The following is a 72089-nucleotide window of genomic DNA, read 5'->3' as shown; positions in this document are numbered from 1 at the left end:
AGATATCGGCCCGGCACAAATTTCAAGTGTCACCTTTCCATTGTGCAGCTGATTGTTGTCCAAATTCGCAACTGCGAATACATTTAATGTATCTTCAAATCATCCACAGTGCGACGTGTTTTCCTTGGTCACCACGAGTTTCCGTAGTGGCCACGTGAGGGCAAGTGCAGTAATGCAGTGGTTGGGTAATATATCCTGTGTGCGACCACCTGTACAAGGTACACAAGTATGGAGTGTCTCAGAAGAAATGCTAGATTTTCAGGGTTACGACAGGGATAATCATTCTTTGCAAAAAATTCCAGTAAAGATGGGCTCTAAAATGCATATCTTAAAAGGTAAAGGCATTTGTTCAGTAAAAGACATGTGTTTCAGAGTAGTTAAGTAGAGAGGGAGCTCATGTTTTAATGTATGCAATTTAAATCCCGTGTTAACTTTTTTTTTGCTTGCAGTGATCGATTCTATCTTATCCCTCATTTCTGACCATTCCTCCACACCCTACATTTTAAGAGGCTACTTCGTTAAACACAAATGAAATTACGCAACTGAATAAGAATACAGATTCCCTATATGATCATAGCCTATCAATATGAGTCAGTATTAGCACAAGTATGGAAAATGCTCCTGTTAAGAAAATGACCTGTGAAATGACCGCCGGCACTATAAGTGGCTACGTACACTGAGTCTGATACCTCGTCAAAGTTTGCCTCACCCACACAGCGTTTCCGCGTTCTCTCTGACAATGACCAAGAAGCTTACGTTTATGGGAACACAGATAATTGCACGAGTTTTTGGCGCCAGTAATCAGATAGAAAACTCCGCTATGAACTATTGAATCAACTGGTTCCGTGGTGAGCTTTGAAACGTGACAGAAATCATTTCACGGAATCAGAAATAGGGCCAAGCACACTGATGTGGTCACGTGTCAATATGACAGATAACACTGTATTGCTTTTTAAAGATAGCGCCCACAAACTTTGGTCCGGAAACGCAATCAATTTACAAAAAGGTGCCTCACAAACACTGCTCTTTGAAGACCATTGGTTCCATACGTCAGCATGTGCAGGTCTGTTTGCTGCTGTAAGTTACTAACATGATAAATAATCTGTTTTATATCTTACAACTAAAGATGGCTAGATTGATAGCCGAAAATAGTAATTAATCCAAATAAAGAAGACTTCACGTGCAGTCTTGACTCCATTGATTTGCAATCCCTAACACTGATGACAAATTTACAACAGATCGCGTGTCTCGTGGTTGGAAATGTCAACAAACTTGACAGTTAGGACATGCTTGCTTAATTCATTAATTAATTACATGTTCCTTAGATAATTCCAACTATTTTTCTTTATCGAAATGTAGAAAGAGCCAGTTTACAGAATATGTGTACATGATTAGCATCAACATTAATGAATGTATTCCCTTCTAGGGGCTACTCATACAACATACAAAGCTCTCCTCGGGATTTAATACGGAAAATGTTAAGCTATTGAAAATATGACCTAAAGTCATCGGCCTACCCGACGTCGAGTTATAAATAAATGTCAGTACACACGCTAAAATTATTACACTTTTATGATAATGCTCTGACGATTGACAGTTACAATAAAATAAAACTACTGCGACAAATGGAACGTTAACATTAAATAGGTAACAACGTGTAAACCTGCTTCACTGGTTATGTAATAATCTAATAACGTAATAACCTACGGCGGAAAGCAACTGATCCATAAAAAAAAATCATTGTCGGGTAATTTGCGCACATAGCTATGTTGAGTGCACTTTTTACTGTCGTCCATGTTTACATATTTTAGCTAGTTTTGTGGGAACCATCTTTTCCACATGATACTTCCAACTCTTTTCCTTGTCTTCATCCATTTGTTTATATTGTCATGTAGAAGAATGTGTAATTAGATGAATGACGAACACTCACTTCACTTAATGAAAGTTTATTCGGCACTTGCACATACAAATAATCGGAGCGAACTGCCTCCGGCCAGAACACATAAGGTGTATATACAGTTACAGAACATTCCAGTACAATGATTCTTGACATTTGTGGATACTTGTAGAATGTACTGGAACCAAATATAGAAATTAAAATTTTACACTTGAGCCAAGAGTTGAACTCACGAACCTCCATTCGACATTCGAGTATCGTAACCACTACACGACAGTGACTGTACTACTCACCTTCTTCTGCGACATTACTCTCTCCTTAAGAGGACAGCGTCTCATTGTTACGTCATTAAGACATACGATAGGATCCGCAAGAGATTTTTCTGGCCATGTTTATTTAGGAGTGTCCGTCATAATGTGTCGCATTGTCGACAGTGCCAGAGGAGAAAGGCAGTTCCTCAGAAACTACCTGGCCAACTCATACCTACTCCAGCAGCCAAAAAGCTTTTCCAGCGTGTTGGGATTGACCTCCGCGGACGATTTCCAACGCCTGCTAGTGGCAATAGATGGATTACTGTTTGCACTTTATCTGACACGCTACGCCAATAGAAAAGTCGTGAAAACAGCCGAAGCATTCGAGGTGGCCAAATTCATCGTGGAAGACATTGTATTAAAACACGATGCACCAAGGTCGTTTGGTTACGGATCGAGGAAAAGTTTTTCAACCGAATCTTGTGACAGAGATGAACCGTCGTTGCAACACTACTCATCACATGACGACTGCCTACCATCCGCAAACTAGCAGGCTTACTGAACGCCTTAATAAGACCTTGGCCGACATTTTGTCAATGTTTGTCATTGTTGAGCAGAGAAACTGGGATGAGGTACTACCTTTCGTTACGTTTGCCTAAAACACCGCCAAACAAGACACTACACGATTTACCCCATTTTTCCTGGTGCATGGGTGTGAGGCGACGACAACGATGGACACTGTGTTTCCGTTACATCCTGATGACGTGGTCGATGACTACATCAGGCAGACGTTAACCATAGCTGAGGAGGCTCGGCAGTTAGCTCGACTCCGCACGCTGCAGGCTCAAGGAACGGTAGCCAAAGGTATGACGCGAGCCACGCCCTGTTTTTACCATCCTGGTGACCTCGTCTGGATCTTCACTGCTGTTCGGAAGGTTGGTCTCTCTGAGAAGCTCCTCAGGCGCTACTTTGAACCTTATAAGATTGTAAAGCTTTCCCTCGATCCGTAATTACGACCTTGTTTAAAACCTGTCCAGAAAAATCTCTAGCGGATCCTATCGTATGTCTTAATGACGTAACACTGTGACACTGTTCTCTTAAGGAGGGAGCAATGTCGCAGAAGAAGCTGAGTAGCACTGTCACCGTGGTTTATTCCACACTGCCCCTTATCGACACGTTTTTTTCCTATTTCATCCCAGATGGTTATTCCTACTTTTGGTACGACAGACAATACTGCATCGCTCATTAAATGTCAGTGTGGACTGTGCCAGGGACATTTGTGAACGAGGTGTGGATTTCCACATGAAGACAGTTTAGAAGGAAATCTCACATGTGTAAATCCTACCCACAACAGACAATCGACAACATCAGCGAATATATGTCCTTTCTCCTTGGAATGTAGTCGAATTAAGTCGAGTGATGCTGAGGGAATTAGAGTAGGAAATGAGACAATTAAAGTAGTAAAGGAGTTTTGCTATTTGGGGAGCAAAATAACTGATGATGGTCGAAGTAGAGAGGATATAAAATGTAGACTGGCAATGGCAAGGAAAGCGTTTCTGATGAAGAGAAATTTGTTAACATCGAGTATAGATTTAAGTGTCAGGAAGTCGTTTCTGAAAGTATTTGTATGGAGCGTAGCCATGTATGGAAGTGAAACATGGACAATAACTAGTTTTGACAAGAAGAGAATAGAAGCTTTCGAAATGTGGTGCTACAGAAGAATGCTGAAGATCAGATGGGTAGATCACATAACTAATGAGGATGTACTGAATAGGATTGGGGAGAAGTTTGTGGCACAACTTGACCAGAAGAAGGGATCGGTTGGTAGGACATGTTCTGAGGCATCAAGGGATCACCAATTTAGCATTGGAGGGCAGCGTGGAGGGTAAAAATCGTAGAGGGAGACCAAGAGATGAATACACTAAGCAGATTCAGAAGGATGTAGGTTGCAGTAGGTACTGGGAGATGAAGAAGCTTGCACAGGATAGAGTAGCATGGAGAGCTGCATCAAACCAGTCTCAGGACGGAAGACCACAACAACAACAACTCTTTGAGTCATTTCTCTTACACACGACTGAACCTAATTCGTCCAACGCTTGCCGACTCAAAATTTTACTTTTATACAATTCTAGCGCTATATTCAAAAATGCGGACCTTTTTTTCTACTCCGTCAGTTAGAAGCTGGATGTCAGAATTCTCGCCTTCAGTTTCACTCATTTTTTCGCAACGGCCAACAAAGAAAAATAACAGAAGCGCCCAGAAGAAATGCGCAGCCCCGACGTAAGCGGACGGTCAAGTGAACAGCACTCGGGAGACTTCTAATTGCGCGCCAACGCATGTTCGTTTGCGTCTAGAGATTTTTAGCGTGAGAGGTACATTAACACGCCTCAGCGAGCACTCGTATGATCGGTTGTAAGTTGAATGTTTGATGTCTAAACGCTCGATTTAGCCTGATTCAGAAAACTTGGCTGGGATTTTACCCTGTTGCCCTGCTAACATGCACTGATTAATGAAGGGTCAGTAAAGTCTAGTTTACACGACGACAATAGGTTCCAGGCAACTGCGCTACCAGACACTGCGCATGCACACCATGCGTTTGCACAACTCATCGGTGAAACTAAACAGTTTCGGCGTGTTCCAACTTTGGCAACACTAACTGCATGAGTTTTGAGGTTATGTGTGTTCGTAGAGTGTAGACAAACTGAAATATGAAGTGGGGAACGGAGAATAATGTTCGCTTTTTGGATATCTGTGCTTTGAATAGATGTTTGTGGGGTTTTGAGTGATGCTGATAACAAAAATAAGCCACATATTGCTGCTCCTGGGACCGTCACGTGACATCAGAACACATACAACTGAATTAAGAAAAGTACAAGCAACTGTAATCGTAGCTGTAGAAATGCTCTTATCTACAAGGCTACAATCCCATCGTTCGAGTTGGCCGAATTTTTTTTTTTTTTTTTTTTTTTTGAGGAATATTGTTGACAGGAGGGAAGGCTACACAAATCAAGAAGCTGCATTCTTTATTCAATATTCATCTATTTAAAACGTCGCACAGTGCTCCCCATTTACGTATGTTTGAATTTTGAAATACTGACACTGTACACTGTAGTTCCAGAGAGTAGTTTGCAAACCATTCTCTTCTTAATGCGGCCTGCTTCTAATAATTACTGCTGTTAATGTTAGTAATTATTGGTGTTGTCCGCCCCCCGTAGCTGAGTGCCGGCACGGTAGGTCAGCGTGTTCAGTCAGAGAGCCGGTTGACCTCTGTAATAAAAAAACTGAGTGGAAAGATCAACAAACGAACTTGAACGGATGTCAAGTGATATCCGGAATGACCAAACACAATGATCAACAACGAACAAAATGAAAAAAAAGAGTGGTCAGCGCGACAGAATGTCAATCTTAAGGGCCCGGGTTCGATTCCCGGCTGGGTCGGAGATTTTCTCCGCTCAGGAACTGGTTGTTGTGTTGTCCTAATCATCATCATTTCATCCCCATTGAGGCGCAAGTCGCCGAAATGGCGTCAAATAGAAAGACTTGCAACTGGCGAACAGTCTACCCGACGGGAGGCCCTAGTCACACGACATTCTTATTATTATTACTATTATTGGTGTTAACAAAAAAGCGTCATCACCAACTAAAACCGCATCTTATAGCATTCAGAGTGTTCTCGATAGTAATTCATGCAATGTGATACGTAATTTCAGTTCTGGCGACAGTTCTTCATGCATTACTGTATCTTTATTCATTATCACACAATTCATTCTATTTAGAAGAAACATTAACAGTTCTGGTGATATTCTAAGATGATTAAAAGAATTTATTGGGTCTTCCAAGGATGCTGAGCAACCGAGCTGACGCCTTTTCTTCGCCCGCATCTCGTGGTCGTGCGGTAGCGTTCTCGCTTCCCACGCCCGGGTTCCCGGGTTCGATTTCCGGCGGGGTCAGGGATTTTCTCTGCCTCGTGATGGCTGGGTGTTGTGTGATGTCCTTAGGTTAGTTAGGTTTAAGTAGTTCTAAGTTCTAGGGGACTTATGACCACAGCAGTTGAGTCCCATAGTGCTCAGAGCCATTTCAACCATTTTGAGCCTTTTCTTCATCCAGTCACGAATCGAAACACGTTTCTTATTTTTTTCTTATGCAGCGATTCCACGTAACAAGCATTAACTCAATCACAACTCGTGCGACGTGCAGCTGCCAGAACTTCCATTTCAGGCACGACTCAGGAACCCACAAAACAACGAAACTAAAGTACCGGGTGATCGAAAAGTCAGTATAAATTTGAAAAGTTAATAAACCACGCAATAATGTAGATATAGAGGTAAAAATTTAAATACATGCCTGGAATGACATGGGGTTTTATTAGAAACAAAAAAAGTTTACAAAAGAGCTGACAGATGGCGCTGGACAGCAAAACTGCTACCATGATGGGTGAGAGGTACGCCGATATGTTACAGAATCGCATCATTCCCAGCCTGACTGATAAGCACCTGCTGGAACGTACGACGTTTATGCAGGATGGCGCTCCATCCCATATTGCCCAGACACGTGAAAGATCTCTTGCGCGCGTCGTTTGGTGATGATCGTGTGCTCAGCCGTCACTTTCGTCATGCTTGGCCTCCCAGGTCCCCAGACCTCAGTCCGTGCGATTATTGGCTTTGGGGTTACCTTAAGTCGCAGGTGTATCGTGATCGACCGACATCTCTAGAGATACTGAAAGACAACATCCGACGCCAATGCCTCACCATAACTCCGGACATGCTTTACTGTGCTGTTCAAACATTATTCCTCGGCTACAGCTATTGTTGAGGAATGATGGTGGACATATTGAGCATTTCCTGTAAAGAACATCATCTTTGATTTGTCTTACTTTGTCATGCTAATTATTGCTATTCTGATCAGATGAAGCGCCATCTGTCGGACATTTTTTGAACTGATGTATTTTTTTGGTTCTAATAAAACCCCATGTCATTCCAAGCATGTGTGTCAATTTGTACCTCTGTATCTACATTATTCCGTGATTTATTCAGTTTTCAAATTTATACTGACTTTTTGATCACCCAGTAAATACTGGTTTCGCCGTGTCTACATTCAAATATGAAACCATTTGCGTGCAACTCATTCCACACAACGAGTGGGGCAACCCAATGTTGTCGTGTAAACTAGGCTTAACGTTTAGCATGTTATTGTTACCGGAGAAGAAATTTAAACGAAGGAATGCCCTCGACATATAACACGAAGCCAACGACGGGGAGTGAGCACTCGCCGGTCGACAGCGCATCCTGTGCAGCCCAAAACCGCAGAATAGGGCAGCGAACGACGCGAGTGTCGATCAGTCATAGGCGGCGGCCCGCGCCCGCTGCGATACCTGACGCGTGTGCATCGAGAGCGGCAATTAATCAATCAATCACGACACGCCTCGTTTGCTGCCAGCCACTGATCGCTCTAACGATCAATCAAATTGCACCTCCGAGCCAGTTAATCTTTTTTTTCCCCTGTCTCTCGGTTTCCATCCAACTCTGTACCTCTTCATTGTATGCGGGCTTTTGTACGCCGTGTCGGTGGGCGGGGCCCGAAGAATGACGTTGGCAGTGGTGGCGGCTCTTTATTGTGGGCGGACGTCGGTCGCACAGTGGTGGCGGCGGGCTGCGTCACACAAGATGACGCGTACACTCCAGAGGGGCATTTATCACGCGGCCGCGAACACTGTGGGTGCGGTCGCCGGCTGGCCGCGGCGTGGCAGCCCCGCGCTGCGCCGTGTACACCGCTTCTGAATACGTTATCCGCACTCGACATTTCGACAAAAGCTAAATCTGTGTTACAGTTAGGTTTCTACGCTGTATTAATAAAGCAAATAAATCCCCCAAATGGTTCTACGATCTGCAAACATTGTCATCTAGCCCGCATCTCGTGGTCGTGCGGTAGCGTTCTCGCTTCCCACGCCCGGGTTCCCGGGTTCGATTCCTGGCGGAGCAAATAAATCCCCCAAATGGGTCTACGATCTGCAAACATTGTTATCTAGCCCGCATCTCGTGGTCGTGCGGTAGCGTTCTCGCTTCCCACGCCCGGGTTCCCGGGTTCGATTCCTGGCGGAGCAAATAAATCCCCCAAATGGGTCTACGATCTGCAAACATTGTCATCTAGCCCGCATCTCGTGGTCGTGCGGTAGCGTTCTCGCTTCCCACGCACGGGTTCCCGGGTTCGATTCCTGGCGGAGCAAATAAATCCCCCAAATGGGTCTACGATCTGCAAACATTGTTATCTAGACCGCATCTCGTGGTCGTGCGGTAGCGTTCTCGCTTCCCACGCCCGGGTTCCCGGGTTCGATTCCCGGCGGGGTCTGGGATTTTCTCTGCCTCGTGATGGCTGGGTGTTGTGTGCTGTCCTTAGGTTAGTTAGGTTTAAGTAGTTCTAAGTTCTAGGGGACTTATGACCACAGCAGTTGAGTCCCATAGTGCTCAGAGCCATTTGAACCATTTTTTTTTTTGTTATCTAGACCGCTTAACACTTTTTCATTTATTACGACGTTACCGCTAATGCTGTCGTCAGATCAAAACTTGAAACTCGTAAAACCTCGTTTAGTTTTAGTTGCAATAAAAACCTTGCCTGAGCGGGATGTCAACTCGGAGATTTTCTTAGCTCAGTTTTCAACTGAGTTGACGCTCCCTTACCCATAAAGTTTTATTACAAGTGACACTGATCTTCCTTTTACGAGTTCTGAGTTTTGTTCTAATGATGACAGTAGCTGAAACAATGTAATAAATGAAAATACAAAGTAATACCTTTTGTTTTTGTGCCCATATTCCTCAGCAGCCGTTAACATCTGTTATTATAAGTTATCTGTCTTGAGCTGACTGCAATGTAATTAAAAAGAATTACACCAGAGGCATTTCGCTTTTATTTACAAAGTATCTTCTGTAGCATTCTGTAAATTGGATTCATACGTTTGTACATTTATTTTTTCACTTTTCTAGGTTAAAAATTGCGTTTTCCTTATGAAATTAGTCTGTAAACTACTTACGTTTTTCTTTACATAGTATGCACCTTCCCCTCTTGCTATCAGTGGTTAATGTCAAAATGTTCAAATGTATGTGAAATCTTATGGGACATAACTGCTTAGGTTATCAGTCCCTAAGCTTATACACTACTTAACCTAAATTATCCTAAATTATCCTAAGGACAAACACACACACCCATGCCCGAGGGAGGACTCGAACCTCCGCCGGGACCGGCCGCACAGTCCATGACTGCAGCGCCTAGACCACTCAGCTAATCCCGCGCGGCGGTTGATGTCGACAGGCTTCGTTTCACATCTGCAGTATTTGGCATTTTGCGTTATTTTCTGCACTACACTATTTGTAGTTGACTTTATTAACTTTTTTTTCCATCACTGCTACAGTGTTTATGGATATTCGTTTGTCAATTATAAATAGTGCAGCGCAGGAAATAACGCAAAATCCCAAAAACTGCGGGAAGGTGCATACTATGTGAAGGAACACCGTAAGTAGCTTACAGACTAATTTCATAAAGGAAACGCTGCTTTTAACCTGAAAGAATCAAAAAATAAATGTACAAACGTATCTATCCAATTTACACAATTCCACAGAAGATGCTTTGTAAATAAAAGCGATACGCATCTGGTGTGATTCTTTTTAATCATATTGCAGTCAGATCATCACAGATAACCTATAATAACAAAACAGAAAACGTTTAAAATATGTGTCACATATTCCTACAGGAGGTAGAACCGGTCAAAACAACGAGAAAAGGTCGCAAAATTGCACATCTTGAAACCTATATCTCTTGAGGTATGGACCGTTTTACTTTAAGTGAGTGATGTGCAGTTTAGACAAGACAAGAACAGAAGCTCTTGAAGTATGTCTTGCAGAAGAATTTTTATTTATTGAGAGTTTCCTACATACAAACATTTTTCTCCAACATAACAAATACCCGGAGATTATTAAATTTTAGTTTATATCCTCAGGATGTCCCTTCAGGTGTTTCGATTTTGTATATCTTCTTCCCCTGCACCAGGTCTTCTCATTGTTAATTGTATATTTTCGAACCAGGTGGTAATAGGGCGTCCTTTTCTCTTGCTTCCCTCCAGTTTGGTTCAAATGGCTCTGAGCACTATGGGACTTAACAGCTATGGTCATCAGTCCCCTAGAACTTAGAACTACTTAAACTTAACTAACATAAGGACATCACACAACACCCAGTCATCACGAGGCAGAGAAAATACCTGACCCCGCCGGGAATCGAACCCGGGAACCCGAGCGCGGGAAGCGAGAACGCTACCGTACGAACACGAGCTGCGGACCCTCCAGTTTGCATTTCAGGATTCTTTTCGGTATTCTGGCTTCCTCCATTGTTCTTACATGCCCGTATGATTGTAACTTCTTCGTATCTATCACGTCATGTATTCTTTCTCTTACTTCCATTCTATTTATGATTTCGTCGTTTCTCATTTTATCTTTTCTAGAAATTCTTGCTGATCTTCTCGTGAAGTACATTTCTACTGCTTGCAGTTACAGCAGAATGTTGAAGATTAGATGGGTAACTAATGATGAGGTACTCAATAAATTGATGAGAAAAGAAATTCGTGGCACGACCTCACTAGAAGAAGGAATTTGTTGGTAGGACACATTCTGAGACATCAAGGGATCACCAGTTTAGTACTGGAGGGAAGTGTGGGGGGTTAGGGATGTAGTTTGCAGTAGTTACTCGGAGTTGAAGATGCTTGCACAGGATAGAGTGGCATAGAGGGCTGCATCAAACCAGTCTTCGGACTGAAGACCACAACAAAAACGTTACTGTAGGCAGGATTTACCAGAGATAGCATAGTAAATTACCACAGTACACACATGTGGGCAGAGAAAATCCTCGAGCAATGATGGAAGTGAGGCATCAGGATCACATCAGTATCAATGTCCGAGCAGAAATTGTTAGTGACGGCTTCTTAAGGCCACGCACATTGCGAAACAGATTAACGGGTGCTGTGTATTACCGATTTCTGTGCGATGAATTACCAGCGCTACCGAAGAGCATTGCCCATTTTCTGCTGATTGTGCGACAGTACCTGACCGCAACGTTCCATGGGCAGTGGATTGGTCGATGAGGTCCGGTAGCCTGGCCTCCCTGTTCACCGGATCTGAACGCTTTGGATTTCTGTGAATAAAATCCGAAGGATGTGTCATGACGCATGGTAACCACCTGCAGAACTGCTTATAGTGTTTACTTATATGTAACACACAGATGGGAAACAGCAAAACTACGGAAATAGTGGTGTTATTTACAGAAATGTTTCAACATATTGCTGCGTATCTACAAAGGTACAGAGATATGCATACAGAGAGGACATGCGATCTTGCTAACAGTAAAAGCTAACAGAGTGCTACGAAAAGGCTGTGACCCATCACTACTGTTTGTATTCATATCTTTGCAATGTTGTTACAGAAGTATCTATTTAAAATTATTATTAAAAATCGAATAAAAACAGTATCGACTACGTATTCAGATTTTTATTCGTCAGCAACTGGTTTCGGCCCTTTCCTTTGACAATAGTTAGGCTTTCCCCGCTGCAATACAGTACGAATACATATTCAGTATAGAGGGATGAAAATATGGCAATTGATGAAACAGTATTGTTCAGTCATTTTAACACGCATTTTTCAGCACTATCGCCAAGAAGTGAAACGCTGAATCCTTTTTTTATGTATTAAGCTGTTATAAAATAGCGAAAAAAGTCAATAACTATTTCAACTAAAACTCAACTCTGTGTTGAGGAACGGGAAATAATGTAGATACGCTTATCGAATAAAACTTACTACTACGTGAAGATCCATGCTTACTTAGTTATTTTTTCTTTCCCCCAGTTCTCTGAGCGTTAAGCTGTTCATTTTTTCAACTTAGTGATGTTTTTACATCTCCTGATGTGAGTATTCAACAGAACAAACGTTCCATACCGTCCTAGGGCGCTCAGTTTCGGTGACAATGCGCTCTGTATAGAGCACCATGTTCTGAATACGATGTACAAATGCTCTGGTTGACATCTGACTGCTGAAACGAGTTCGTGCACGTGACTTGATGCAAGGTACATCATTGGTTGCCCCATTCTTGGTTGCTGCTGCAGTTTTGGTCTCCGGCGATGGGCTGCCTGTGGCAAGCAAGTGCTTGGTCACCCGTACTTTCAGAAATTTCTGCAGGCTTCTGTCGATTTGGTTGATGATAAAACAGTGAGCTGTGCGTAAGAAGACTAAATCTCGCTTTTGGGGCACGGTCCCAGGTGATAAGACTATGAGCAAATGTCCGAGGGAAAAGTGAAACGTATCTCCAGTAATTCATGGTGCAATGTTGATTGTGTGGCAGTGTCGATGTTCGTGTACTCTGTTCGTCAGATGAAGATGTTAGGTGTGATAGCCGGCTTACTGTTGTTTCAGAGGAGTAAGCGATCTGCTGGAATTACTTTTCAGTCACCCCGTTCCCTCTCACGCCCCCCCCCCCCCCCCCAAAAAAAAGAAAACTAAATAAATAAGTAAAAAAATAGAAAAACTTGGGACGACACAATACACACTCATCACAGCTAAACTCAGTATAAAAATAAAATTCTACAAATTTGCATGACACAGCGGAATTCTATTACCTAGAAAAGCTTGCAGCAGGATGTGGTGGGCGATATGAAACTACAATAATATCAAACACTATACAGTTCATCCCGCCGAACAGACTATTAATTTAGGCTCAACTTCTTGCAGCCAGCTAGGCCTTCAAGCCACACTTGAGACTGTGAGATGTCTGTTTAGTGTTACATGGGTCTCTATCCAGAGTCTAGTAAAAAGACTCTTAGAGGCCTACCACACAAGCCTGAAGATGGCAACAAGACCTCCACAACTCGCAACCTGGAGTTTCGCAAGCACCAATTTATTTATTTTAATAGTGAGGGGATCTTACATTTTTACTTGTATTTTTAGTTAGGCATTCATGTGTTCAAGTGTTCTGAGAATGACCGTATACACATTTCGCAAGTTTACAGCTAGTAACAGATATACTTGAACCACTCTCAGTTTCGTATTTATGTTCCAGTACCCTGCACTAGCAGATCCGAATATCGTTGTTTTCTGCTTTCCATTTATAGACGACAGAGTTAATCTTTTCTCCTCGGACATACTTAATAATTCTTGTTAAACTACCTGCGCATTCTTAATGAGCTCATAAAGTGAAGAACACATTTTTATGTCTACATTAATCAGCGTAGTAAGGAGTTCTTGTTTCTCCACATAGATCTTTGCTTTCCCCAGGCTCCAGAATAAAAAATAACGTAAACTCCGTCCGAGCAGGCCTTGGAAGGCGTAATGGTACCGACCGGCTGCCGTGTCATCTTCAGCCGATAGGCGTCACTGGGTGTGGATATGGAGGAGCATGTAGTCAGCACACCGCTCTTCTTGCCGTACGTACGTCAGTTTACGAGAACGGAGACGATACTTCTCAATCAAGTAGCTCCTCAGTTTGCCCCACAAGGGCTGAAAGCATCCCCCAAGCCAACAGCGCTCGACAGATCGTATAGTCAACCATGAAAGTGCTAACCCAACGCGACAGCGCTTAACTTCGGTGCTCTGCGGGAACCGGTGTTATCCCTGCGGCTAGGCCGTAGGCTTCAGGCTCCCGAATAACAGAGATAACTTTAGTGGTATGACTACTTCAATGACAAGGAACACCAGAGTAAAACAGATTTAATTTCGTTAATTTTGTGAACTGACAAATGTTCTAAATGGAAGTTTGTGCCACTACCACCGATAAAATTATTCTCCAGGAAAGCAGATGCCTAATCAGCTGTACGGTATATTGGCCTTCGGATTATTTCAACAAGCTGTCGTGCTACCAATGTATATGTCGTCGCGAGAAAATCAAACATTATCTACAGAATCTTCTTTGTGAGAAGTTTACATTTTTTGGTTCTAAGTTACTTAATCAGTAGCAGCCACTGAATCTTGTTTGTGATCCTGTAACATTCTCTCTTGAGTACATTTTCTCAGAACATGACAAATATTTTAACAAAGTTGAAGACGATGTGATGATCTAATTTACATCCTTTCATAAACCGTTTCGTATTCAGGCATTCTGCTCCTCTTGCGTCTTGATGACGTTCTCTATAATTTATCTCCGCTGTAACCAATTCGTCATTACTAAAAATCTATTGATTAATAAGGATTTAGCGGAGTTTGACGATTAAAGTGCAGAGCAGCTCAACTCGAAAGTTTATTTGAGTACCGGACCACCCTTGTCACAACTATGAAAGATATTTCTTACTAATATCACAAGAAACTACGAACCTAGAGTGAAAAATTGTATATTCGATATGTAAAAAAAGTACCTGGATCCCTTAATATAACAAATACACTAAATTATTTACGAAAATATCACTAGCCATAGCGTCTTAGAATACAGTTGACCTGAAAATGTTGAGAGATTCACTCCACGCAGAGTGGACCCGAACTCCACCGACAAGATTTCAGAGTTTGGCGGCTCCCCCCGTCGGAAGTTCAAGTCCTGTCCCACGCATGGGTGTGTATTAGTTGTCCTTAGCGTAAGTTAGTTAAAGTTAGATTAAGTAGTGTGTAAGCCTAGGGACTGATGACCTTAGCAGCTTGGTCCCACAGGAACTTACCAAAAATTTCCAAATTGCAGAGGTTGTTGTGGGGTATTTTGGTGTCAGGCACCAGTGAACTCCGGTAATGACATTTCGTATAGTTTCTTAATCCCAATAATCGTTCTATCTTTACTCGAATTATTTACAGAATAATGTAGAATGAACTGTAGAATCCGACTTCGGGGAAGATCAGTTCGGATTCTGGAGATAGACTGAAGCAAGGCATAACTGTATTTCCAGAATATGTAGACTTAGATAAGGCTCTTACAATTTTGTAGAGATAAAATATACAGAGCGAAATGTTAACACAGTTTGTGCAGGTACCGGACTGCAAAGTCAAAAGACATGGAAAAGATGCCGTAATTATAAAAGAGAGAGAGACAGGGTTGTAAACTGTGCCGAGTGATATTCATCCTGCAACCTAAGTAAGCAATATAGGAATTCAAGAAAAAATTTGGAAAGCGAATTAAAAATCATGGAGGAGTAACAAAAACTTTAAGATTTGGCGATGCTGTTGTACTTACACTCCTGGAAATTGAAATAAGATCACCGTGAATTCATTGTCCAAGGAAGGGGAAACTTTATTGACACATTCCTGGGGTCAGATACATCACATGATCACACTGACAGAACCACAGGCACATAGACACAGGCAACAGAGCATGCACAATGTCGGCACTAGTACAGTGTATATCCACCTTTCGCAGCAATGCAGGCTGCTATTCTCCCATGGAGACGATCGTAGAGATGCTGGATGTAGTCCTGTGGAACGGCTTGCCATGCCATTTCCACCTGGCGCCTCAGTTGGACCAGCGTTTGTGCTGGACGTGCAGACCGCGTGAGACAACGCTTCATCCAGTCCCAAACATGCTCAATGGGGGACAGATCCGGAGATCTTGCTGGCCAGGGTAGTTGACTTACACCTTCTAGAGCACGTTGGGTGGCACGGGATACATGCGGACGTGCATTGTCCTGTTGGAACAGCAAGTTCCCTTTCCGGTCTAGGAATGGTAGAACGATGGGTTCGATGACGGTTTGGATGTACCGTGCACTATTCAGTGTCCCCTCGACGATCACCAGTGGTGTACGGCCAGTGTAGGAGATCGCTCCCCACACCATGATGCCGGGTGTTGGCCCTGTGTGCCTCGGTCGTATGCAGTCCTGATTGTGGCGCTCACCTGCACGGCGCCAAACACGCATACGACCATCATTGGCACCAAGGCAGAAGCGACTCTCATCGCTGAAGACGACACGTCTCCATTCGTCCCTCCATTCACGCCTGCCGCGACACCACTGGAGGCGGGCTGCACGATGTTGGGGCGTGAGCGGAAGACGGCCTAACGGTGTGCGGGACCGTAGCCCAGCTTCATGGAGACGTTTGCGAATGGTCCTCGCCGATACCCCAGGAGCAACCTAATTTGCTGGGAAGTGGCGGTGCGGTCCCCTACGGCAGTGCGTAGGATCCTACGGTCTTGGCGTGCATCCGTGCGTCGCTGCGGTCCGGTCCCAGGTCGACGGGCACGTGCACCTTCCGCCGACCACTGGCGACAACATCGATGTACTGTGGAGACCTCACGCCCCACGTGTTGAGCAATTCGGCGGTACGTCCACCCGGCCTCCCGCATGCCCACTATACGCCCTCGCTCAAAGTCCGTCAACTGCACATACGGTTCACGTCCACGCTGTCGCGGCATGCTACCAGTGTTAAAGACTGCGATGGAGCTCCGTATGCCACGGCAAACTGGCTGACACTGACGGCGGCGGTGCACAAATGCTGCGCAGCTAGCGCCATTCGACGACCAATACCGCGGTTCCTGGTGTGTCCGCTGTGCCGTGCGTGTGATCATTGCTTGTACAGCCCTCTCGCAGTGTCCGGAGCAAGTATGGTGGGTGTGACACACCGGTGTCAATGTGTTCTTTTTTCCATTTCCAGGAGTGTACGTCAGAAACGACAAAGGTTTTCGAAAAACAGTTGAACGTGATGGCCATGAACAAAAGTAAAGCAAGGCTAATGGAATGTAATCGAATTAAATCAGGCAAACTGAGGTAATTAAGATAGGAAATGAAAAATAAAATTCGCAGACGAATTAGGTAGTGAAGTAACTGATGATAGCCGATGTGGAGAAAATGTAAAAAGCAGACTAGCACTAGCAAGAAAAGTATTTCTGAAAAAGAACAATTCGTTAACATCTAATATCACGTTTAGTGTCAGGAAGTCTTTTATGAAAGTACTTATCTGGTGTGTAGCTTTGTACGGAAGTGAAACGTGGAACATATGCACTGTAGGCAAGAAGAGAAGCTTTTGAAAGGAGTTACTCGAGAAGAATGCTGAAGATCAGAGGGCTCAATCGAATAATAAAAGAAGTACTGGATCTAGCTGGGATAAAAACAAATTAATGGCACAGCTTGAGCAAAGAAGGAATGAGTTGATAGGACATATTCTGAGGCATCAAGGACTTGTCAAATTGGTCCTGAAGGGAAACGTTGAGGGAAAAATTGTAGAGAGTAACCGAAGGATGAGTACAGTTAGCAATTTCAAGTGGATGTGGGCTGCAGTAGTTAGGCAGAGATGGGGAGGCTTACGCGGGGTACAGTAGCGTCGAGAGCTGCATCAGACCGGTCTTCAGACGGAAGACCACAAAAACAACAACGTCTGTACTGCACAGAAAATATCTGCACAGCGGCTCAGTTGTCGTCAGTTGGCGCTGTGTGCCTTATTTGGATAGAAACTTGTTTCATATACACTCCTGGAAATGGAAAAAAGAACACATTGACACCGGTGTGTCACACCCACCATACTTGCTCCGGACACTGCGAGAGGGCTGTACAAGCAATGATCACACGCACGGCACAGCGGACACACCAGGAACCGCGGTGTTGGCCGTCGAATGGCGCTAGCTGTGCAGCATTTGTGCACCGCCGCCGTCAGTGTCAGCCGGTTTGCGTGGCATACGGAACTCCATCGCAGTCTTTAACACTGGTAGCATGCCGCGACAGCGTGGACGTGAACCGTATGTGCAGTTGACGGACTTTGAGCGAGGGCGTATAGTGGGCATGCGGGAGGCCGGGTGGACGTACCGCCGAATTGCTCAACACGTGGGGCGTGAGGTCTCCACAGTACATCGATGTTGTCGCCAGTGGTCGGCGGAAGGTGCACGTGCCCGTCGACCTGGGACCGGACCGCAGCGACGCACGGATGCACGCCAAGACCGTAGGATCCTACGCAGTGCCGTAGGGAACCGCACCAGCCACTTCCCAGCAAATTAGGGACACTGTTGCTCCTGGGGTATCGGCGAGGACCATTCGCAACCGTCTCCATGAAGCTGGGCTACGGTCCTGCACACCATTAGGCTGTCTTCCGCTCACGCCCCAACATCGTGCAGCCCGCCTCCAGTGGTGTCGCGACAGGCGTGAATGGAGGGACGAATGGAGACGTGTCGTCTTCAGCGATGAGCGTCGCTTCTGCCTTGGTGCCAATGATGGTCGTATGCGTGTTTGGCGCCGTGCAGGTGAGCGCCACAATCAGGACTGCATACGACCGAGGCACACAGGGCCAACACCCGGCATCATGATGTGGGGAGGGATCTCCTACACTGGCCGTACACCACTGGTGATCGTCGAGGGGACACTGAATAGTGCACGGTACATCCAAACCGTCATCGAACCCATCGTTCTACCATTCCTAGAACGGCAAGGGAACTTGCTGTTCCAACAGGACAATGCACGTCCGCATGTATCCCGTGCCACCCAACGTGCTCTAGAAGGTGTAAGTCAACTACCCTGGCCAGCAAGATCTCCGGATCTGTCCCCCATTGAGCATGTTTGGGACTGGATGAAGCGTCGTCTCACGCGGTCTGCACGTCCAGCACGAACGCTGGTCCAACTGAGGCGCCCGGTGGAAATGGCATGGCAAGCCGTTCCACAGGACTACATCCAGCATCTCTACGATCGTCTCCATGGGAGAATAACAGCCTGCATTGCTGCGAAAGGTGGATATACACTGTACTAGTGCCGACATTGTGCATGCTCTGTTGCCTGTGTCTATGTGCCTGTGGTTCTGTCAGTGTGATCATGTGATGTATCTGACCCCAGGAATGTGTCAATAATGTTTCCCCTTCCTGGGACAATGAATTCACGGTGTTCTTATTTCAATTTCCAGGAGTGTATTATTGCGCACTTTGTGACAACAGTAATGGCTGCTTTGGATTTCCCCGAAAACTTTGGAATCAGCATTGTTCTTTTCTAGTTTCTCTATCCTGCAGGGTCAGTTATACGTTAACAGTGATACGGAGCAGAATGCATGCGTTTACTAATGAGGAGTTGGCCTATATGAGCGTAGTACACTGAAGAGCCAAACAAACTGGTACACCTGCCTAATGTCGTGTAGGGCCACAACACGACGTGGGATGGGCTCGACTAATGTCTGAAGTAGTGCTGGAGGGAACTGACTCCATGAATCCCGCAGGGCTGTCCATAAATCCGTAAGAGACCTCTTCTGAACAGCACGTCGCAAGTCATCCCAGATATGCTCAATAATGTCCATACCTGGGGAGTTTGGTTGCCAGCGGAAGTGTTTGAGCTCAGAGGAGTGTTCCTGGAGTCACTCTGTAGTAATTCTGGACTTACAGGGTGTCGCATTGTCCTGCTGGAATTGCCCAAGTCCGTCGGAATGCACAATGAACATGAATGGATGCAAGTGATCAGACAGGATGCTTACGTGTCACCTGTCGTATTTAGACATATCATGGGTACCACATCACTCCAACTGCGCACGGCCCACACCATTACAGAGCCACCACCAGCTTGAACAATTCTCTGGTGACATGCAGGTCCATGGACTCATGAAGTTGTCTCCATACCTGTACATGTCCATCCACTCGATACAATCTGAAACGAGACTCGTCCTACCTGGCAACATGTTTCCGTAGTCATGAAGGGTATACGAGTGGGTCTTCGGCTCCGAAAGGCCATATGGATGATTTTTCGTTGAATGGTTCGCACACTGACACTTGCTGATGGCCCAGCACTGAAATCTGCAGCAATCTGCGGAAGGGTTGCATTTCTGTCACGTTGAACGATTCTCTTCAGTCGTCGTTTGTCTCATTCTTGCAGGACGTTTTTTCCGTCGCAGCGATGTCGGAGATTCGATGTTTTACTGGATTCATGATATTCACGGTACACTCGTGAAATGGTCGTACGAGAAAATACCCACTGCATCACTACCTCGGAGACGCTGAGTGCCATCGCTCTGGGCCGGTTATAGCACCACGTTGAAACTCACTTAAATCTTGATAACCTGCCATTGTAGCAGCAGTGACCGGTCTAAAAACTGCGCCAGACACTTATACAGGCGTTGTCGACCGCAGCGCCGTATTCTACCTGTTTACACTTCTCTGTATTTGAATACGCATGCCTACACCAGTTTCTTTTGCGCTTCAGAGTTTGTGACAGAGCACAACGGGAGTGCTTACCGAAACGTAAATGGTGTAAATGACAGTGTAATCGAGTGGCGACCTAATCTCGTTGCATTACACTCAGTAAACTTAAGTGTGTTAGTCAAGATTGATTAATTCCAAATGTGGGATGCTGAGCTGAAAGAAATGAAAATAAATTTTTGTACAACTCAAAGGTAATAAAGCTGTTCTCAAATACTCGTCCTGTACTTTTGCTGAAATACACAATAACGAGGACCAAGAAAAATAAATATCGTCTTTGACATTAAATATAGTTGCCACAAGTATATAGTTGCTGAATAGTTGGTATGCAAGCACATATAGATGTACTCAGTCACTCTAAATACACTTAAGTGGTCAACCCACGCAACTTGAATAAAATTGTCAAATTCCAACACTAACCATGTAAACACTAGCGGTCAATTTTTAAATCAGCGCTAGCTGCATGTAAATCTCGAACAATTAGACCAAAGATCATTTACGACACGTTCAAGCGCACGACGTATAATAGCGGTTTGCATATTTACTCACTTCAGAAAGCTATTTATTAATAATGTAAGAAATCAGAATTGAGAAACACGGCAAATGCACCGGCTGAATCATGGCGTGTGTCATTACTATTCTACGAATTATCAGAGAAATAGTAAAGTGGAGTTCAGTGCAAACACTACATTACTCGTATATGTTAGTACTATTGGGGTAACAATACTGCCGATGTAAATCTATATTTCAGGAGGGGCAAAATACTTTTTTTAATCTCCGCTCTGGCTGCACGTCACCTCGCTGCAGGATTACGCAATAATGTGGCGACTGTGAATAGTGGAGACAAGTATTTGACGATTCTGCGTTGAAAGTTGCGTCTCTATGTACGTTATATATCTTAAACGCGTCGAGGTAAGGCTCCACTACTATCAAAACTGTGTTCGTAAGCTTGATGTAGGATTGTGGTTTCCGAGTGTGTACAATTCGAAATACGCGGCACTGACGTATTTAGGGGTTATATTTGTCTGTATGCGCTCTACCCCGTGGCACCCGCGGAACAGTTTCAGTTCAGTGAGTGATACGACACAGTTCAAGGTTTACTCATATCAAAACAGAGTCCTCGAGTTGTGCAAACCTAATACCATGTACACGGATTGTTTCCCAAGCGACCCATCGATTTGGGTCAACTGCACACGTGAAAACTGTCGTAGTTCATCCCAGAATAAAAGCGGAGCGCGTAGTTCACAGTTCACACAGTATTACGCACTGTCTTTTTGTAGTTCGCACTGGTAAAGTGACATATTAATTTAAATGTTTCATCTATATCTTCAGGCACGAAAATCAACCTACCAGTCATCCTTCACGTTAACCATGCGCTTCTCCTCGTTACCAACCGCACAATTCGATGTTTTGGATTCGATTGTTGAAAACAGGCTCTCTTAAAACAAATATATAGAGAGATACCTTCAAACTGTCTGTTCAGTGAGTATTTGAACGTACTGACATTTGCGAGGGTGGTTTGAAAAATTATAGAACGTATTTGAAAGAAATGATTTGCGTCGGGGAAACATTTCTATTTTTCAACGTTGTCTCCCCGTACACTAATGCAATTTTTCCAGCGAAGTCCCAATGCCTTGATCTCATCCAGAAAATTAGATTCCTTCAGGGCTATAAAATACACGACAACATCAGCTGTCAGTTCTTCGTTTGAAGAGAATCTCTGTCCACGGAGGAAAATTTTGAGCTGGGGTAAGAAATGGGAGTATGATGCAGCCAAATCAGACGAATAAGGTGGATGTGGCAACAGTTCATAATCCTTGTACACATACTTTTGGCATGGCAACGTCACTTGGGTGTGAGCGCGCATTGTCTTGATGGAAGATTACTTTCTTCCTGCATAACCTGGCCCTTTTTCACATATGTAGTTAGACCAGGAGGTTAGCATAGTATTGTCCCTTTCACTTCTCAGGAAACTGACGGTATGGCCTTTCTGTCCGGCCGCATTGTCTTTGCTTTGTTTGGTAGTGGTGAATCGACATGTTTACACTGTTTTGACTGTTATTTTGTCTCTGGGTATAGTTGTGGAACCAAGTGTCATCTGTGGTCACAAAGAGACGCAAAATATTTTGTTGGTCACGAAGAAAACGAGTCAGTCATTTCTGTTCTGATGCGTTTCTGATTCGTGGAGTCGTGGAACAAATCTAGTAGATAATTTTCTCATATCAAATTCCAGTGTTAAAATGTGATACGTCGGTTCATAAGCAATTCCTCGCACTATGAACTGGAGAAACTCTATTACCATTTCATGCACTTTTGAAATCATTTCTGGGATAGTGGCACATCTTTGCCGACCACTAACCGGATTATTACCTAAAATGTACCTACTAAATTTAAACTCTTTTACCCAATCCACAACAGTTGAATATGAAGGAGCAGACTCCCCAGTATGTTCTGAAATTCGGTAAGAATGTTCTTTTCTTTAATACCTATATTTACGAAGTCCTTAATCAATGGTCGAATCTCGAGTTTTTCCATCTTCACAAATCACTTAAAGGGAACAATAACAGAGAAACATCCGCACCGCAAACCTTCACTCAACGCGCCATGCGTTTCCTCATAAAGGAAGACCTGTTATCACGTTCCACTGTATTTTGTGCTGTAAGTTTTCGTGAATGCATATTACAGGCTCTTTCATTGTTCCGTATCTATTTGCACACAAAATATTCGTGAATAAAGTCCACAGTTTTGTCGGAGGAATTCGATTTCACCTAGTATAGTACATAAAACTGAGAGTTATCGACCTACGAGAGTTGCCCAGAAAATAATGCGCCGCATTTTTTTTCTCTCAGCCAGAAACAATGTTACGAATGAGAAACGTTACGCATGTATTATTTGAAGTCTCCTGAATGAGTGCTCCAAGCTTCGGCACTTCCAACAGATAGCATAGCAGAAGGACAGTTTCAAAATGGCATCTGTAGGTGATGTACGTTACCAGCAACGTGCGGTCATTGAATTTCTCACTGCAGAGAAAGAGACTGTGGGGAATATTCACAAACGCTTGTGCGAAGGCTATGGGTATCTGCTGTCGACAGAAGTACAGTTAGACGCTGGGCACGGAGGATTAGGTCATCAGAAGGCGGTTCGGCGGAGCCCCACGATTTGCAGCAGGCGGGCAGACCATCCACGGCTGTCACACGTGACGTGTTGCAGCGAGCTGATGCTGTCATTCTCGAGGACAGGCGCATTACGAATAGGCAGTTGGCGCTGTGCCTGTCAATCAGCAAAGGAAGTGTGGATGCAATTATCCGCGCTCTTGGATATTCAAAAGTGTGTGCAAGATGGGTGTGTAACGGTGGATCACAAATCGCACAGAAAAAATATTTGTCTTGATTTGCAGCAGCGTTTTGAAGCTGAGCGGGAGGCTTTGTCGTCCCGGATTGTGACGGATGATAAAAACCTTTGTTCACCATTTTGAGGCCGAAACAAAACGACAGTAAACGGAATGGCGTCATTCCCACTCCCGACAGAAGAAAAAATTCAAAGCACTTGTTTCCGCCGGTCATAATCACCGTGTTCTGGAACTGTGAAGCCGTGATTCTCATTGATGTGATGCCAAGAGGCGGTACCATTAATTCAGAAGCATATGTCAGCACATTAACAAAACTCAAGACGGGCTTCCAGCGACCTCGGCGCCACAGCAACACAATAACGCTCGGCCCCACACAAGTCTGAGGACTGCTGAGCACATCGCAAAACAGGTTTTGACAGTGTTATCTCATGCATCCTACAGCCATTACCTAGCCTGCTCGGACTCCCACTTGTTTGGGTCATTAAAGGATGCCATCCGTGGAAGACGTTCTGAGGACGAGGAGGACGTGATTCAAATGGTTCAAATTGTAAGTAGGCTGCTTAGGTTTTTTTATTGGTAACGCCACATAGCGCTCTGTATGAAAATCGCTGGCTGCGCAGTGTGCAGTCTGTAGCTGGTTTGCATTGTTGTTTGCTATTGTAGTGTTGGGGAGCTGGATATTAACAGCCCGTAGCGTTGCGCAGTTGGAGATGAGCCGCCAGCAGTGGTGGATGTGTGGAGTGAGATGGCGGAGTTTTGAGAGCGCATGATCTGGACGTGTGTCCATCAGAGACAGTAAATCTGTAATACTGGATGTCGTGAACTGATATACAGGGCTATTACAAATTATTGAAGCGATTTCATAAATTCACTGTAGCTCCATTCATTGACATATGGTCACGACACACTACAGATACGTAGAAAAACTCATAAAGTTTTGTTCGGCTGAAGCCACACTTCAGGTTTCTGCCGCCAGAGCGCTCGAGAGCGCAGTGAGACAAAATGGCGACAGGAGCCGAGAAAGCTCATCGTGCTTGAAATGCACTCACATCAGTCAGTCATAACAGTGCAACGACACTTCAGGACGAAGTTCAACAAAGATCCACCAACTGCTAACTCCATTCGACGATGGTATGCACAGTTTAAAGCTTCTGGATGCCTCTGTAAGGGGAAATCAACGGGTCGGCCTGCAGTGAGCGAAGAAACGGTTGAACGCGTGCGGGCAAGTTTCACGCGTAGCCCGCGGAAGTCGACGAATAAAGCAAGCAGGGAGCTAAACGTACCACAGCCGACGGTTTGGAAAATCTTACGGAAAAGGCTAAAGCAGAAGCCTTACCGTTTACAATTGCTACAAGCCCTGACACCCGATGACAAAGTCAAACGCTTTGAATTTTCGGCGCGGTTGCAACAGCTCATGGAAGAGGATGCGTTCAGTGCGAAACTTGTTTTCAGTGATGAAGCAACATTTTTTCTTAATGGTGAAGTGAACAGACACAATGTGCGAATCTGGGCGGTAGAGAATCCTCACGCATTCGTGCAGCAAATTCGCAATTCACCAAAAGTTAACGTGTTTTGTGCAATCTCACGGTTTAAAGTTTACGGCCCCTTTTTCTTCTGCGAAAAAAAACGTTTCAGGACACGTGTATCTGGACATGCTGGAAAATTGGCTCATGCCACAACTGGAGACCGACAGCGCCGACTTCATCTTTCAACAGGATGGTGCTCCACCGCACTTCCATCATGATGTTCGGCATTTCTGAAACAGGAGATTGGAAAACCGATGGATCGGTCGTGGTGGAGATCATGATCAGCAATTCATGTCATGGCCTCCACGCTCTCCCGACTTAACCCCATGCGATTTCTTTCTGTGGGGTTACGTGAAAGATTCAGTTTTTAAACCTCCTCTACCAAGAAACGTGCCAGAACTGCGAGCTCGCATCAACGATGCTTTCGAACTCATTGATGGGGACATGCTGCGCCGAGTGTGGGAGGAACTTGATTATCGGCCTGATGTCTGCCGAATCACTAAAGGGGCACATATCGAACATTTGTGAATGCCTAAAAAAACTTTTTGAGTTTTTGTATGTGTGTGCAAAGCATTGTGAAAATATCTCAAATAATAAAGTTATTGTAGAGCTGTGAAGTCGCTTCAATAATTTGTAATAACCCCGTATATATTGTTGTGTACATAGTTCCGCGTAGTCAGCGCGTACGCAACTTTCCCACTAGAGCGCGCCCCGCTAAGCACGACAGCGCAGGTGCAGCGTTCGTCCGTCTCCGCACTACGGGATGGCGCTGTCTTAGAGATGGACCATATTCTGCTTCCGCCGATCCGCGTATTAATATGTAACGCAGCCAATGAGATTGCTGCTAACGTAGAACCTTTCCTCCTCGCGGATCACACTCGCGCAGTGATACCTGAACGCGCGAGGTATTATAACGAGTGTACAGACCTCCGATTAGTCAGTCTGCATTAGTCTGCATTTGTCTGCACCAGTCTGTACCAGTCTGCATTAGTCTGTACCAGTCTACAGTCAAGTTTCAGTCTGCACCCAATAAGATAATCATATTCCCGTACATAGCCATGAAGAGAAATGAATAGACACTTCGTCAAGTATCAGAGATATGTGAGAATAAGATAAACGTACCAAGACCAAGGGAACTTCAGATTGTCAATTGTAAACAGCATCCAGAATCAAGTTACGTAATGTCTATCCTTTGTATTATTTTAATAAATGTGTGTAAAAATTAATCAAGTTCTGTTTAAAGCTGGTCACCGTCAATCTGCTACTCTAAGCGTGCAAGTGGCATTTCTATCGTCTGACCTAACGGCAGAAGATAAACACGCCACGATAAGACCACGAGACATATTGCTGACACTCGCCTACTTCGTTAGAGCGACAAGTCAAATAATCTGATGGTGTGTGTACCGATGGTCTTATAGTACGCACACCACACACACACACACACACACACACACACACACATATATATATATATATATATATATATATATATATATATATATATATATATACAGGGTGTTATAAAAAGGTACGGCCAAACTTTCGGAAAACATTCCTCATAATCAAAGAAAGAAAATACGTTACGTGGGCATGTGTCCGGAAACGCTTACTTTCCATGTTACAGCTCATTTTATTACTTCTCTTCATATCACATTAATCATGGACAACAGAACGTACCAGCGTGACTTCAAACACTTTGTTACAGGAAATGTTCAAAATGTCCTCCGTTAGCGAGGATACCTGCGTCCACCCTCCATCGCATGGAATCCCTGATGCGCTGATGCAGTCGTGGAGAATGGCGTATTGTATCACAGCCGTCCACAATACGAGCACGAAGAGTCTCTACATTTCGTACCGGGGTTGCGTTGACAAGAGCTTTCAAATGCCCCCATAAATGAAAGTCAAGAGGGTTGAGGTCAGGAGAGCGTGGAGGCCATGGAATTGGTCTGCCCCCTACCAATCCATCGGTCACCGAATCTGTTGTTGAGAAGTGTACGAAAACTTCGACTGAAATGTGCAGGAGCTCCATCGTGCATGAACCACATGTTGTGTCGTACTTGTAAAGGCACATTTTCTAGCAGCACAGGTATGAAATCATGATAACGTGCTCCATTGAGCGTAGGTGGACGAAACTAAAATGTGCTCTAACATGGAAATTAAGCGTTTCCGGACACATGTCCACATAACATCTTTTCTTTACTTGTGTGTGAGGAATGTTTCCTGAAAGTTTGGCGGTACCTTTTTGTAACACCCTATCTTTTTGTAACACCCTCTCTCTCTCTCTCTCTCTCTCTCTCTCTCTCTCTCTATATATATATATATATATATATATATATATATATATATATATATATATATATATATATATAACTTTTGAACACTATCAAGGTAAATACATTGTTTGTTCTTTATCAAAATCTTTCATTTGCTAACTATGCCTATCAGTAGTTACAGACTTCAGTAGTCAGAATCTTTTATTTAACTGGCAGTATTGGCGCTCGCTGTATTGTAGTAGTTCGAGTAATGAAGATTTTTGTGAGGTAAGTGATTCATGAAAGGTATAGGTTATTGTTAGTCAGGGCCATTCTTTTGTAGGGATTATTGAAAGTCAGATTGCGTTGCGCTAAGAAAATATTGTGTGTCAGTCTAAGCACAGTCATTTATAATTTTTCTGAGGGGACGTTTCAAAATGGCTCTAAGCGCTATGGGACTTAACATCTGACGTCATCAGTCCCCTAGACTTAGAACTACTTCAACGTAACTAACCTAAGGACATCACACACATCCATGCCCGAGGCAAGATTCGAACCTGCGACCGTAGTGGTCGCGCGGCTCCAGACTGCTGCGCCTAGAACCGCTCGGCCACTCCGGCCGGCAGGTGATTCACACAATTAAGCACTGGCTTCGCCACCAGGACAAGGACTGGTACCGACAGGGCATACACATCCTTGTTTCGCGCTGGAGGAAGGACAGAGAACGGGATGATCATTAAGGGGAAATGTAGGGTGTGTATATAAAACACCAATCTTTCGTGTGCGTGATTCTCCTTATGTTCAATAAAGAACTGCTTAAGAAAAAAATGCGGCTTATTACTTTCTGGACAACCTTCGTATATAACACGCTTCCTTTGACACTTTTGGGTGTGCGGTTAAAGGCGCTGCAGTCTGGAACCGCAAGACCGCTACGGTCGCAGGTTCGAATCCTGCCTCGGGCATGGATGTTTGTGATGTCCTTAGGTTAGTTAGGTTTAACTAGTTCTAAGTTCTAGGGGACTAATAACCTCAGCAGTTGAGTCCCATAGTGCTCAGAGCCATTTGAACCATTTGACACTTTTGGGCTGCGTAAAACATAGGAATCTTGAGGTGACCCCTCAAAGCGATTCGTGTGGATGCAATGCGACATGCATGTTGTTGATCTGGGAGGGTTGTGAGTAAGCCGGTGGGCCACACAGTGGCATCGTTGTTTTTAACATCCGCTGTTCGCCCACCGACGTTAGCATTTCCGTGGCGTCTCGAAACATGCAAAGGCTTCCATAACGGGGATTACGGCAGCGCAGAAAAATAAAACTCGGATCCCCAATGTTCTCCGTTCGTGGCGCGAGGCAATAAGGTGGATCGTTACATCACGTTAATTTCTTCGAAGAAAATTGCCGAAGCTCCTGCAGGGCTGTCTTGATAACCGCTACCTTAAACTGACATTGCGCGTTGCCACGAAACTTTAAAATAAGCCCGAAGCGGAGACGGCACACTAGTCGATATTTACTTCTGTTAGGATTAGCGGGTGGGCCAGATGGACTTAATATCCAGGCAAATACCGAAATCGAAGATATGAATGTAGTCGACTCACTAGTAGGACTATTCATCTTTCATCGCGTCTGTAAATCTGTGCCAGGCAAAGTCTCACACAAAATGTCCACTGTCACGATACATTTTGTAGAAATTCGTATCCTCGACGTCGGTTTTCCATTCATCTTCGTTTGCAGTGTCCAGATTCAATTGCAGCTATCATACCTTGGTAGGTATCCCCTTAAAAATGTTTCATTTCACAATGCACTAAAGCTGCACGTGTTTTTGTATCAGAACTAGTACCTATAAAAAAAGTTACAGAAAATAATAATTGTATTAAAAATAAATAAAACAACTTTCTGCATCAGTACCTTCTCTATTTTTCACCCCATCGTCTTCAGATGGAGAACTACGTATTTACGTTCTAAGTAACAGTGGAGAGCACAGACACGTTTTCACTCCAGGATTCCTTAGCAGAAACAGATTATTTTAAACTTTTGCTGACGATTAATTTTTTATGGAAAGAATACTGGTAAACTGAAAAACTATAATTATTCAAGAGTAATATGAACTTACAGTACAGAGAATAAATGAAAGAACATTGTATCGCTACCTGTACAGTAACTGCATATTACTCTATCGTAGTTTATGTTTTTTATCTTTAGCAGTGCTGCTACTGGAAATACATTTCTTTCACCACCAAAAGATGAAACGTAATTGTATTTCACTTGGCCTGCCGCTGTGCAAAGGCGTCTGATCTGTACTAACACCAAGAATTTAACTACGTAAATCTCTACCCGAAGATGATTATGTGAACCATCTAAACACGTAGTGGTACAATAAACCAGTAATTGTCACATAAATCATTTTTACTTATTTTTATCAGTCGAAGTTCAGTTTATGAGGCTGTCCTTTATGAACGAAATACTTAACTCTTATCGCAAGTCAACAAAGTTGGTGGACGGGTACCTGGACTAGGAAACACAATCTTATTAAAAAGAAACACGGGAAATTAGGTAATATCAAATTTATTATTCGTATTACAAAGTGATCAGGATCATTCAGCTTCAGAGGCAACTTTACAAACTAGCCTCATGCAACAAATGAGATTTTACTTTCCGTTTTTGTAATAATTGTTACAATAATAACGACTACTTACAGCTGTATAGTATTTAGAACTGGGAGACTGCAGCCACTGTAACAATATCATGTAGCGACACTTTTCTTCCAGCTACATAGACAGCTGCTGACTGTTGAGATTTTTCAGAATTTCTCCTACACTCCCACGTACCAAAGATGTTTATCGCAATTCGCGTTGTATTTCTTTGCATTCTCTCCATGTCTCCCGCTAATCTTCTCTCAAGTGTATCCAGTACACATTTTCAGCATTCCACAACTGCTTTGTGATCAATATTGTACTGCGTAGACAAACTGCAGGTTCACAGGCTTTTTCTTCTTCCTGAGTTTACGGAGTAGGCTTACAGCCTGTTCCTTCATCACTGAAGCGATCTATTTTTTGAGCGTCCTATATCTCTTTTTCCTGTTCGTTTATAACTTCGCATTTTTTAACTAATCTATCTTGTCCCACTATGCCGATGTGTTGTTTCTACTTTATACATCCTTAATCGATTTCCTCACTTATACGGTACATATTAGTTTCTTCTCTTACAATATTTTTTATGTTTGATCTCTTTTAACTTTCCTTAAAAACTTCATTTCTTTTGTCTTTCTTACGATTAGAGGCAAAATATTCGCTTCCATGTGTTAGAATAAGAGTAAAATTTTATCTCTGTGAAATTTCCTGTCTCGTAAAAACAGCGTGACTTGTATTTTGCGGCATGTCGTGCGAAGCATTTAATTTATCAATGACGTCGTTTTGAAATTCTTAGCTAATATCACAGTGAAACAGCCAAACATCTGACACCTATTCCATTGACTGTTCATCTTGTACTGCTGTAGAGCGTATTGGATATTTTTCATTGAAGGTCATTACTCTAGTTTGTGACATAATGGGCGATTATTTGATACAAAATTTAATACAAGTACACATCCAGCAAGGCAGTTTGCACTGTCAGACGTTGTTACACAGAATATTAAACATATAGTTCTTAAGATTTATATTTTTTATTATTTGTTTCCATTATTTGTTTACAAATTTGAGCAGTTTAGCCCACAACTCGTGAACTATTATAGATATATTTACTCTAACTACTGCATTGGAAATGGGAGCAGAAATCTGATAAGAAAGTGGTGCCATATCTATAATTTTAATATGTGATGGCACGAAGAGCGTGAACTGTTTTTAAGCAGTACAACGAAGTTTTGCAGTTGTTTAACTTAAATATCAGGGGAACTAATGCGCGTAGAACTGAAGGTGAGACATCGATTTGTGTTAGAATAGTAGCGCACACCTAATTATGCAATCAGAATTTCAGTGTTGGTTCAAATGGCTCTGAGCACTATGCTACTTAACTTCTGAGGTCATCAGTCGCCTAGAACTTACAACTAATTAAACCTAACTAGCCTAAGGACATCACACACATCCATGCCCGAGGCAGGATTCGAACCTGCGACCGTAGCGCCTAGAACTGCAAGGCCACTCCGGCCGGCAATTTCAGTGTTACTTATGAATCAAAAGATGTAACTTTTAGTGGTGAAACTACGAAACTCGTTGAGTAAATATGCAGTATGCCCCGACAAGAACTGCTAACCCAAAACTCCCTTTGCGAACTCTGGAACGCATAATGTGATGCAGAAAGAATCACTACTATACAACGACAGGTAAAATACAAATCACACCTGAACTCATTATCAAAATGACACCATGATGGTAAGAAAAAAACCACAAAATGCCACATGAGATGTCGATAAATTTTGTGTGTACATTCACTAGAATAAGGGGTTGGAACTCCTGCCAAGTTGTTCGTGTCTATTTAGCCAACATATTTTTATCATGGGGTAATCTTCCCATATTCTACTTGTGATACTATGCAGTTTGGTATCATGGAGGTCAAGCTCTATTTTGAATTTCTTCTTTTCCCTTTGACTCCATATACATTACATTGGCATGTCAAAGTACGTTTCAAATATCGTGGTTTACAATTTTCCTAATAAGTAATAGGTATTTCAAAAGGGATTGTACCACATTTTTATTGTTGTTACACCGTATCTGATGCGTACTGCTCTACATATTTATATATTTTGTATGATTAGAGATCGCAAGGTACCAGATCGTCTTAGGCACCCATGACAATCACTGAGACAGTGAAGCTGTAGCAGTTAGATTGTAGATATTCAAATATGGTTTTGGGTTCCTAGATTTTATTTCTAGAAAAGTTTCTGTTGTGGAGGAATATACTGAGTGAAGTGGGTATTTTAGATTTGTTTTGTTGCGGTTAGGTGTTTGTGTTTATCATACAAGGATGTAATAGCGAACATAATGTTTGAGGTCTGGTGTATTTGGTTAGTTAAGGGTACATATTTATCAAGCGTTTTGGTAGGAGGGCCTTTCATTTCTTGGAGATAGGCTGTTACATAATTGTGTGGTTCATATACAGTTGCAATGGGTGTGTGGTTACGCTGTACCAGGTTGGTTCACTTTCACCATTAGGTTCTTACATCACATTTACACCTTTGGCATACATCTTTAAACAATAATGAACATTTTTAATTGGTTCATGTCAGATATTAGAGACCCTTTGTTAAATTTATAACCGTGGAACGTTGTGTTTTTTTAATGGTTTGTTTTATCAGAAGTGAAAGTTGCCTTTTTAGGTGTCTATTGTTTTTACGTATGTCGATAACCATGTGTTTTGTGACTGTGATTCAGGTTTATTCTGTGTTTATGTTTTATATGCGTATACATTTCTGGACTAGAGAAGGAAAGAAAAATGAAGGTATTGTCATACATGCTGTATTGGCACTTCATAGAATATTACCTTAATGTTTCTTCAACTAATACATTACAGTACCATAATTTTATGTTTTCGTTGTTTTATAGTTGTTTAATTTTTAAATATTGGCATCGTGTTATTTTTCTTTGACAAACACACTAGTCGTGTGATAGAATAAAGATGTTCTCAAGATACAGCTGTGGTGGTAGTTTTTCTCATATAGGTTTAATGTGTGTGTTGTAACATCTGTGTTTTAACGTGTATTAACCACTTTCGAGTACTTTATTGCTTTACCTCAAGATTTCTATTCTTAAGACTTGCTCTCAAAAATTTTAAATGTAAGAATAGTAACTGTAACGTACAGCAGTCAATAAGCAAATAGGTTGACTTAAGGTCTTATGAACCAACTGCTCAACAATTAAGAAATACAGCAACAACACTGAAGAGTTAGACGAACACAAAATTGCTTCATGTCACTGATTGGTCAAGACGCACGAATCAACTGCGTAGGGCCCATTTTAACTGTCAGGGCACTCCATTAAGCATTTGACGGCAGTAGGAGCCAATATCAGCTGTGGTCATCAGGGCAAATGAAGAAACACAGATCAACGACATACATCTACGAAGTACCTTGAATTTCCGAAAGGCCTGTTGGCATCGTCGGGTCGAGCAGCGTTCTGCCTAATGGCTGCCATCTCTGGTTCTCCCCTCCCTCCCCTCCCCTCCCTTCCCCTCCCCTCCCCCCCACCCCACCCCTTCCCACCCCTCCCCACCCTCTTCCCTTCCCCTCTGGCGCTGATAACTACCCGCCATCAGTCAGTCCCGTTTCGTTCGTAACAGTCAGCAGTCTCGCGCCGTGTGCGCCAGAACTTGCGGCCTATAAATATGCCGCCGCTTTGCTCGTTATTAATATCCAATTATGTACTTACTCACTAACTTTTTTCCCGCTCGGCATCAATCACTCTTTGCACCGGCGCTGGATGTCCATTAAAAGTGAAACTCGGAACATCATAAAGCGTATGCCGGCTTTCTGGTGGAAAGCATTAAACCGGGAGCCAGCCGGGGGCGCCGGTTCTGCGTTCTGGTGGCGTTGCCATTTGCGTCAGCCATGTTTCCAGTTTATCCGCGTGCAAGTATGGTCGGCCGTAGTTCATGATACAGCCGGCATTAACGCTGGGTCATTGCTCGGATTTTACGGCGGGCACGCTCTCCGGCGCACACAGTTAAAACACAACGGCTGTATATTTTTTTAGTTTAATTTAGACACTACGGAGTACTCTCAAAAAAACTGGGCTGGAAGATATACGTTTGGCGGAAAAAATCCGAGTGATGCGATGTTGCTCCCAACATATGTGTGACGCTTGCGTACTAGGTGGTATTTCGACACAATGAAGTCAAATAAACAGCCACCTATAAAAGTCAATGGACTGTAAAACTTGCGGATATTATTTCTTATTTGTCTCACATTTATTCTACAATTAAATGGGTTTGACGTACAAAGCACCAACTTTCCGTAACTGAGCCATGACAAGAGAAATTTATAAATTTTTTCTAAAACATTTTGTGTAACACAAAACTTAATGCTATGATACGAGCTTTTTTTATAAGTTATGAGAATTTATGAATGGTTTATATCACTGACCCACTTCCCACCCTGTAAAAAACGTTTCATCTCTACTATAGCCAAGCTTGTTGAACTCCTTTAGGCACATTCTATTGAATGAAATGCGATGCTCCTTCCACTACAGAAATATTAGGCAAAAAAATAATATCGTGATTTCTACAATGAAAACATGTGGTCTTCAAGGGCAAATGCCTATCAGTAGTACAGATTAACTGGGAATTCAGTAGCACAGCAAATCGGTTCTTCTAAATACTTAAGCTACATATTGCCTGTTAGAGCCGAACGAAATTTATCATACGCAAAACAAAGGTAGGATGGATCATTGAGAACTGTCACTCGAGTTTTCAAGAGAACGTAAGTCTGAAAACAAACAACATTAACAGCCTATAAGATTTTAGAATAACTAATTATCTGTTATAAAAGTGAAACATAGAGCAATCACAGTAGGAATCAGTTAAAAGCTATTCAAGTCTACTGACGACAACAGGTGGATGTAGTCTTTAAGATCACAAACGAAATAAAACCATGGCCTAAGTACATAAGGCAACATTTCACTTATCGTATCCAAGACAGAGAAAAAAGGTTTCAACACGTTACAGGAATGGAACATTCAAAAAATTCTAAATTACATACCAACGGGAACGAAACTGGTGCATCAGCCAACCAAGAGATGTAAAGAGGGCTGTTATATGATGATGAGGATGATGATGATAATGATGAGATGGGGCAGGAGGAGGAGGAGGAAAAGAAAAGGGAAAATGTGGATGATGAAGGTGATGATGATGAGGAGAAGGAGGAGGAGGAAGATGAAGAGGAGAGGGAGGATGAGGAAGAAGAGTATGAGGAGGAGAAGGAGGACGAGTATGAAGAGGAGGAGGAGGCAGAGGAGTAGGAGGAGGAAGAGAGAGAGGAGGAGGAGGGGGATGAGGATAAGGAGGAAGAGGAGGATAGTGAGGAAGAGGGGAAATGGGATGAATGTTCCAATTGTTCTGTCCCTCTACGATGATTTGAATGTATTGTTTTTTTCTTTCAGTGCTAATTCCTCAATGAGATCGTAAATTACATAATAACACGTAACTTCATATGGTAAATGCTTCTTTAGACACCTACCCCCATGTGTTCTTCCTCCTTATTTCACACTCTGTTTGCCCACTTCATTCCTGATAACATCTCAATTACTCCTAGTTTATACTTCTTCTGTTTTCACATGGTCCCTGTGACATGTTTTCACATGGCCCTGTGACAATTTCAGATGTCTGCACCATCTGATAAATTACTCTTCGCCAATCAAACACAAATGTTCGTTGCCCTATGTGCGACAGTGCAATGAAATCCTTCGACACTCTGGTCACATATACAGGGTGTTTCAATAGATGTGTTTGCCTCTGTAAGTTATGAAGTAATAGGCGACGGAAATATTTATGGCGGCAGGTCACCATAAGAAACGTTGCACTGTCTGCGGAGCTATGAACATAGTTTGTTGTGTTATTATCAAACAGTTACAGTAAAAAGATACATTTTTTTAAATCTATCATTCACTGGAACCAGTAACAACCCTTCAAAGTTTCAGGGGCAGATACCACACACGCTGTGCATAAAGCAATGCTCCTTCTAAATGTGGTGCGGCTGAGTTGTAACGTCGCCGGTGTCACGGAGCGAGAAGCCTCCTCGATACGATGTTAGATTGCCGACCGTCGCCGCATACGGCCGTCTATCCGACAGTTCGAGCCACACAAACAGACGCGGCTCAATACACCACAGTTACTGAAATCGGATGAAGATGGCATACACGAACAACGAGTACGTTGACATGTTACTGATGCTCGGCGAGTGTCGACACGATGCCACTGATGCAGCCATGGCGTAAGCCGTGAGATATCCTAGGCGAAGAGCTCGGGCAGCCATTCCGTTCTTACGTGCCGAACAACGACTTCGGAAAACAGGCAGCTTGGTAATGCGCCGCAGTAACAGCCGAAGAACTGAAAGAAGTGAGGAGACGGAGGTGTTTGTTTTAGCTGCAGTACACCACGATCCTCATGTCAGCTCACGAGCCGTTGCTGCAGTCGCTGGTGTCAGTCTCACATCTGTGCGGCGTATAGTACACGACCACAGGTTTCACCCGTACCGCCTGTCACTGACCCAAGAGCTGCATGGGAACGATTTCCGTGCGAGAGTTACATTCTGGGAATGGGCCATGCGTAATTTCACGCTGGAGTCGTTACAAGGTGTTATGTTCTCTGATGAGTCCATGTTCACAAATTATGATGCAGTGATTCGCCATAACGTGCACTACAGGGCCGCAGACAATCCTCGGTGGATACAACCTGTCGACCGTCAACGTAAGTGGTCTATTAATGTATGGTGTGGAATCCTTGGGGATGAAATCATCGGTCCACACTACTTCCCAGGTACACTTACAGGTGAGTTGTATCGCGCGTTTGTTCCACTTAAAAAAGTTGTATCTTCTTGCTGTAACCCTTTGGATAATAACACAATAAACTATGTTCACAGCTCTGCAGACAGTGTAACGTTTCTTATGGTGGCCTAACGCAATAAATATTTCTGTCGCTTATTACTTCGTAACTTACAGAGGCAAACACATTTAGTGAACACCCTGTATAACGTATAGCTAGCACTGCTTTCAGTCGCTGCTGCTAAGATACTGTAAGTTAGTTTGTCCAGTGGGATTCGTTTTAAGAGGTACAGTTGAATGTCCATGCGAGTACCGGCGTGGATCTAGCACTGATCGGGCTGAATGTTCAATGAAGTGCTGACAAAACTCCATAGTAGGAGATGAACCCCATTACAAAAATAAGCCCACAGAATCGTTATGGAATAAATCTTGACAAGTTTCGTTTTTATATATTGAAGGCTTAAAAGGCTTAAATTACACTGCTTTCACGTGTACGCTGTGTTTTACAAGCATTTCCGATCTAGTTTGCATTTAGGGTCGTAGTACTCGCTCAATTCCACGGATTGAGTTTTCCGTATTTTCCGTTAGGCCGATGGAGAAAACCTTTTGCCGATCATATGTGTTTGTGCTGAATGTTGTAGCTCTTCTAGTTCCTTTTCTATCTAAGGTGTGGTGTTAGCAAGAATTTGAAGTGCTTGTGTGATTCCTTATCATTAAGTGACTCCTTATTTATGAGACTCTAATAATTTATTAGCCCATTACACAAGGTATCTGATTATTTGTTGCGCTCACTCGGTTATGTAGAGCAGGCTCCATCTAACCGTAATGTTTTTATATAAGTGTGTAGTGCTTTTCTAATTTTATTATGTAAAATAAATGTAAAATCTAGTTTAAATTAAATTTCACTTTTAATGTATTATCCCAGTTTCTGTATCATAGGATAGAATCAACAGCGATTGTCACTTGTGCAATTCACGCAGACCTATTTATTTAAATGCTGTTAAGTAAAATTTCAATTGCATTCCCTTTGAACAGATCGATTGCCTGACTGAGAACAGATTGCACATTCCAGTTTATTTAGATACCCTTAGCCTCTTTGTGGTAAATTAAAATCATCTATTGTCCGCGGAATTTTAATAGATACATTGTATAGTTTCCACTAATACCCTTCATAACTTATACAGATGCCTTTCATTACGAATAATCTTCTGTTCTCATTCTGGTAACATGGATACAGAGCATGTCTCTACATTTTAATACTTAAGGATTAAAAACAGCATTTCCTTAAAAAACTGGCGTACGATTCACTTACGAGGTCGTGGCCTCCTGTTTACCTATTCTGCAAAACATGGCTTTTTCCTCCGTTGTTAGTTGGTTAGTTACTTTCATTTCCCATGGATCATTTTGCGCGATAAATCGTCATGATGTGGAAGGAGTCATTTCACATTCATATTGTAAATTATTTTGTACATCTATTTGTACTTTAAACATCACCATAGTATTTTTACTTTTTCCCCGTAATGAAAACAAAATATACAGATTGAGTTAGCAATTCCTACCCATCACCTTTTACACATTACAAACATAGAAATTCTTCTACGGAATAGAATGAGTTGTCAAGAAGAAATTTTTCAGTTTATTTTCAAATTTTAACTTGCTGTCTGTCAGACTATTATATCACTGGGTAACTGGTCAAAAGTTTTTGTCGCTACGTTGTGCACCCCTTTCTGTGCTAAAGGCAACCTTAATGTTGAGTAATGAATGTCACTTTTTCCTCTAGTACTGTAATTATGTAACTCATTGTTCCTCTTCAACTGTAGTGGATTATTTACAAAAAACTTCATGAGGGATGAGCACCACATATTACTCTTACAGAACTTTTTTAGGAATGTCGGATGTTAATGTCGAAAGCAACTTGGTTGCAGATTTACTTATGGCAGGTGAAAAAACGCAAACACGGAGTTCAGTATACGTGAGACTGTAGTACTGTCTCCCTTGCCAAGTCTTACACAAGTGAAGTTATGTGAAAAAAACACACTGCAGCGCAAGGAAAAATGGATTAAAAAAGGCAGAAAATCGCCAAAAATGAATGTACAACGAAATTTGTTTTGGCCTCAACCTCCGCTAACAACTGAAGGAAGCACAAGTGGTTTGTGGAATATTATAAACAAGAGGCAAAAACACCGTAAGTACATTGCACGCAATTTTTAAGAGGAAATGCAGTTTTAAATCCATAAATACCAAAGTGTGGTGACCAAGAATGATCACAGAAGATCCTTGATAAACAAAAGTGGTGCAAAACGCATTTTAACTGCAGTAAGCTTGAAACGTAAAAAAATAATAACAGCTGATTATAAGAGCAGACAAATTCGTTAAAGGTGTAAAGGATGTTTAAGTCAGAAGTGTCTTAAAGGAAAGTTGGGCGCGAAAGATATTTTCAGGAATATATGCAGCCTTCAGTTCGAAACACAATCTTTAAAACCGTAGACTCAAGAACGATACATCACGGTATTTATAGTAAGACAAAAATCAAGGAACTCTAGGGGAAGAATACCACCCGCATACCAAAATAATAGCTTACAGATTAGCTGATTCAGTTTAATTGAATTCATAATGTTCCGTGGGATAACACGAGCTAAAGCAACATGTTAATAGAGAGGGTCGCGACATAATTCAAAGAAAGCTGTCGAAAGATTTAAAAGCTAAGAAAGAAGATTTATACTAACACATGTTAACTTAATGAAAAATAAATTACAGCCGAAGTTTTCATCTATGGCAAAGAAATCCGTTGAAGGGTATGCCACAAGGATGCCTTTATCTTCAAATTGAAATTATTGGTTTTATCACACAGATTTTACAGTTACGCAGGAAGCAAACTGAAAATGAAACTTGCAGGAGACTCCACTCTATACCGTTCAATAGCTGAACAAGTGTTAGCTGAGAGGAAGATACTACCGAGAAAATTTGGCAGGTCCTGTTGAATGAGCCCATATTGTTAACCGCCAACCCCATGAGACAGAGAATACTCTTTTGCACCGTAAGAATGACGATCGATTACTTTCAATCCAGAATGTTGGCATTACCAGAGATAATCTCGTAGCCGACGTCGTGTGATGGGTAGTGGTACCCCCTACACCGCCTATATATTCGGCATTCCTTCGAGTTGTGGTTGCAGTTCGGCGCTTTACCTCTGAAGATGTCTCCCGCAGTCGGAGTTGAAACGTTAGGGAAAAGTTTAATGCATCGACTACGGCCTGTCATTGCGGAAGTTCTAAGTGAAGGTCGGCCATTGTTCGACATCCCAGTGTAGGTATACGCGTAAAACACCACCGTCGGATAAGGATGGGACAAGTAATTCGTAGTAGCTTTATTGAAGAGATAACACCAGCAGTTACCTGAAGTGACGTAATGTTCCCTCTAAATCAGGAATAAGTCTTTGGTTTGGTGACTTCCTGCCAACTGCGACGTATAAAACAGTTCCTCTGTGTATGTTTCCCGAGCACTAGCAGACCGTCTGAAGGTATTACGCCGTCCATTGTGAGGGTTTTTTTTATATTGGGGTTCATGTTCACAGGTTTGTGCATACATTCCTTTATCCCGTGTGCGGCGTGTTATTGTAATACGCGTTCATGCTGGTGCAAAGACTCTTGATTATGGCGAAGGAGACAAAATCGGCTGATAGCCGAACAGAAATGCGTTGAAGTACTTTATTTCTAAGTAGCAGTATCTTGTTACACGAGTATTTAAAACGTATTCATCAACTACAAACAGTTTCAACTACTCGTATACCTTGTTTCGTGAAAAAGATAGAACATTTGCATAAATACCATGATTAGTGTTTTATAATTGCACCATGTTTGTTGTGTAAATCTCCCTATGTCTGTTTGATGATTACGCATGTAAAGTATGTTTAGGAAATCTGCTGTCCATACGTAGACCACTGAACAACCATTAAAACAAGCCGGGCTACAGCAAACTGCACTCTAAAAATCCTGAGCGATGCGCCATAAACGGCATACATTATCCTGAAAAGGGACTATATCGTAAAGGCGATTTCTGGAGTGATTGCAACAGGTAGTGGCATTCAAAAAGTTTAATGAATTTCATGCAGCCTACACAGCATAACTGTCATGGATTTCCTACTTCATGACAAAATTCTCGGCCGTACAGTGCACGGGTGGTTTTCGATAAGACGTGTTTGATCACCAACCACACAGCCCGACAGTGGCTCCCTCTGCTTCTCAACTCTTTGCTCACTTGAACCGTTGGCTATGAGGACAGCATTTTGGCACACGAAACGAGCTGCAGTCGAGCGCAGAAAATTGGCAGAAATCACAGGCGGCTGCCTTCTATAACAAGAGTATGGGATAGTTGGTACAGTGCTACGAAAAACGTCACAGCCGAAGCGGCGACGATGTAGAGGAGTAGCTGGAAGGAGAAGCTAACTGTTGCAAATAAAACATTTTCGATTTTCACTGTGCTTTCCACTTCGTGAACGATCGTACATTACTTTCCGAATAGCCCTCGTACAAGACCGGCGTATGATTTGAAAATTTTAAGTGTTTTCTTGCCCCACAAGTAGGCAGATAAGCAAGTACACGTCATTCAAGAGATTTGAGAACAGTCATAACACATCATGCTAATCAACAATTCTAGACTTAGGATGAGTGAGTTAAAGCTATACAGTGGCCCAGAATGTAGCTCCGATCAGTTCCTGCTTGGCCAAAAATTTATATTTCCACCACGGGGAAAAGGGGTACCTCAGGAAAATTGTGAGCCTATTAAAAGTCTAGGTGCTGATAAATATAATCAAAATACTGTTTTCAGGTTCAGCATGTCACTGCAAATTTATTAAGTTTCGTAAGCCGTTTATTAACAATTCTTCCAACAGTTGCAGTACTTATATTAGGCTGACATAAGTATTGGAACTGTTGGCAGATCCGTTCAAATGGGTTCGATTCCCGGCGGGGTCAGGGATTTTCTCTGCCTCGTGATGGCTGGGTGTTGTGTACTGTCCTTAGGTTAGTTAGGTTTAAGTAATTGTAAGTTCTAGGGGACTGATGACCATAGATGTTAAGTCCCATAGTGCTCAGAGCCAGCCCGTTCAAATGGTTCAAATGGCTCTGAGCGCTATGGGACTTAACTTCTGAGGTCATCAGTCCCCTAGAACTTAGAACTACTTAAACCTAACTAACCTAAGGACACCACACACATCCATGCCCTAGGCAGGATTCGAACCTGCGACCGTAGCGATCGCGCGGTTCCAGACTGTAGCGCCTAGAACGGCTTGGCCGGCATATTCGTTAATAAACGGTTTCAAAATAATAAAAATAGTCACAGACCTGAAAGTGTGAAATTTCTTTATAAAATGAGACAACCTAGCAAGGTGTCAAGCTACACTGTTGACGGAAATCCCGAACAGATATATCAACAAATTAAAAAAGTGGTTCAAATGGCTCTGAGCACCATGGGACTTAACATCTGAGGTCATCAGTCCCCCTTAAACCTAACTAACCTAAGGATATCACACACATCCATCCAAACTGAAGCGCCTAGAACCGCTCGGTCACACCGGCCGGCCAACAAATTAAAAGAGGCATTCGTGAGTCAGTATATTAAGTACTGGGTCAACAAAATGAAGAAAGAAAACCACGTCCAGAGTGGTGGACGGACAACATAAGGAAAAGGTAAAAGTGAAGGACAAAACACACAAGAGCTGGCTGAGGACGAGAGACCTTGAGGACAGAAGAAAGTATGCGGAATGAAACAGAGACGTTAAAAAAGAAATTACTTATAGCAAAAATTAGATGTGCGAAAAGATATATGTGAAGACAGACAGATGTACGGGGGCGTACACTTTCTTCAGACGCTTCTTTCAGAAAATATTTTTCCAACTTTTTCAGGCTTGTCTTAAGATGGTGCACAGGAAAATACATGGCAATTTCAAAGCGTAATGCTGGGCGCTGACACCGTGACAAGAGGACTGAACATGTTTTAAAGTATCGCCACTCTAATTTTTACATGCTGATTTCTATCCAAAAATAAGTTGTGTACTTATTGCGACGGTATTGGTGGCTCTGTAATTCGTACCCATATAGCAGCTTCCATTGTGGTTTCTCCGATATTCCATGTTAATGTAAGAATAGGAATAAGTTTATTTGAAGTTTTGTATATCAAATGTGAAGTTCATGTTGACGCCAGTTCTGATTAAAAATATTTGCCCCACAGACCGACTATACTATATGCAAACAAAAAACAAATAATGTCTCCGAGCAAAGCATGTTATATCTTTCTATGAAGGTCTTTGTAACAAGCACCAGTTGTACAGCACTTGCTGGATGCTAGCAAAGTTTTGTGATTATCTGTGTATGTACATAATCATATCCAGTGAAAAGTGATGTGTAACCAGTTGTCAATCACAACGGATGCTAATTACAAAGTCCCCCATACTGTCAACGTAGGTACCGAAATAATATTTGGATACGAATCGCCATTTGAACACTAATCGTGACGATAGATTAAACCATGTTTCATTTTCTTGCCACAGAGCTAGCACTCAGCATTCCCTATCAAGTAATCATCTAACTTCCTGTATATCATCCGAGATGAGCCTGAATACGTTCGAAAGCCCGTTTATGGAATAAGCACAATTTTCAGAAAAGTGATTGGTTGCAGTTCTCTGTATTTATATTTCACAATGTACGTCTGTTCTTACACAACTCGTTTGCGTTCAGAAAATTGAAAAACTGTTTTGCTACCATGAACTTAGGCTGCTCACTGAAATGATAAAGACAAGCAAAGTGATAGTATGTTCACTTTCACTCAGCAGTTTAAGCTGGTTCACTTGCATTCAGTTTCACTCAGCAGTTTCAGAATTAAATTGAGAAGTTTCATCTTCCCAGTTATTCCAGTTTACGTAAAAATAAATTAAGAAGTTTCACCTTCAAAGGTCTCTGTTGGATTCCTTTCATGTTAATTTCTTAAATATGTTGTCATATACAGTATAAATTCCTATTCTAAATTTATTGTGGTGTTTCTGACTATCTGGGAGGAGACTGAGCAGTGAAACGTGTTACTTTTACACATAAACAAGAACGATCTGTCACACTACTACACTTTAAAACAAAGTTTATATGTAATTCACGTCACACAGTCTCATACGGAACCTACATCCGCTTTCTTTTATATACTGTATATGATAAGATACTGTCATCCCCCTTCCCTTCTGTGTGAGAGTATGAATGAGCAAATGTATTTCTAGTTGCATGCTGGATGGTAGCAGACAAGCCTGTCTGCTAGAGAACAGTAGGACCAACGTCGGAACAGGTAGCTACGCTTTCTAAAAGCAAAGAGGTTCCTATCCTTAGTATGGTCCTGTCTGTCCCTTGTCATGTTGGTATAGGGAGCTGCCTCTCTGGTCACTTCCGTTTGTATTTGTGAAGCACGCTCGGTAGCAGCCCAGGTCAGTCTGTCTCCGGCGAGCGTCTGAAGTGGTAAGATCTCCGGCTAAGCGCGTGTCTGCTAATTCCATAGGACAATGGATTTCTTAAGTTCAGCCTAACTGAAAATTTAATCACCTTTATTTCAGGTTTAGCTCTAAAATATCTAATGTTATCTTAAATTGCAACGCAGTGTAATTCGAGTATGAAGTTCAGAATCTCTTCCGGTAGTTGTTTTGTCACTACTTTGTGAGTAAAGTGGAATAACGTGTTGATCAGTAACTCTAACTAAGATCATCAATCCTAAATGCGAATGTGCGTGAGATTATAACGTCTCATCTTGACAATATTTTTCAATATAGCAACTTTTCTTTATGTTCAACCCACGTGGGGTGTACTTTGTGAGACCAGTACCACGTGCTTATATAATTGTTTGACCCATCAGGTTAATAGTAAGACGATAGTAACCAGTTCGAGGTTTTTCTTTTGTAAATAGCGTTTCGATGTAATCTATTTTAATTATCAAAATTATTGTGGTGTTACACTCTTTGTGTAAACCAAGTTGACCACGTGAAGCATGTGGTGTAAGCATCAAAGTAGCCCTCAGCTATTCTTTTCGGGAAGATTTCACTGAGAGTTAGTATGAATTTAGTATACCAGTGTGTGGTAATTTCATGACGGACAGGATTGCGCTACGAACGTAATTTCTTTGGATGAAAATTGAATCGGTTGGTTGTGGTTAATTTCATCTTGCATACGTTCCAACGTTCTTCGTGTGTGATTTTATGAATGCAGTGTTGTATGTAGTCTCCCAATCTTGGCTCCCTATTTGATGTGTTCCGTAAGATTACAAACTCACATTTACACAATCCTAAATAAGGCACCAGCTTAGTTATGACTCAAGTTTAATATGCTGAAATTTCAATGATCAATGTTAAAATAAATTTCCAAATATAAACTGATTTGTTTCTTTTTATTTAAATTCTCTTATATATATATATATATATATATATATATATATATATATATATATATATATATATATATATATATATATATATATATCACCGGTTGTCGTATGACTATTAAAAGATTATAATTAATGTTAGTCTGGTTGGGAATTTGGTAAGCTGGACTGGATACCTGAAACAGTTACTCAGTAATGCAAGGTTAACTTCCCCAGACAGCTCACAGCTTTTAACCCACTTTTATGGTCGTGAATAGCAGCACCGCTTGCAGAACAAATGAAAGCAACAACGTTACAACCTCTCAGTTTTTCCAGGCCAAGTAAAAAAATTAATAAAGATGTTTCAAAGTGTACTGCATATTTTGCATGAAGGATAAACACTAAGAAGGCTTTGTTAAATACGAGCATCGCATATTTTGAATAAGAAAGGAAAATAATGGGGCTCTGAGCACCATGGGACTTAACTTCTGAGGTCGTCTGTCCCCTAGAACTTAGAACTACTTAAACCTAACTAACCTAAGGACAGCACACACATCCATGCCCTAGGCAGGATTCGAACCTTCGAGCATAGTGGTCGCGCGGTTCCAGACTGCAGCGCCTGGAACTGCTCTGCCTCCCCGGCCGGCGCAAAATAATATTCGACTTAAAGTTTGCATTGCTTCAATGAGAATACAACCAGTTTTCATCCCCTGTTTGTTGCTGCTGATTATTTATGTGGCTTCACTACTTCGTGCCAGAAACAAAATAATATAAGCGTCAGTGACACCACAACAAAAAAGAAAAAAAAGACAAATTCGATTTCATCAGTCCTCCTCCAGGATTATTACGTACGTCTTTTGATACAAGTGTCTGAGAGCCGACAATGAGTGTGAAGAAAAAAATAATAATCCTACAGGACAATCTAATCGGGACATTAGTGCTTAGGCAACGGCGAAACTTAGGAATTTCTGTACGTAGTTTGCAGAGTTCCATCAGCCTAAAGAAATCTAAGGTATAAAAAATGTTTTGAATACAGTGAAGAAGTAGTGATAACTTTATATTAATATTTTGCAGAGGTTCCTGAATGTCGATTTACGGATGGAATTTATTCAGCAGAAACAAATACGAGAGTACCATATTAGATGCTTACATTCATTATGAATGAAGGGATCCATGTCGATATTAACCTACACCCATGTATAGCGCTAGAATAATTCTTTGCAAAAGTGTAGGGAACACGTTGATCGAAACTCACAAGAGAAGAAGTTACACTTTGGGAAGGCCTGGAGAGAAGGGATTATTTCAGATGAATTAGATCATAGTTAGAGAAAGGTTCCGAAATCGGATATGGAATTTTAAGGTATACCCAGAAGCAGATACAGAGCCGGAGCACAATTTAATATGACGAAGAGTAGACTTAAGTTTAACAGAATAGCCTGGAAGAATTGACGTGGAAAGAAATCGGATACTGTAGTTACGAGGAATGAGAAGGTGTGTTTGAAGTTTACTCCGATAATGAATTCTAGGAAGTGAAATTCTTCTGAAGAGGAGTAAACATCTCTGAAATGGACAACCATAGACGATGGATAGAAAACGTATTATGTGCAAGGAAGCTAACTGCGATAAAACATTGGGTTATTTCAACTGATCGACGAAAGAACGAAGTACCAAAATATTCGGGGAAATACAGAAATTCAGAAATGTAAGTCACTTAGGAATGAAATTAATTGAAAGTGCAGGGAAACCAAGACGGTGGCTGCAGGAAAAATGTGAAGAAACGAAATTGAGAACTAATCATTGGAAGGACAGCTTCAGCATATAGAAACGTCAAAATGACCCTACGAAAAATTAAAAGCAAAGGCCTACCTGGGCCATGTTTTCATTCACGAAGGAGTCAACACTAAGACAGTAGGAGGAATGCCACTATAAAACACAAATGAGAGAACGAATAGGTGGAAAGATACGACACTTCTGCATGGGGATACGAACTGTCTCGTGACGTGATGGGAAAATAAATAGCAGTCGATATGAAACACAGATGATCCAGTAATATACTCAAGATGATTAAAGTCTGCGTTTGACATAGCTTTCGAAGACCTGTGATAAGTAATCGTTGTGGAACTAACAACTAAACGTCTGTTCAAACCGGTGGGTACGAACTGTGGGTCTGAAGATATATTTTCGGACTTTCGGAAAAATAGCGATCATGCAATCCCAAGGGCTGTTACTTGCGATATCTATCACATACTCCGCAGCACAGGCTTTGAATCCAAGTTGCTGACAATAATTATATACAGAAGAATGAAAAGTGTATTTGAGGGCTCTGGTGACAGTAAATTTAGCTTGGGGAAAGATAAAGGCACAGAGAGGCAGTTCTGACATTGCACTTGGTAATGGAAGTAATATTTAACGAGAATCAAAACCATAGGAGTTTTCGATGAGAAAAAGTGTCACGCAATCTAAAACAGTGAAAGAGGTTCGAATTTCTATTGAAAATAGGTCCATACTCTAGGGGAATGTATTAAACAAACAGCTCAGGACGTTAGGTGCAAGCGCGATTCTGAGATGGAGAGACTGGACTGAAAAACGAGAGGAATGAACGGTGGGCCGCATCGAACCAGCGAGAAGACTGGTGACCCAAAAGTAAGAGAGGGAGAGAGAAGGTAGGGGAAGATGACCGAAGTGTCTGTTGTCCCGGCTAAGTCTGCGGCAGGAATTTCGGTAGTAAGTTGATACCTTTGTGCATTAAAAATGTTTATTCTAAAATAAGTTGGTGGTTAGTGAGTTCCCATCAAAATTTGTAATATATTTCTGTGGTTGCGCATTTATTCTCTCTGTACGTATAGCTCGTCTGCAGGAGAAAATGCGGGATGGAGTACGAGTGCCGAGTGTACGGCTGTTGAAACATGGCAACTCTGTTAAGACGTATTATAGTCTGGTTGGAACTTTTAAACAGAAAGGCGAGACAGGGTTATTCACTGTGTTGTTCAGCATTCAGCAAAAAAACGAGGACAAATCTGGAAAGGTAGTTAAGGTTCTGGAGAAGAAAACAAAACACTGATTTTAGGGACGGTATTGTGATTGTCAGAGGCGGAAAAAGAACTTGGCGTATGACCTGAAGAGAGTGGACAGTATGTTGTGAAGCAGTAATAAGGCGAGTAATACCAAATTTAAAACAAAGGTAAGGGAATGTAGTTAAATGAAATCAGGCGATGCTGAGGTAATAAGATTAGGAAGTGAAACTCTTAAAATAGTAAGTAAGTTTCGCTTTTTGGGCAACAAAGTAAATGTCAGTGGCTGGGGTACAGACGATAGAAAACTCAGACTGGAACTGGCACGAAAATTTCTTGTGAAAGAAACAAATTTGCTAACGTCGAATACAAATCTAAATATTATTAAGTATTTTGAGAAGATATTTGTCTATAGTATAGATCTGTAAGAGTGTGAACAATGAACAGTTCAGACGTGCAGAAAGTAGACGCCTTTGAAATGTGAAGCCACAGGAGAATTCTGAATATTATATATAACTAGTGGAGGGACACCGAATGGATATGGAAACAAAAGCGAGTTACGGCACAGTTTGACTAAAGGACGGGAGGTATCAAAACATTGTTCATTTGGCAGTGGAGGGCAGTGTTGTGGGTAAATACTGTCGAGAGTAACTTACGCAGAAATGCAGTAACCATAGTAAGATGGATGTAGGTTGCAGCTGTTATGAGAGACGAGGAAACTTGTGCAGGACAGAGCAGTATTAACGTTAAGTTAATAAATATAGGTGTGGTATAAAATGATTATCATAAAAGATGTAAAATAGTGGTAAGAGAGTAAGACTTTCGCTTCTCCCATGACATGGTAAGCATTACAGTGGGCGCAGAATTCCCACGAACGACGGGTGGAGTATCAGAGCAGAATCGCCCTCTCTTTAGGCAGCCAGCAATCCCTCTTCCCCCTCCCCTCCTACTGAACCCCCCCCCCCCACCCCACCAGACCGTGACGAATTAGTTTCACGGCCCAGCGCAGCGGCGGCGACAACGTGTTGATTTGTGGAAGAGCCTCTGTCTTGTTGACGGATTAGTCGCCAAGCGCCTACCCCACCCTCCCTACTCGCCATCCGATCCACCAGCTCAATCCGCGCTGCTAACGGCGCTTTTTCACGTGAAGCCCACGGGCCGAAATAATTGACGCCGGCGGCAGTGATCTGTCGGCGATGTCCCCCACATCCCTAATCCATCGTCTCCTTCTCGCGCGTGTTTTCTGCTGCGTTTCACACGATCCACGTACGCCAAAGAGCGACGTACTCCGCAGGGCCAATATTGTTGTTTCAATGAAACATTTAAATGGGATGAGAGAGCTTCGTTAGAAACGTAAGAACGCAAGAGTTTTGTTTTCGACGTTCTACAAATGATAGAGAAGATGGAGGTCCAATTTTTTTGTCGCAAATGTGGTAAAATCTCTAGCCATTATCGAAATTGTAAAAATTTAAAAATTCTCTTTAAACGGATTAAAAACTAGCAGCAGCGCTGCAGCTATCAGCGGCAAAGTGGGTGATTGGTTGAGCCATGTAGACTCGTGGAATCGCAGATATGTGAACCGATATAGATCTGCCCTTGGGACAGCTAGCTGGCACACTCCGGTACCTTTGGCTAAAAATAACGCGTACTTATACTGCCTTGGCCAATCTTTTGTTTGCTGCATAATCGATTTCGGTCACATAAGCCACGAAAGCCCACGGCTCGTATGGGAAGTAACCGAGCACGAACGTTGTAATGGGTGTGCCTTTTTGATGAGTGGGTCGCATTTCAGCGCTGGTCCCTCGGCGGCACCTACCAATGTGATAACTACCTGGCGTCGTGACGGCAGTTCATGTTGTATCAGCAGGCAGCCCCCGATGTAATGATCAGTTATGCAGCCTCTCGTATTAGACATGGCAAGTACCTTAATTTGGTTCAGCTCCACCCAGTCAATTACTTGCGGCGCAACGTCATTGTGAAAACTTACGATAAACGATAGCCTGAAAGACCCGCCTTCTCACGCCACTACCTTTATCCATGGTAACGTTTAACACGGTGGTGATTTCATCATTGTTGCTGACGATCATTTTTTAACCTAATATCTGTGGTTCAACGCTATGCAAAAAGCAGCCGTTCCTATCCGAAGGACTCAACTAACTTATGCTATTTTTAGCGTAGCCATGGAGTAGAAATGTCTGCGGTAATGTTGGGGCACCTGGGAGGAATGTACATCTGGTGCCCCTAGCATAGCCTGGGGTCCGTGACGCAGCGTCTTCAGATTCGTTCGTCTTGATCGGTCGACCCAAACGTGACGGTGAAGGGCGACCAGTGGCAGGCCAATTTCCGGGTGTCCTCTTACGCCTCAAAAACAGTTTGGAAGTATTACCGACTGATAGAAATACATGAGAGGTGGCACCTGACTCCTGGTATGTTGGGATTGGGGTCGAACTTCCCCAACCATCCCAACCAGTGCAGATGGTGGAATTGTTTCTTACTTGGAGCTCCTGCGTAAGGCGGGCTATGTTAGGAAAATAGAGAGCAGTTCGGGAAGGAAGACCAGTGTCCATTCTGTTTGCTTGCCGCGGGCTGTGTCAGAGATGTGAAGCCGGTTCTGCCGGCAAGTCACCGAGCACGGATCGGTCGACCCAAACGTGACGGTGAAGGGCGACCAGTGGCAGGCCAATTTCCGGGTGTCCTCTTACGCCTCAAAAACAGTTTGGAAGTATTACCGACTGATAGAAATACATGAGAGGCGGCACCTGACTCCTGGTATGTTGGGATTGGGGTCGAACTTCCCCAACCATCCCAACCAGTGCAGATGGTGGAATTGTTTCTTACTTGGAGCTCCTGCGTAAGGCGGGCTATGTTAGGAAAATAGAGAGCAGTTCGGGAAGGAAGACCAGTGTCCATTCTGTTTGCTTGCCGCGGGCTGTGTCAGAGATGTGAAGCCGGTTCTGCCGGCAAGTCACCGAGCACGCTGCGTCCACCCGGTTGCCAATCGACGCTCATGTCCACACAGGTGGCGCCTGTCGCCTTAGTCCAGAGGCCATCCTCAGTTCCTACACACCGAGCAAGGTGGCGCACTTGTTAACTAGAACACAGGAACCGCATTAGGGACGATGAAGGTTCAAACCCCCGTCGGTCTATTCAAATTTTGATTACACGTGATTTCTCTAAACCACCCCAGGCAAATGCTGCGATGGATCGTCTAAGTTAAGAGCACCGACGATTTCATTTTCCAGCCTTTTGTAATCCGAGCTTGTGCTCCGTCTCTAAATATATCGCCCTCGACGATACGTTAAATTCTGATCTTCATTCTTTCTTTCAGTACCTACAGGCAGATGGCTGCTGTTAAGAAGACGGCTAGCCTAGTGTGTGGAGTCGAAGCAGAGCTGCCGTTTTAAAGTATCGTACACATCATTGGTTAGGAACCGAGCAGAGGGCTTAAAGCAATGAGTCTGATGATTCTCTCACGAACTTGGATGCAGATATTTGAATCTCCATTGTCGGGTGGCAAATTGTAGGATCCATCTTGATAAGTTAAGCGCTTACTACAATCACAAAGGAGCTGCTAGTGTAGCAGAATGCGTGTGGTCTATTTTTGAATAGAGGAATCGTCTCACAGGTCTGATACGATACCTTCTGCTTTCTGACAGGGAAGAATACTATCCATATTAGTAAAAGGAAGTACAATTCATTGTGACAGATCTGAGAAAGAAAACATTTGATCTGAGGCTTTCATGGCATGTGCTGTTTGAAGGGTTCTTGGGTGTCCAGCCGGACACGATCGTTGAATGGCCACGATATTTCGGCGAATAATCGTTCCGCCATCATCAAGTGGAGCTGATGCACGGTCTGTCCGCTCTCTGCTTCTAGTATGTATTTATCTCTCGAGGGTCCAGGTGCGATTCCGTCCGCCAACGACGCGCGGCCTTTTCGGTGGTGGGGGAAGCAGTGGCTGTGGTAGGTGACGGAAAGTGGGGGGGTTGATTTGATTTGAATTCAATTTATTGCTCATTTAGAGCCCTGTTGCCTTACATTTTATAACAAGTCGTTCATTTTACAGCTTTTCATTTTCATGTAGATTACAAAACATATTCCTTATTACAAACAGCAATTGTTGTTTTCAACAATTACAACTGAAGTAATAATAAATTAAAATACTACAGCAATTAAAAAAACAGACAAAAAATATTCAGATATGATGACAGACGATAGGAAAGCCTTGGATACCAAGAGAGGGAGAAATGTTACCCTATCTGAGCCAGCCTGCTGTGAAAGTCTCGGCACTTCTTCCAGCCCTGCAGTCCCGGCCCGCTATAGTTTAATTTACGGACTAATATTTTTAAACACTATTTACAGAAAGACTATTACTATTATGTACATTGTGGAAAGCGTAATGGTGCGTGAGTTAAAGTATGTTATTTCTTGCGGTTATTAATTAAGCTTCAGCTTCTATATTATGTGTCTTGCATTTTAGCCGTTATGTTGCTTATATACAAAGTGTTCAGTTACAAATGTTGCATCGCAACAGCGGTGTAATGACCGTGGGATGGATATGCCTGCTTTATATGCTTAAGCTAGAACAGGTTTACATGGTTGATTGCATTACAACATTTATTCTGATACAGTTTAATTATTCTAGATGTTGCTTAAGGTCGCCTGTGGTGTGTGCTGGTGAAGTATTAGCTGTTTCAGTAAGTGTGTGTTTCGGTACTGCTGTCTGTGTTGGTGCACGAATTGGAACTGCTGTGTTACGTGCTTCGTGTGTATTCTGTTGTTCGGCCGTGTCCGTCTGTATTCGTCATGTAATCTCATTGAGACATGATCAGCGATTTTGTTTACTATTTCTCACTCAGCTTTGTCCCTTATTGCCCGTATCATGTCGCTGTTGTGCTGCGTTGGTGTCTGGTGTGTTGCTCTGTATCCGTGACGATGAAAATTTACATGTTCTGGGGATCCGCGTTCCCCATATGTACCAGCAAAATTCTGACTGCGGCCTACGCGGTGTAAGTCCGCACGGTAAGGGCCGTGACATGTTAGAAAGTGGGCCATACACCGGCTGGGATTGATATGACGTAGTATCAGACGTTCCCTGATATCCAGGAAGAAACGATATACCCTGTAGCCCTTATCGCTTGATTCCCATTCCCATTGCCAGGTATCCACCCGCCATTAAATGAATTGGCGCTTCTCTGTGATGTCATGTCCGGTAATCTCGATTACCTCCTCCTGTCTCCCCCTCCTCAGCCAGTACATTACAGCCCGAAACCGAAAGGTTATGTCGATAGGGAAGGCTCCAAGCAGCACGCAGAGTGATTCCACTGGCGTGGTGTTGAAAGCTCTTGACAGCCTTACCAGGACACTTTTATGCCCTCGCCGCACGATGCTCCCATTCGTCACCAGACGTTCTCAGTGGGCCCATGCACTGGCTGCAAAACAGACCACAGACTCAGAGCGCGCAATGGAACTTCTCAGTGTGTGTAATGGTACCCTGAAGTGTGTTATGTTGAATCTGGCCAACTTCTGCATAATCTTGGCAGCCCTGTCAGTCGTTGTTCTGATGCGTTCGTTACATGACAGTCGTTCGTCAAGTTGCGCACCAAGATATCGTGTTTTCCGCTGCCTGCGTATGCTGATGTCGCGTAGTTTTATGTAGGATTACGTTGTAGTGTTCCTTTGAGTAGTATATAAAATGTTTTATGGGGAGCCATCTGAAGTTTGTAATGTTTGTACCACTGGCTGATGCCTGTGAGTAGCTGTGTTGACCGGTGTCGCGCTCTTGAGTCAGCGGATACCATCACCCGTTCGCACGGTTATCCCCATCCAGTTGATGTAGGAGGGGTTCAAGGCGATATCCCAAAAGACAAGGCCACAGATTGAACCTTGTGGTCAACCTTTGGTGATTCTTTTAATCACTTTCTGATTTCACGCCCGCCATCCAACCACCCTGTTTCTACAGTAGCCCGAAAGGCTATCATAGATGTCCTTAGGTATCTGCATCTCTCTGAGTCCTGTAAACATTGCGGGGCACCAGAGATTATCAAAGGCGCCCGAAATTTCTGTAAGAATATGAATTGCGTATTTGTTTTCTATGTTACTAACAGTGGTTAGTACCTTATTTAGTGCGTCATCTATAGATTTTCCCACCCTGAGACCGAATTGGTGCGGACTAAGGCAAAGGAGCTCCCTGTGCGGCCGTGGCGGAATGATCTCGTGCCCGCTTGTACCGGTGCTCCTTGACAGAGCTTAGCATTGGTTCCCATGTCTTACTGAGGTGGTAACCAGTGTCCCTGCTGACAAGGTTGTTTGTTACGCGAATTTCTATGGCCTATTTGAAGATGCAGTCCCAGTAGTTATTTGTGAGGACCAGTACTTCCGTCTAGTCATAATTCGCTGTGTATCCAGTATTTACGCAATGTTCTGCTAGGGCAGGTTGGCTTGGTTGGCATAGGCGGGCATAGCATTGGTGTTCTTCGCATCGATCTTCCACCATAAGAACGGTTCGGCAGCTACAGGATTTGCCACAGCCGCACGGAATTTTGTATGCACCCGCTTTGTTGAGGCCGACGTCGTCTTTCACCGTCCCTAGTAAGGCGCGCGTTTTAGCCGGTGGTCGGAAAACTATGTCAGTATTGTGTTGCCAGCAGTGGCGCAAAGCTGAGAAACTCGTAGAAGATTCACGTAAATTGCCTGGTTACGTTATAGTATTAGGCGGAGATTTCATGGTACCAATTATAGACTGGAAGGCTAAAGGGATAGTCTTCAGCACGTTTTATTGTTAGGTGGAGATTTCAACTCCCCACTTACAGACTGGGAGACTAAAGTGATAATCTTGAACATTGTTTTGCAGCACCACGTTTCAATAGCTTTTATTCTCTTCTTGTCTGAACTGCTTACTGTACACGTTTCATTTCCACACAAGCCTCACTCCAGACAGACACCTTCAGAGAAGACTTCCTAACAGATTTGTATCGGATGTGAGGAAATAGCTCTTTTTCAGAAATGCTTTTCGTGATATAGTTAGTCTCGATTTTATAACCTGAATGTTTCGGTCATGACGAGTTACTCGTCTTTTGCTGTCCAAATAACACAATTCATTTACCAGTTTTACTGCCTAATTTCCGAAACTAATTTCCTTCACCATAACTTTATTCCAGTTGGCTATATTCCTTTACCCTAGTTTTGTTTTTATTGATGTTTATCTTTTAACTTCTTCCGATTCCACTGAATTGCTCTTCCAAGTCCTTTGCCGTCTCCGACAGAATTAGAAAGTCATGTCCAACCTTCAAAATTTTTCTTTCTTCTTCGCGAACTCTAGTTCCCTCTCGAAAACTCTCAGTGTTTCCATTGCTGCTCAATATACAGGTTGAATAACATCAGGGATAGCCTATAACGCTGTCTGACTCCTTTCTCAATCACTGCTTCCCTCTCGAGTCCGACTACTCATATATGTACTGTCTGGTGTCTGTAAAAATGTTTCATTAACCCTTACATTAACCATTACAAAGAACGTGTTCCAGTCAACATTGTCAAAAGTTTTCGAAATCTACCGTGTACAAAAGTCGTACTTTTACTTTCTTTAATCTGTATTATCAGTCGTAGGGTCAGTATTGCTTCAAGTGTCCAAATGTTTCTCCGTTACACAAACCGATCTTTCCCATTCTTCTGGAAAGTATTTTACAAGCATGGCTTATTAAACTAGCAATTCTATAATTTTTACGCCTGTCAGCACTTGCCTTATTTGGAATTGGAACAATTACTTTCTTCTGGAAGTCTGAGGGTATTCCGCCTGTCTCATCTACAGGGGTTAGAGAGAAATATTCAAACACCACGACAAATGCATGCTTGACCGTAAACGCAGATGCTAGCCAAGGCTGCAGTTCGCGCTCTTTTTTATTCATATGATCACGAACGGCACCTGTGCAATGCTCTCGATTTATGGTAAGCATTTAATGGTCAGAACAGTGTCCTGTGTAGTTGTGAGTGCATTACGTCGGAAATCAGTGCATTCGAACGTGGGGAAATTGTCGGTGCTCTTAGGGTGGAACCTTCTTAGCCAAGGTAGCCGAAGTCTTTGGTATTACAAGAGGCACCACACCGAAGACTTATACCGCATAAAGGGAAAGTCGAAAACTCATTTTCCGCTAAGTGTACTGAGCGATCGCGATAGGCGGTCATCGAAGTGGATTGTGAAGATAAGCTGCAAAAGTCACGGCAAAACTGTATGTCGCACTCTCGAAACCTGTCAGCACCAAGGCAACACGAAGGGAAGTCAACAAGCAGCGAATTGCACAGTGAGCTGGATTTCCAAAACCAATCATCAGTCATGCAATCGCCCGTAACAGAAAAACGTGGTGTTGAAGCCATAAAACCTGGACTACGGGGAATGAAAGAATGTCATTTGGTTGGCTGAGTCTTGTTGTACACTGATTCCAAATTCTAGCCGAGTTTAGGTCCCAAGATTGAAATACGACGTTTGTCTGCAAGTGATTGGGACAGCCACACCATAGCTTTCCGAGTATCCATGGTTACTCTGTACGGTCACATTACAGCCAAGGATTATGTGACAATTTTGGCTGATCCGTTCTCATGGCTCTAGATCTTCCACCATAACCGAGTCCACCGACATGAGGTAGCAAATATGAGGTAGCGAAGGAGGTGGCAACGTGGGTTCTGCTATGCCAAGACTGCTTGGTAGCATCGAGCGAGGTGGCGCAGTGGTTAGACACTGGACTCGCATTCGGGAGGACGACGGTTCAGTCCCGCGTCCAGCCATCCTGATTTAGGTTTTCCGTGTTTTCCCTAAATTACTCCAGGCAAATGCTGGGATGGTTCCTCTGAGAGGGCACGGCCGACTTCCTTCCCTTATCCGATGAGACCGAAGACCTCGCTGTCTGGTCTCCTTCCCCAAACAACCCAACCTCAACCCAGCTTGGTAGCTACAACAGGAAAATACAATTAATTAGAAGGAGTGCAAAATAAGGAAGTTTTATTTCTTAACTTTGTTGTAGTTTATGTTCTGTTGGTTGACAATTGTAGAAGACGCGACTGGACTAAACGTCTGAAGAATGACGTAATTTACAAGTCACAAATCTTGAATGTCGAATCCGGTGAATTTGAAGAGTAACTTGGAACTGGGCAACAAAGACTTGCTGGCAGCAGTGACTGAGCTGCAGACGATGACTGAGTAATGTCGGCGCTGGCTGGCCACTAAGCGCGGCTACGAACTGTAGACTGGCACACCTGCACTACTCTCCTGCTACACATGAAGTGGCCTAGCGGCGCCCCGCGGCGAGCAGTACTGCGACTGGCTGCGTACTCGTTGGCTAGCACAGCCGTTCTTGCGTTCCGTTTATCAAGAGAATCGCATCCGGCGGATCGAAATCTCAGGCGGCGCTGTGGTCGTATGACTGACGACATCACACGTTCCGTCCCATTGTATAATGTTTGTTCCGCAGTGATGATTGCAACACGTATGTTGTGTGGCGGCGATGGCGAGGCATTGCAGAGTCTCTGACCAGAGAGCTATTTGTCGTTCCTAGTCTGCGCTTGACTGCGCGAGAGTGCAGTTCAGTTGTGAAGTTGTTGCGGTCGAGTCGCAGTAGAGTTCAGTTGCATGTAGGGAGTTAGCTGTTGTGTGAGGAGTCGGCGGGCGTCGACATGGCACTCTGGTCAAGATTCACGACAAGGTATATTTTTTAATAAGGTAATGAAGCAGCATTGCGCACATCTGATAATGTAGTGTAAATTAACTGTAACTAATTTGTTCAAGAATCGCCCCAATAATAATTTTTGTTTTCAACCCAAGCACTTTAACAAAACAAACATTTTATTGAAAGAATATTTGCCTTCCATTTCCTTTAAAAAAAATTACTTAAATTCAAACAATGTTTGCGATGCATTTCCTCCAAGCTATGGCGAAAAATAAGAGCAGATGCAGTTTTACTGAGGTAAGAATTTGAGTTTAATTATTGCACAGGGCCTAAGATCGACATTTCGGTCTGTTTGCGTTTTCATTATCATTGAATTGTCTTTCATTTTTGTGGGGAGCTTATACATGGGTCAGATTGCTATTATATTTTCATTTAATTGTCATTGTCTTTAAATTTAATTGCTGTGAGGTTACACTTAGCTCTAGGTCCATTTCCATTTGAGTAAGATTAGACTACAAATTTCTCTGGGGAGGTTACACTTAGCACGATTATCATTGACATTTAAATATTATCATTCAAGATTTTTGTGGGTAGGTTACATGATAAAGTGTTCCAAGAAAGGGCAACCGTTCACAGAGCTCGCATTGTGGAGGATAGGTGTTGTGAGCACGGGGATGAACTTGTCGCATATCCCCCTGACCACGAGAGTCACGAAGATCTCGCTGTTATTCAGCCTTTGCTGTCTACGAGTATTTTGGAGAGAAGCGTGGGTGATCGCTATCCCAGTACTTGGCAAGAAGAATGGTATGAGGTTCCCTTGAAAACTACAAAGGGGCCAGTGTTTATCCATTGCGGACTGGGAAACGTTTTGAATGCCAAAAGTTTTCCTAGACAGGCGTGGTAATGTGTTCTATTTTTGGTGTTTCCATATTTTTGTGCACTCCCTGTATCTTGCACTCCAAGTGGGATTCTTTTACCGTGGCTGGCTCTCCCAAGAATGGTAGTATAATCTGACATCTTATTATGTGATTTTTCATGAGAATGAACACCAGAGATTTTTATGCACTGAAGCGTCAAAGAAAGTGGTATAGCCATGCGTATTCAAATAGAGACAAATGTAGACAGGCAGGATACGGCGCTGCGGTCGGTAAAGCCTATATAACACAACAACTGTCTGGCGCAGTTTCTAGATCGGTTACTGCTGCTACATTGGCAGACTTAAGTAGGTTTGAACGTGCTGTTATAGTCGGCACATGAGCGATGGGACACAGCATCTCCTAGGTACGGATGAAGTGGAGATTTTTTCCGTACGAATCCGTAGGAATCCGGTAAAACATGTTGCAAGAACGGGACGAACGACGACTGAAGAGCATGGTTCAACGTGAGAGAAGTGCAACACTTTCGCAGATTGCTGCAGATTTCAGTGATGGGCCAGGAACAAGTGTCAGCGTGCGAACAATTCAACGAAACCTAACCGATATTGGCTTTCGGAGCTGAAGGCACACTCGTGTACCCTTGATGAATGCACGACACAAAGCATTACGCCTCGCCTGGGCCCTTCAACGCCGAAATTGGACTGTTGATGACTGGAAAGATGCTGCCTGGTCGAACGACTTTCAAATTGCATCGAGCGGATGGACGTGTACGGGTATTGAGACAACCTCATCAACCCATTGAAGCTTCATGTCAGTAGGGGATTGTTGAAGCTGGTGGAGTGATACGTCTTGATACGAGTCTGACAGGTGACACGTACGTGCTGGCAGCGGTGGCCGAGCGGTTCTAGGCGTTTCAGTCCAGAACAGCACGACTGCTACGGTCGCACGTTCGAATCCTGCGTCGTCCATGGCTGTGTGTGATGTCCTTAATTAGGTTTGAGTAGTTATAAGTTCTATTGGACTGATGACCTCCGATGTTAAGTCCCATAGTGCTCAGAGCCATTTGAACCATTGTTGAACACGTACGTAAGCATCCTGTCTAATCACCTGCATCCATTCACGTCCAGTGTGCATTCCGATGAACGTGGGCAATTCCAGCAGGACAATGCGACACGCCACAGGTCCAGAATTGCTACACAGTGGTTCCAGGAATACTCTTCGGACTTTAATCACTTCCACTGACCACCAAACTCCCCAAACATGAACATTACTGAGCGTATGTGGGATGACTTGCAACTTAATGTTCAGTAGAGATCTTCACCCCTCGTAGTCTCTTGGATTTATGGACAGCCCTGCAGGATTCATGGAGTCAATTTGAAACGTCGCCTTAGAAAAATTTGTGAATTACTATGCTGGTAAACCCCTTACGTTATTTGATTTTTTAACAGCTGTGCAAAACTGAACGTACTCAGATATTTCTCTCTTTACTTATTCTGATCATCACTAAACTGGCACACAATAGTTTTAGCGCAACGCAATCTGCATTTCAATAATCTCTACAAAAGAATGGCCCTGACCTTTCATGAATCACTTACCTCACAAAAATCTTCGTTACTCGAACTACTGCAATACAACGAGCGCCAGTACTGCCAGCTAAATAAAAGATTCTAACTACTGAAGGCACTAACTACTGACAGGCATAGTTAGCAAATGAAAGATTTTGATAGCGAACAAACAATGTATTTACCTTAATAGCGATCAAAAGTCATAATATATACACTCCTGGAAATTGAAATAAGAACACCGTGAATTCATTGTCCCAGGAAGGGGAAACTTTATTGACACATTCCTGGGGTCAGATACATTGCTGGCCAGGGTAGTTGACTTACACCTTCTAGAGCACGTTGGGTGGCACGGGATACATGCGGACGTGCATTGTCCTGTTGGAACAGCAAGTTCCCTTGCCGGTCTAGGAATGGTAGAACGATGGGTTCGATGACGATTTCGATGTACCGTGCACTATTCAGTGTCGACGATCACCAGTGGTGTACGGCCGTGTAGGAGATCGCTCCCCACACCATGATGCCGGGTGTTGGCCCTGTGTGCCTCGGTCGTATGCAGTCCTGATTGTGGCGCTCACCTGCACGGCGCCAAACACGCATACGACCATCATTGGCACCAAGGCAGAAGCGACTCTCATCGCTGAAGACGACACGTCTCCATTCGTCCCTCCATTCACGCCTGTCGCGACACCACTGGAGGCGGGCTGCACGATGTTGGGGCGTGAGCGGAAGACGGCCTAACGGTGTGCGAGTCCGTAGCCCAGCTTCATGGAGACGGTTGCGAATGGTCCTCGCCGATACCCCAGGAGCAACAGTGTCCCTAATTTGCTGGGAAGTGGCGGTGCGGTCCCCTACGGCACTGCGTAGGATCCTACGGTCTTGGCGTGCATCCGTGCGTCGCTGCGGTCCGGTCCCAGGTCGACGGGCACGTGCACCTTCCGCCGACCACTGGCGACAACATCGATGTACTGTGGAGACCTCACGCCCCACGTGTTGAGCAATTCGGCGGTACGTCCACCCGGCCTCCCGCATGCCAACTATACGCCCTCGCTCAAAGTCCGTCAACTGCACATACGGTTCACGTCCACGCTGTCGCGGCATGCTACCAGTGTTAAAGACTGCGATGGAGCTCCGTATGCCACGGCAAACTGGCTGACACTGACGGCGGCGGTGCACAAATGCTGCGCAGCTAGCGCCATTCGACGGCCAACACCGCGGTTCCTGGTGAGTCCGCTGTGCCGTGCGTGTGATCATTGCTTGTATAGCCCTCTCGCAGTGTCCGGAGCAAGTATGGTGGGTCTGACACACCGGTGTCAATGTGTTATTTTTTCCATTTCCAGGAGTGTATATCAGTTCGTGACATCCAGTATTACAAATTTACTATCTCTGATGGTCACACGTCCAGATCATCCGCTCTCATAACTCCACCATCTCACTCGCCACATCCACCACTACTGGCAGCTCACCTGCAACTGGGCAACGCTACGCGCTGTTCACATCCAACTGCCCAACACTACAATAGCGAATATTACAACAATGCCAACCAGCCACAGACTGCACACAGCACAGCCAGTGATTTTCATACAGAGCGCTACGTGGCGTTACCAATAAGAAAACCTAAACAGCCTAAATTGCCTCCAGTAGTACTTCAGTCATTAGTCGAGTCCACGTCACGTCGTGTTGCGGCACTTCTGCGTGCTCGCAGGTACCCTACACGATATTAGACAGGTGTACTAGTGTCTCTAGCTCTTCAGTGCATTAACTGCTAAATATGCTTTTGACATATTCTCTGATTTGTTATACAGGATACGTGATGATGTCGGGAGGACAGAAACGTTTTGTAATAAAGAAGTATTTATCATTAGCTCGTGGCTGTGAACTATGTCTATTTCTCTGAAATAATTAGTTAGTTTCAGCCACTATGTTGGCAGCGCTCTTCGCATCTGTGTTTACCCCACTGACCACCGGAGAGGGAAGAGTGTTTCGCCGTTACGAGGAGAGCCGCCCGCGGCCGACTACAAGTGCCCCTCCTCCTCTGCTCCGGCCTGCTGGCTGCCCGGCTGCCAGACTGGCTGGCTGTTTGCGGGGTCAGCGGCGCCGGGACGCAGGTCACGTCGCGGCGCCTGCAGACGGGGCGGCGCGGCTCTCTGTACGTGACGCGGCCGGCCGTTCCGGCGTTTCGACAGCGGCCCCCAGGAGTTACGGCTGGAGGGGCGCCGCAACCGAGCCGCGTCCTTCATTTCGCTGAGCACTGCGTCTCACCTCGCAGTGCCGCCCCGACGACGGACGCTACACTGCGGAAGAGTGGAGCTCAGAACGAATCGGAGAGCGCTGAGTTAGCTGAGGAGTCAAGTGCACGGTGAACAGCTATGGCCAACGTCGCACCCAGGGAGGGCAGCTGCCTCTCTTCCCTTCCCTCCCCTTCCGCCCAAAAAACAAATATATCCCTTCTTTCATCGTACTGTCAATTGACGCCATCATGTTTCATCCACTGCAGAGTGGAAACACAGAATGTCTGCGTTTCATCTCGCTAGTGGCGCATGACAACAAAATTGTACAGGCGTCTGCCACATCGAGGGCTTTATTTTTATTTTATTTATTTATTGATTTATTTGAACTGGCAAGATTAGGGCCATCAGGCCCTCTCTTACATCTAACCAGGCATTCTACTTATTTTACATTCATATGTTTTAGTAGGCATGTTAAACTACATCTAGTACAAAAAGTGAAATAAACAATTAGAAAGGTACACCTGGAAAAATACATACATATAGAGTTTATATTCGTACATCATAAGTACTGTTATAATTAGACATTATTGAAGAGACAGATTTTAGGTAGGAGTGCTGGCAGCAGGGAGTACGAAGGAGACTCATGGTGAAGGGAGGAGAAGAATAGAGAGACATGATGAAACATAATTAAGGAAGTAAAAAGGAAAAGAAGATTGCGTGGCTAATGGAGATAGATGAAAAGGAAGGCATCTGAGGAGCAAGATAGGAGACGCTAGCTTTGCTATTTGACAGATGAGAGGATTGGCCTTGTACATTAATTTTGTGGACAACGTTATGAGGATGATAGCAGGAAATGCTTCAACTTCTTAAAAGCAGCAGGAGATTGAATTTTGCGCAAGGTAAGGGGCAGTTTGTTCCAGAGGCGGACAGCGGCAACTGAGAAGGAGTTTGCAAAAGTTATTGTTTTGTGAGTGGGCACAGTTAGGATACCAAATAAGAGTGACGTCGTGTTTCGATTATTATGACATGACAGGTTTTTAATCTCTGAAGCAAGGTACTGAGGTGCTTGCGCGACGAGGAGTCGGTGAAGTAGACATAGAGTGTGGTAGTCACGCAATTTGTCCGGCCGCAGCCACCCTAGCTCGGAGTATGAAGCACTAACATGATCATATCGACGAATGTTGCAGGTGTAACGCACACAGGCATTCATGGTTAGCTGTAGCCGTCTTTTGTTTTCACTACTCATGCCTTGTTGAATCACATCACAATAGTGGAGGTTCGGTAGAACGAGTGCTTGCACGAGCTGGCGTTTCAAGTCCTGTGGAAATATGTTCCGAAACTTTTTGAGAGCATAGAGACAAGCAGACGTCTTTCGGCACACTGCGACTGTATTCTCCGCCCAGTTGAGATGCTCATCCAAAGCTACACCCAAGTTCTTCACAGTTTTCTGATATGATATTGGAGTACCGTCGAGCAGAATAGGAGGCAGCCGTTCGCGGAAATCTGAACTTATTAATTTCTGATGGGCTATGAAGATTACTTGCGTCTTTTTTGCATTTAGTTTAAGCCCCAGGTTTTTCGCCCATGTCACTACGATAGCGATGGAAGCAGAATAAATTTGTGCTTCGGCTGGTACCCGATGCAGGGTATTTTTACTCGCTAGGCATAAATGCTAACCATTATACCATCGCAACACTGATGCCAATATTGCTGCACGAACTACACAAGTCGTGTGCCCTCCCCAACACAAACTTCATATCTCCAGCTTATTTTCCCCTTACATTGTCACTATTGCCACGGCTCTTCGGCATTGGAATAGCACTCCAGGGTTGGACGTAATAGGGAAGTCCTTTACTGTAGGTGTTCTTATTGATCTTATAATAATATTATCATAAATAAAGATGAGACTTAAATGTCTCAGAGAAAATTTGATTGTAAGATCTATAAGGCTTTAGTCTCCTTTCAATAGACAATTCAACAGTCAAATGTTTTTCGTGCTGTGTTACGTGTGCTGCAGTGTCTGGAACTTGCTTTACATTTATTCCTCCTGTTGAACATTTATTGATGATAGAGGTGTTACAAGTTTCTTAAAGGTAAGGTTATTGTGTGTGTGTGTGTGTGTTATTTCGGTGAGTGTTTTCTGTTACGTTGTTGGCTACATTTTTTTTCAAATCTGGTTGTAGTCATTTGACACCACTGTGACGACGTGCGTTCGTGTTGCATTGGCATTATCGTTTTTGTAGGTAATGTATTTTTATGTTCAGTTGAAATACGAGGCGAGTTTTTAAGTAAGTACCGTTTTGAAACTAAAAAAAAGACGTGCAAAGATATCTCAATAATTTTATTTTTACATGAAAGCCTGTACCTTAATCTACTTTTCTGCATAATTTCCGTCAATATTGAGGCACTTGTCATAACGTTGTACCAGTTTCTAAATACTTCCTCATAGAAATCTGCCGCCTGACTTGTTAACCACTGCATCACCACTGTTTTGACTTCGTCATCGTCTTGAAGACGCTGACCGCCCAGGTGTTTCTTCAAGTGCAGGAACAGATGGTAGTCACTGGGCGCTAGATCGGGGCTGTAAGGAGGATGATCTAGAGTTTCCCATCGAAAAGATGTGATGAGATCTTTGGTCCGATTCGCCACATGCGGACGGGCATTGTCTTGCTGCAAAACGATGCCCTTGCTCAACTTCCATGGACTGTTGTTTGATTCTGGTGTGACGAAGGCCACCTATGTTTCATCGCCCGTAACAATTTGGCTTAAGAAATTGTCACTGTCGTTGTGGTATCGCTCAAGGAAAGTCAATGCACTGTCTAACGTTTGACTTTGTGCACATCCGTCAACATTTTCGGTACCCAACGTGCGCACAATTTTCAGTAATTCAAGTACTCGGTCAGGATGCCATATAAAACACTACGAGAAACATTAGGAAAGTCACCCCGCAAGGAGGAAGTCGTAAAGCGTCTGTTTTCTCGCACCTTACTCTCCACTTCCTGCACCAAACTTTCATTAACGACCGAAGGACGCCTACTCCGTTGCTCATCATGCACATTTGTGCGGCCGTCTTTCAATGCTCTCACCCACTTTCTTACCATTCCATCACTCATGATGTTTTCTCTGTAAACTGCACAGATCTCACGATGAATATCGATCGCTTTTAGGCCTTTAGCACTAATAAATCTGAAAGGTGGCTACACTGAGCCACAGCGCCAGAGATCGCGCTAGAGAGTATTGTTCCGCCGCCTCCACTGGCAGTGATTATTGAGATGTCGTAGTGGGCAGTGCTTGTCGAGGACTCGTAGTGGTCAGTTCCTGTTGAGAGGTCGTGGTGGAGTGTGCTTGTCGAGATGTTGTAGTAAGGAGTGCTTGTTCCATGTTTTATGCAGTTGTTTGATGGGCTAGACAGCAGATGTTATTCGAATGGAAATATTGTAGTGATCAGAGTGCTTTTCGTCAATATATATGAAGGTAAAATATTCCGTGTTTTTTTTTTGTTTTTCATTATTTCAGTGTCTTAAATAATGCGTCATTACAGGTTCAGTCAACAAAGCATCTGGCTTGTGTTCTCGTATTAGAGTGTAATTCTGGTTTTCTTGAGTAATTACGGTATTTCTATTTTCTTTAATTAATTCAGTATAAATGTTATTTAAAATTTCTTGTGTTATTGAAGAAGAACCGTGCCAGATGCGTACGTTGAGCCACACTTCCACACACAGAACAGTTATACTTGTGCTTTGGTTTCGTAGGTTTTATAGTTCCTGGGGACTTAATTAATTAATTGTGTTAATGAAAATTTCCATTTCATTCTTTGTTGTTGTTCTAAGCAGTCAGATAGCGTAATAATACTAGTCAGGGCCAACCGTTTACGAGACTTCGTAATCGGACAGACAGCTACTAAATCAAAAAATTAAAATTATTTGCATTATACATTTTAATTAAGCCCCCATGCACGTGGCGACCCTGCCAGGATCGTCCCTTGGAATTCTTCTGATTGTAAAAATAGTGGGCAGTAGTATTGTTGTAGTAATTTGTAGTTTAGTAATTGTAGTCTATTTTGCATGTGTAGATTTGGTAATTGTCATTCTTCTAATGGTATTTTTTTTTGCAGAATTTAATTTTGTTATCTTGTATACAGGTTTGACAATTTAGTGCAATTATTTCAATTGTTCGTTAATCGTGTTTGAGGGAAACATTTCGTGTGAATGGTATTGTTGGAGATAAAGTGTCATTGTGTGTAATTTTCATATAGTGACGAGTTTTGTATATTTTTTGTAAATGATTACGCGATCGATGAAAAAGGCAAAAATGATGGATAGTGAGAATGACGAAATTGTTAACATGGCGAACTCGCCAACAGAGGAAAACAGTATCATGAATAATGAAGTGTAAAACAATTTAATAAGTCGGGAAAGTAGTCCGGAACCATTTCAAAATTTTTCTCAATCAGAAAATTCACAGAATCCGAGATTAACGACAGAAGATTCTGGAATAGTATCGAACACAGATAGCTTTATGGCTATGCAGAAGGAAGTTAGTTTTGCGGGAAATGTTAGGGGCGAAAAGAATTTTGAACCATTTAATATGGAGCAGTTGATGGGTGCAATATTAAATTTGGGATCTCGGTTAGACTCACAAATGGAAACACGGATGGGAACAATGGAAACTCGGTTAGGATCTGAATTTAAAACAGAGATGGGAACTTTGCGATCTGAAATTAAAACTGATATAGGAACAATTAAAACTGATATGGGAACAATGAAAACACGTTTTGACTCACTGGGATCACAGTTAGGATCTGAATTAAAAACAATGGAAACATGGTTAGATTCGCGAATAGGGACATGTTTCAAAAACATGAAGGATGAATTAAAGAAAGAGATTAGAGAGGAAGTACAACCGATTTTGAATGCTCACAATAATAGATTAATTGCAGTAGAGATTAGACAAAGGGAACAGGATAGAGAACAGGAAGAAAGAGATCGCGTGGTAGTACAAAAATTTTCAGAGTTAAATTTACAACGTGCACACGATAAGGAAGAAATATTTGAGAGAATCGAGGAATCCGTACCAAATGACAGAATAAATAATCTAACACAACAATATGAACAGTTAACTACCAAATGTGTCAATACTGAAACCCGAGTCGCGACACTTACGGAAGACGTAAGTAAACAGAAAGAAAAAATAGGTGACTTATCAGAAAGAGTTGAGGAGATTTCTTATAAATTGACAAATCTTAGTTTACAAGGGGACAGAGATGCAGATGATACAGCACCATTGCCATTTGCAGAAACCGAAGAGTATCAGAACATAAATAAGCATGTTGAAAATCAGGAAAAATTTAATGATCGCGTTAATAGGGAATTTGAGGCACTACAAAAGCAAGACAAACATATTGAAAGCGAAATCGTAGGAAAAGACAGCAAAAGAAATTTGGAATCACAGATAGCAGAGGGGTTTGAAGAAAATAATTTGTTTCATTTACGAGACGCAAAAAGAGAGCGCCAGGCGCGCGAACTTGACAATAATCGATATTCGGACTGGGACAGACGCGGTAGGTCTTTGTCGCCACGAGGCGAAAACTTTGACTATAAACACTTTTTCACTGTTCGGAAATTTAAGATCTTCCGCAATTCTAAGAATGACATACATCCATGTTCATGGTCAGATCAATTTACGTACGCACTTCCGCCAAATTTGCCACTAATTCACAAACTGAAATTTATGTGCAGCTATTAACGTCCTCAGGGGATTCACTACACTAAGTGAATATGTGCCGTAGCGTTCACAGGGCCCCGAGCTGTAGTGGTGCTATTTCCCTTTTAGTTTTCTGCACCGCTGCCTACTCTTCCACTATTCTTTGCATCTATAAAAACAACTCTTCAACTATCCATCTATCTAGACAGTAGGTAAAGATTAACCGGATTTGACGATTTTACCCGAAAGTGACTTTGGAAATTACTGTTTGGACTTACTATATTATCTGCAGCATTCATTCGTAATTTATACGAAATTTTACCTGTTTATCTTCGTGACAATATTACTTCATATGTTGACAACATTCGTATTGCTAAACGTTCTTGGAGTGAGCACAACAAAATTTTAGATTCATTATTACGTATCTTTGCAAGAGTTGGCATTACAGTGAACTTGGAAACATCTGAATTTGGTCGTTCTCAAATGAAATTCCTCGGTCACATTATTTCTACAGAAGGTATTCTTCCTGATCCAGAGAAGCTAGACGCAATTCGTAATTATGCTGTTCCTTCCACAAAACGTGATGTTCGTAGTTTCCTTGGTGTCTGTAATTTTCATAGACGCTTTGTTAGATTGGATGATTTGGCCACACCTCGTTTACACATTTCAGTTATGCACACTTTGGTCCCAGAAAATGCTTTCATAAATTACGAGAAAATTGCTACTTCAGTAATATGGAAAAACGTATTCGATCTGTTTTTGCCAAATGCAAATTATGTCAAAAGGCTAAGCCGCCAACTGTTTCTCACAGAGCACCGTTGTTTCCTATCATTCCAGCGAAATTAAAGGACATGGCTGCAGTCGATTTGTTCGGTCCAGTGGTTCGTTCTACTAATGGTTTTGCGTACATTTTCGTAGCAGTGGAATTGACATCAAAATATGTGTGTTTTACACCGTTACGCAAAGCAACAGCTCGTTCAGTATCTAATGCTTTCATCAAACATTTTCTTAAAGAAGTTGGTCATGTTGATAAGGTTATATCAGATAATGGATCACAGTTTCGCTCTAAAATTTGGCTTCGTACTCTACGGCGTCGTAAGATTAAACCAGTTTTTATTTCACTTTTTCACCCTCAATCTAATGCTTCAGAGAGATGGATGAAGGAAATCAATAAATTGTGCCGTCTTTATTGTCATCAGAATCACAGAACTTGGGATCAGTGTCTTCATATTTTTCAAAACATTCTGAATGAACTTCCTAATGACTCAACTTCTTTACCGCCTCTATTGCTATTAAAAAATAAAGTACCAACAAATCGCATTTCTGAAATCGTTCCTTTTCCGCCTTCACGGAAACTGCGGCATTCTGAAGTTGTCAACCTGGCTCTACGAAATATTGCGTCTGCGGCTGCAAGAAGAGAGAAATCAGCTAAACGTCCTGGTCGTTTAAAAATTTTGTCAGTTGGTCAAAAGGTGTTAATTAAGTCTCATCGTTTGTCTCATAAAGGAAAAGGCTTATGTCGCAAATTTTTTCTGCTTTATAACGGTCCATATAGAATTCGCAAAATTATTCATGATAACACTGTTGAAGTAGAAATTCTTAAATCTCGGCGCTCTAAGGGAATACATCATATATCGAACGTAAAAGTTTTTGTGGAATGACATACTTTTGAGAAACCAACAGTTATACGTAAACATGCGGAGAGTACAAGGATACCGCGCCATGTTCCGGCGGCGGCAGATACTCAAAGCAACAGTGAAGTCTGCGCGCCGCACAAGGCAGTCGTTGACCGCAAACAATCACTTCCTACGTCACGCGCCTACAGCTGATCGAGCACTCAGTGCGAATGCACTGACAGCCGTAAACAAATACACAGTCTAATTTCTCGGATTAAATTCAGTATAAAGCTATGGTGGCTTTATAAATTATGTTATTAACGTTCAGTATTTTTCAGGATACGGTTGTGTAAAATATTTAAGACCTTCAGGTAAATTCTGTGCGTGTCCGACGTTAAGACGACTTGCTATGGAGAAAATTTCAGGAAGAATGTAATTTCGAAAAAAAAAGTAATAAATTGAAAAGGGTAACTATTAATTGAGTTTATTTTTCAGGTAACAAAATTCCACTTAGGTACGTATTTTAGATGTAATTTGCTGCTCGCGATTACGTGATTCATAATTTGTGCTAAATTTCATGTTCCATGAATTTACTTGTGAAGCGACGTGCTTGTGTACATTTGCTGATTTTGACAATTATTGATTAATGAACAGTGTTGTTACTTATGTATATTATGCATCGCTTGGCTGCTATGCTTTTTCACTGATGTTATATTTTTTTATTATGTGCCTGCTGTGCTTATTTATTTAAATTATGATTGTCACCTGATTAATTGTGCTGATGTGTTTATTTATGTGGGTTACACTTTGTGATTTATCTGCTTGCGCCTTCATGTTTACTTGTTAAGATTACGTATGAACATTTAATTGCTTATGCTGATATGATGATAATGACCTGTTTATTATGTAAGATACATGTTTGCTGCTTTGCGTATGGATTGCATATTTACACATTTCTGTTTAGTTGTCATAAGTACTCTTCAGTTTAAAATATAGTAATGCTGATGTACTGTGTACGAACATAGAGTTTAGGTCACACTATGGTATTAATTATAGATTGTTCGCTTGGCAGAGCCTCGTTGTAGGGATTGTGCTGCATCCACTTGTTGACATTCTGTTCTCTGCTGGCATATTTACTCGCTATTGCATGTTTTGCTTACGCTCAGTGCTTTATATTTTTAAGATAAGAAAATGAACTGCAGTAATTCGACGAACGACATTAGTACAAGAAACTTCATAGAAGTCACATGAGCTGGAGGTTTTATAGAAGCTGTATAAATTTATGCTAATAGGAAGGAAGCTAACGACATGACATACCAACACTAGGTTAGACCATTGACAGTTATTACACTGCATTCTTCGTGAGCAATTGAAATAGGAAGTGACACTTGACACAAGAAATACTCCACATGTTTGCTTCTGTTTGCCATAATTCTTGAAGTGGTGTACACACTGAAATATCACGATCATTAACACTTCGTAATCGTACTTAATTACTGAGAGTTATTCGAACTAAGTCTGTTAGAGGTCACGTATGCATTTCTTTTATTTAATGATGGACAAGGAACCAAAATGCATCTTATAATTTATAATGAGTAGAAGATTTGGGTCAGATGGATTACACAGAGGTTGTGTGTGGACACTGTGTCTTCGGATTGCATGAGATGATGAATTGAGGTTTGCACTAGGATTTTGTCTGTACTTGTTCGAGGAGACTGACTAGAGGAAGAGTTCTTATGGAAGTGAAATGATATTGGTGCTGAGGTTTATATGTATCGACGTATTGAAGAGGTATTATTGAAGTATTAAGATTAAGTGATGATGATGATTATTGGAGTTTTAGTGGACAAGAGGTAAGGTAAATGATATTGATGATAAGGTTTATATGTAACGATGAAAGAGGTATTATTGAAGTATTGAGATTATGTGATGCTGATGATTATTGGAGTTTTGGTGGATAAGAGGTAAAGTAAGTGAGGAGCATATTTTTTTGTTGGTTTATATGGAAGAAGGAGGATGAATATGGCAGACTAGAACACTCAAGTAGAAGGAAGATTGTCTACACACACACTTTGTTAAATCACTAAGCAGTATATACTTTTTTTTTTTTGGAGAGAGGAAGTAATTGCATATCTTGGCTCACTGACAGTTGTTCAGCAACCGTACATTTTGATCTGGCTGGGCAAACATTGGTCTTGACATGATGACTATGACGTTGACTAACTATT

The sequence above is a fragment of the Schistocerca nitens genome, chromosome 7 (genome assembly GCF_023898315.1).
Source record: "Schistocerca nitens isolate TAMUIC-IGC-003100 chromosome 7, iqSchNite1.1, whole genome shotgun sequence".
NCBI classification, from domain to species: domain Eukaryota; kingdom Metazoa; phylum Arthropoda; class Insecta; order Orthoptera; family Acrididae; genus Schistocerca; species Schistocerca nitens.
This window is presented reverse-complemented; position numbering follows the sequence as displayed.